The 63,917-nt window shown below is 52.6% G+C and overlaps 17 protein-coding genes across 22 annotated transcripts in view; 7 read left to right on the plus strand and 10 right to left on the minus strand.

Annotated features, from left to right (window-relative positions):
• Positions 1-1,310: 1,310 nt before the first annotated feature.
• PV09_05705 (uncharacterized protein) lies at positions 1,311-2,717 on the plus strand (the record flags this gene model as incomplete). The annotated part of the gene is made up of 2 exons (XM_016359244.1): positions 1,311-1,479; positions 1,590-2,717. The coding sequence occupies 2 exons, from the start codon at positions 1,311-1,313 to the stop codon at positions 2,234-2,236; spliced, it is 816 nt and encodes a 271-aa protein (XP_016212923.1). The 3' UTR covers positions 2,237-2,717.
• Positions 2,718-5,833: 3,116 nt separating this feature from the next.
• On the plus strand, positions 5,834-7,530 carry PV09_05706. Of its 3 annotated transcripts, XM_016359245.1 has the most exons (4): positions 5,834-6,447; positions 6,504-6,521; positions 6,572-7,142; positions 7,227-7,530. In XM_016359245.1, the coding sequence occupies exons 1-4, from the start codon at positions 6,205-6,207 to the stop codon at positions 7,481-7,483; spliced, it is 1,089 nt and encodes a 362-aa protein (XP_016212924.1). In that variant the 5' UTR covers positions 5,834-6,204; the 3' UTR covers positions 7,484-7,530. The 3 variants fall into 3 exon arrangements, with proteins under 3 accessions (XP_016212924.1, XP_016212925.1, XP_016212926.1); XM_016359246.1 differs by having other exon boundaries at positions 5,834-6,521; XM_016359247.1 differs by having other exon boundaries at positions 6,504-7,142.
• Positions 7,531-10,044: 2,514 nt separating this feature from the next.
• PV09_05707 (uncharacterized protein) lies at positions 10,045-13,993 on the plus strand. The gene is made up of 2 exons (XM_016359248.1): positions 10,045-10,759; positions 10,850-13,993. The coding sequence occupies exons 1-2, from the start codon at positions 10,405-10,407 to the stop codon at positions 13,564-13,566; spliced, it is 3,072 nt and encodes a 1,023-aa protein (XP_016212927.1). The 5' UTR covers positions 10,045-10,404; the 3' UTR covers positions 13,567-13,993.
• Positions 13,740-15,016, minus strand: PV09_05708 (uncharacterized protein). The gene is made up of 2 exons (XM_016359249.1): positions 14,604-15,016; positions 13,740-14,443 (listed from the first exon to the last, which is right to left on the minus strand). Exons 1-2 carry the CDS (start codon positions 14,896-14,898, stop codon positions 14,070-14,072), a joined length of 669 nt encoding a protein of 222 aa, XP_016212928.1. The 5' UTR covers positions 14,899-15,016; the 3' UTR covers positions 13,740-14,069.
• A 642-nt stretch (positions 15,017-15,658) lies between these two features.
• Positions 15,659-17,069, minus strand: PV09_05709 (uncharacterized protein). Its single transcript, XM_016359250.1, has 4 exons — positions 16,407-17,069; positions 16,284-16,348; positions 16,186-16,228; positions 15,659-16,126 (listed from the first exon to the last, which is right to left on the minus strand). Exons 1-4 carry the CDS (start codon positions 16,705-16,707, stop codon positions 16,011-16,013), a joined length of 525 nt encoding a protein of 174 aa, XP_016212929.1. The 5' UTR covers positions 16,708-17,069; the 3' UTR covers positions 15,659-16,010.
• A 2,699-nt stretch (positions 17,070-19,768) lies between these two features.
• PV09_05710 (uncharacterized protein) lies at positions 19,769-21,844 on the minus strand. The gene is made up of 2 exons (XM_016359251.1): positions 20,921-21,844; positions 19,769-20,837 (listed from the first exon to the last, which is right to left on the minus strand). The coding sequence occupies exons 1-2, from the start codon at positions 21,680-21,682 to the stop codon at positions 20,226-20,228; spliced, it is 1,374 nt and encodes a 457-aa protein (XP_016212930.1). The 5' UTR covers positions 21,683-21,844; the 3' UTR covers positions 19,769-20,225.
• A 2,282-nt stretch (positions 21,845-24,126) lies between these two features.
• Positions 24,127-24,546, minus strand: PV09_05711 (uncharacterized protein; the record flags this gene model as incomplete). Its single annotated transcript, XM_016359252.1, has 2 exons — positions 24,127-24,468; positions 24,532-24,546. The coding sequence occupies 2 exons, from the start codon at positions 24,544-24,546 to the stop codon at positions 24,127-24,129; spliced, it is 357 nt and encodes a 118-aa protein (XP_016212931.1).
• A 193-nt stretch (positions 24,547-24,739) lies between these two features.
• On the minus strand, positions 24,740-25,150 carry PV09_05712 (uncharacterized protein; the record flags this gene model as incomplete). Its single annotated transcript, XM_016359253.1, has 1 exon — positions 24,740-25,150. The coding sequence occupies one exon, from the start codon at positions 25,148-25,150 to the stop codon at positions 24,740-24,742; it is 411 nt and encodes a 136-aa protein (XP_016212932.1).
• Positions 25,151-26,282: 1,132 nt separating this feature from the next.
• On the minus strand, positions 26,283-28,327 carry PV09_05713 (uncharacterized protein). The gene is made up of 2 exons (XM_016359254.1): positions 27,907-28,327; positions 26,283-27,855 (listed from the first exon to the last, which is right to left on the minus strand). The coding sequence occupies exons 1-2, from the start codon at positions 28,151-28,153 to the stop codon at positions 26,552-26,554; spliced, it is 1,551 nt and encodes a 516-aa protein (XP_016212933.1). The 5' UTR covers positions 28,154-28,327; the 3' UTR covers positions 26,283-26,551.
• A 1,582-nt stretch (positions 28,328-29,909) lies between these two features.
• On the minus strand, positions 29,910-32,728 carry PV09_05714 (uncharacterized protein). The gene is made up of 3 exons (XM_016359255.1): positions 32,611-32,728; positions 30,297-32,554; positions 29,910-30,229 (listed from the first exon to the last, which is right to left on the minus strand). The coding sequence occupies exons 1-3, from the start codon at positions 32,720-32,722 to the stop codon at positions 30,020-30,022; spliced, it is 2,580 nt and encodes an 859-aa protein (XP_016212934.1). The 5' UTR covers positions 32,723-32,728; the 3' UTR covers positions 29,910-30,019.
• A 788-nt stretch (positions 32,729-33,516) lies between these two features.
• PV09_05715 (uncharacterized protein) lies at positions 33,517-35,587 on the minus strand (the record flags this gene model as incomplete). The annotated part of the gene is made up of 7 exons (XM_016359256.1): positions 33,517-34,073; positions 34,123-34,311; positions 34,361-34,557; positions 34,623-34,660; positions 34,708-34,868; positions 34,914-35,052; positions 35,108-35,587. The coding sequence occupies 7 exons, from the start codon at positions 35,585-35,587 to the stop codon at positions 33,517-33,519; spliced, it is 1,761 nt and encodes a 586-aa protein (XP_016212935.1).
• Positions 35,588-42,851: 7,264 nt separating this feature from the next.
• On the plus strand, positions 42,852-46,537 carry PV09_05716. Of its 4 annotated transcripts, none has more exons than XM_016359257.1 (4): positions 42,852-43,089; positions 43,547-44,732; positions 44,804-44,989; positions 45,039-46,537. In XM_016359257.1, the coding sequence occupies exons 2-4, from the start codon at positions 44,480-44,482 to the stop codon at positions 46,286-46,288; spliced, it is 1,689 nt and encodes a 562-aa protein (XP_016212936.1). In that variant the 5' UTR covers positions 42,852-43,089; positions 43,547-44,479; the 3' UTR covers positions 46,289-46,537. The 4 variants fall into 4 exon arrangements, with proteins under 4 accessions (XP_016212936.1, XP_016212939.1, XP_016212938.1 ...); XM_016359260.1 differs by lacking the exon at positions 42,852-43,089 and having other exon boundaries at positions 43,395-44,732; positions 45,039-45,548; positions 45,624-46,537; XM_016359259.1 differs by lacking the exon at positions 42,852-43,089 and adding an exon at positions 43,395-43,474.
• An 857-nt stretch (positions 46,538-47,394) lies between these two features.
• PV09_05717 (uncharacterized protein) lies at positions 47,395-49,816 on the minus strand. Its single transcript, XM_016359261.1, has one exon. It carries the CDS (start codon positions 49,010-49,012, stop codon positions 47,630-47,632), a length of 1,383 nt encoding a protein of 460 aa, XP_016212940.1. The 5' UTR covers positions 49,013-49,816; the 3' UTR covers positions 47,395-47,629.
• Positions 49,817-50,221: 405 nt separating this feature from the next.
• Positions 50,222-54,566, minus strand: PV09_05718 (uncharacterized protein). Its single transcript, XM_016359262.1, has 5 exons — positions 54,196-54,566; positions 53,875-54,138; positions 52,223-52,263; positions 51,968-52,131; positions 50,222-51,893 (listed from the first exon to the last, which is right to left on the minus strand). Exons 1-5 carry the CDS (start codon positions 54,237-54,239, stop codon positions 50,796-50,798), a joined length of 1,611 nt encoding a protein of 536 aa, XP_016212941.1. The 5' UTR covers positions 54,240-54,566; the 3' UTR covers positions 50,222-50,795.
• Positions 54,567-54,633: 67 nt separating this feature from the next.
• Positions 54,634-57,169, plus strand: PV09_05719 (uncharacterized protein). The gene is made up of 6 exons (XM_016359263.1): positions 54,634-54,689; positions 54,744-54,759; positions 54,845-54,854; positions 54,914-55,027; positions 55,088-56,471; positions 56,538-57,169. Exons 1-6 carry the CDS (start codon positions 54,666-54,668, stop codon positions 56,820-56,822), a joined length of 1,833 nt encoding a protein of 610 aa, XP_016212942.1. The 5' UTR covers positions 54,634-54,665; the 3' UTR covers positions 56,823-57,169.
• A 58-nt stretch (positions 57,170-57,227) lies between these two features.
• Positions 57,228-62,257, plus strand: PV09_05720 (uncharacterized protein). The gene is made up of 4 exons (XM_016359264.1): positions 57,228-57,443; positions 57,495-59,934; positions 59,982-60,674; positions 60,726-62,257. Exons 1-4 carry the CDS (start codon positions 57,396-57,398, stop codon positions 61,655-61,657), a joined length of 4,113 nt encoding a protein of 1,370 aa, XP_016212943.1. The 5' UTR covers positions 57,228-57,395; the 3' UTR covers positions 61,658-62,257.
• A 55-nt stretch (positions 62,258-62,312) lies between these two features.
• Positions 62,313-63,917, plus strand: part of PV09_05721 (uncharacterized protein) — a gene marked incomplete at its 5' end in the record, with an annotated part of 2,044 nt that continues 439 nt past the window's right edge. Inside the window, one exon of the mRNA XM_016359265.1 lies at positions 62,313-63,917. This exon is cut by the window's right edge and continues 439 nt beyond it. Coding sequence (XP_016212944.1) covers positions 62,313-63,917 — 1,605 coding nt within the window.

Raw genomic sequence — 63,917 nt, forward strand, 5'->3', positions numbered from 1 at the left:
GGGGTAATGTGAAGCTTTCCAATGGACGGAGCCTTCCTGCATGCCTGTGATGGCTGCCCACTTCTGGACCGGCTTGCATCATGCACAAAGTTTGGTCCTTTGGGAACCCTCGTGTCTTTTGCTGAATGTGCCACGAGCGCCTGCCCTCCCCCCGGAAAACAAGAAAAAGAAAAATAAATCTCAAGTGTCGATTGTCAGGCAACCGAAGAGGCCAGAGCTGGAGTGCGAACTAGATGTGGGATTGAGATGCATTCGAACGGTTTTTGTACGGGACCGTACAACGTAGCAAAGATTGAACGTTGTACATCGGGCACCGCAAAGAAATCGGAAAAACTTCATTTCCATCTACGATGTCTTTATTTACATGCTGCAAGTGTGGCGACGGGCCGCAATTGGAGGAGAACAGTCCCGCGTGCACTGAGTGTAGTCATGAACGATGTCAACGGTGCGAGATCAGGTCGTCGAAACTGACCCTAAGCTTGAAAGCCGCTGACTCAAGGCGTCGTCGCGACGCGAAGAAGCAAGCGCCCGATGTGACGCCATGTAAGCTCATGATGAGGCTAAAACTCTCAGGACCTCTACGCTAATCTTATCCCAATTTCAAGCGTCTGAGAGCGGGAGAACAAGGCCACACGCTTCCAGAAGCTCTCTTGTGGCCCACGAGTCCAGCACAGGGTCTGAATCTCTCCCTCACAACTCCGGAGGCGAGGGCGGAATTGCAAATTTCGATCCGCACGCGAGCCAAGGTTTAGGTGGTCCAGCAAATCCTGTGCAAGAGCACAATCGTTTTGGATTGGTCGCCGATTCGCGAAGTGTCCGGGCGAAACAGTCTTCAAGGCCAGACGAACAGCTGTTGCGCGTGCATCAAACGAGCTATACGTCCGGGCTATCCCGAATTGCAACCGCGAGCATCCAGAATGCTGCCGCGCTCGTGAATGGTGGACATGGACGCTCTGCTGAAGCTGGTCTTCAGATCGCCAAGGCACACAGCAGGCGTGGGAGCGTTGAGAAGTCCGATCAACGCCGACGCAGGGCGCAGAAGAGACAGTTGCACCATAAAGGGCGCTGGCAACCTCGACTTTTTGCCTGCCCATATTTAAAATATAATCCGAAGGGACCGCACCGTAGCCTGAGGTGCTGGGGCCCTGGGTGGAAATCTGTGGCCCGACTAAAGTAGGGGTCACTGATAGTGGACGAGAATAGCTGATCTTGAGCTGACTCCCGAGTTTAGAACGGACCATCTGTATCCTCACCATCACCCTGAGCCTGAGAACCAGCATGTCCAGTCTGCGGGTCAAGTTCACGAGAACATGGCCGTCGCGCATGAGTGGGATTGCATGAGCGACGAGATGTTTGAGAAGCTGCACCGTCGTTGGCAGGCCCAAGACCAAAGTGATCAGCAGAACGAAAACTCGGAGGAGGCGAAGTGGAATGAGGTTTGGCAAATACTCTTTCCCGGTCAGAAGCCTCCGTCACCGTGTACGTGTTCCCCTGTTCCTTTCTCAATCTTTTGTTGACTTTCATGCCAATCACTCCACTCATCGTACCCTTCGGCCCTTCTCAAGATTTTCCCGCTCACCTGTTAGCAGATTACGATCTTGTTTTGCCAGATGATAGAGAAGCAGAACTGGTCCGGGCCCAGACTCTCGAGTTGTATAAAGAGCTCGACCGATTGTTTGTGACGAAGTTGCCGGAGTTGATGCGCCAACGGATGTCTCAAGAGTTCGGATTATCACCCACGGCAAGCGAGCCGATCGCAACCGTGGCCCACGAGCTCATCCAGCAGCTGCGCGTGAGCTGTCTTGGAGATCTTGTACAGCCACAAATGCAAGCCTGCTCTGAGGCGGCCAGTCCAACGGCGCATGACCCTTCCCTTTCGCTAACGTCGCCCAGCGCGTGTACGCTTCTGACAACAGGCTCGCTCCAAGAAAATCCTGGGACAGCCAGCGGTACCTTGCGAAGCCCTTTGTGTCCAACCTCCTACGATCCAGCTGAGATGGACGCATTTGCATTTGGCCCGATTGAAAATATCGTCGCTTTCGAAAACAATCACGTTCGGCAGGCACCATACGGACCTCTTGATGCTCATTCGCAAATCCCTGTGAACGACTACGGCGGGGGGGTTTTTGGACTCCAAGATATATCCATTCAAGGCTCGACGCTCTGGTACGGCTTTGGAGAAGGGGAAGGCCAAGTCGGCAATTTCTTGATCGACAATTATCGTGGCTCATCTTGATTAGTGCATGGCTCTCTGGGGCCACCCTTTGGCGTCTCGATCATCTATGCCGCCCTGCGACCGCCTTCGCAGATCCGTTGGTCGTACGCCTCGATGGTTCGTAGCATTCGCTGAAGCCTCTCGTCGACTACGTCTGCGCTCTTGCCGCCTTCTCCGTCATCTGGAAGCATCAATAGCCGATCTGAAAGGTTGGTGACGTCTTGAAGGAAGCACAAAAGCATGCCTCCCTTAACATGCACTCCCTCTTGACCTCCTATCGAGTCCGTCCTCGAACCTGGGGTCCATTTCTGGGTCTTGTCCGGCCGCAGGACACAGCTTTTCGACCCAATGCACTACGTTAGCTACAACACTTTGAACTTTCATCATGCGTTCCAACCTCTGGTTCATAGGGCTACCGTGCTGCTTGCACTTTAACGTCATCGTTCCACAGTCCCGACGAAATGTTGATCTTTGCGTATTCTGAGGGATGGAAGGTAATTTGGAAACTATTCATGAAATGATCACGGGCTTTTTGAAGGGCAAAGGAAGGAAAGAAAGAGGAGAGGCGGGCTCAAGATCCTTTTGGATATCTTAGTATGTTCTGGGTTAGAGAACGAATGCTAACGAACCACTGTGCTATTGAATCAAGAGTTTGGAAAACTCCATTTTTATCTTGTTTCATAGTTTGAAAAAAGTAAATACCTGGAAAACAGGTACGCTAAAGAAGAGCTAAGGTCCTGATTTTATTGATTTCTGTAGAGAGGGTTGGGATGTCGTGGGATGAAATGTCATGGGAAGTAGAAAATGGCGAATGATCCCCGTGAAGAGTATGTATCAAGGAGACTGCATTGGGATGCTAGCCAATGATATCCTGAACAAATGCCACATACTGGCTGTCGTATGCAAGGCAAAATAAGGAATTGATCATCGCAAGCCCAAAAGTTAAAGTCTACAAATGTATTGATCCCATTGGGCATTCTTGGTTTTGTGAGAGGCCATTCGCATAAGTAGAAAGCGCCAGCACAAGTGTAGCTGGAGATAAATTCACTGGGCCAAAGAGTCGGCTAGCGGAATGGACTCCTCTGTAAGTGAGTCAGACTAGTTTAGACTCCGCCTGGATTTGGGCGAGTGACAATACGTGGTCGGGATCCCACGTGCTGTAACTTGGGCAGCAACAGAGCTTGACTTTCAACTGCCTCATTGCCTTCACACTGGATAAGTAAGCTTTCTTTTCCGCGTCCGGTGTCTGCGCTCGTCAGGCTCTGCGCCAACATGTCTTGCTCTCTCACTCCTTCTTTATCTCTCTCACTCCGCTCTATTCGGCCACTCTTTCCCCCTTCTATTGGAATGGAATGCTCGACAGCGTCATCGTGAGAAAAGAATAGGAAAGGCTGAGCGGTGAAAGCGAAGGGAAAAGAATGTAAAATATTCTCAATGCCGTCCAATCAAATGTGCAGGGAATGAGCCACATATCAGATCTCGATTCTGTGCGGGAGCTGAAGACTTTCATTCGAGGCTAATCTCTCACCAACTGGACCAAGTCTCAAACATGGAGTTGGCGACAGATAACTTGCAGGCAGCTTCCAAACCGGAGTCGGTCTTGCGACCTAGAACTTGCCTCCGAGGCTTTTGGAGTAGGAGGCAACCTGTTCGACGTTGTCTTCTCTGTGGGCGTCCGGTCGCCAAAAAAAAAAAAAAAAAAAAAAAAAAAAAAAAAAACAAGATTTCCGTGCCAGCATCATGGGCATCATGGGCATCATGGATCTAATGATCTGGTCAAAGGAAAGGCGTGACGGAGCTACGATATAGCCTCGCCGCCTGTACATCACACCAGCGCCCAGGAGGGAATTGGGAAGCTACCAACCCCGGGTTGGGAAACCTGTTCGAGGTGAAATCTATCCAGCTGGCCCCCATTCCCGGCGGTCTCTCCGCGAGCCAGGGGGCTGGAAGGGTGCGGAGCAACTAGGAAGGATTCCATTTGCATTAAGACGTCGGGGGGGGTGGTAATGATCAACGTTGAAATGACGCTGCTCCATAACCATTCTCTTTTTCATGACGGGCAACCTGCGTCCGGTTAAAGACTGCCACATACCCATTGGTGTTGTTGCAAACAGGGATTTTCTCATCGTCTATCCCGACACTTTCCTCACTCTCCCCAGCCCTTTAGAATTCTCCAATAGGAAGAACACAACCTGAAGTTGTGAAGAGACAATCCGAGACATTGTAGTTGGCCTCTACTTAGGCGTCGGATAGGCGTCGGATAGGCGTCGGATAGGCGTCGGATAGGCGTCGGATAGGCGTAGGATATGGGTGGATGCCATCTTTGGCTTTTCGTTCCATTCAAAAAGCAACAAGGAGTAGGAACTGTCCAATGGAATTGAGAAGATGGTCGTGAGAAAAGAAAACTGGGGCTGGTCCAAGGGCTTTCGCGACATGTTCTGCAATAACTACGACGAATGCATACGAGAACATTTCGGCAGCCATAAACGAGCGATGTGCACGATCCGCGAAGAGCAAAAGGCTTAGCTCTCGAAATAACCTCTCCTTGTACGGGCTGGGAGGATATCAAGAATTAATCGTATTAGGTATCTGACTGCACTGATGCCAGCCGAGTTCCCCTTACTCGAGCTGTTCGTGCAAACAGAAACTCCTCACGGTGGGTTTTTTGGAGCCAGCGTAAGGTGGTTCTTACCCCGGGCTTCTCGGATCTTCCTCGCTTATGCAGACCTGTGGAGATTCCTGGGCCGCCCTCATGCAGACGTCTTTTCCCCAATCTGAGCTAAGGGACGCATAAGTCGACCCTGAACATGACAATGGGTTTCTGGATCGCGGTTCCGGTCACCGAAGCCTCTGATCATCCTACACAAGGCTATGGACTTGATGGCTACTGCGCCTAAGACAATAGACCTTGATCTCGGAGATATCTTCGAACACGGATGCATAGTTTGCGAGCGTCGGCTAACGCACAGCGAACTCTGGCTGCAACTTCCAAACACGCCAAGTTTGCGCTAATGCACTGTCGACACTCAGCAGCGTGAGTCGAAGACCGCTCCTTCAGGCTTAGAAGAGTAATTTACCACATCGTCAGCAAAGGCTTGGCTTGGCTATATTTCCTAGCTCTTCATGTATTCAAGAAGGGCGTTCTTGAGCTTTAATGAACCCGTGAAACATGGCTTGTAAAGTGGCTGCAATTGGATCTTCATCTTTTCAAATTTCGAAAATAGGGCTGCTGGAAGACGTGTGATTGGTGCCTGGCCGTCCCAAAAGTGTGGTTGACAAGCCCACTAGCAAAAGCGGTGGTGCGTGATAAGCATGTGAGTTGTGAAGTTCGCTTAGATATGCCGAGGAGTCTTGCGACCACAGCAAACGGCATGTCTTTTGCGGGCCCGCGCGGAGGGTCAAGACCGTCGGAGCGACAAACATCGCCTCAGCCACTCGCCCAACTTCCAGTTTTGAGTGAACCATTTGTGCCGGACGTCTGAGCCGGGGCAGAAATGTTCTTCGCAAAGTGTTTTTTTGTAGTATGGGGAGATGTCAATCGCGGCAGTCCGTGCACATGGGCGCACCCGAAAACTCAGCCCAAAGCAAGGTCCTCCCCTTAATCATGATTCCAGGTGTTCCATGTTCATGCGGGGGAAGCGGAGATCCTGTGCGCCTCGTTCGCTCGAGTGTGATCTGAATCAGGTTGATGCAAGGAACCGACTACGCGAATTACTTGTCGCGGGACCCATCTTTACCACGTTCGGCTGCTTGTGACTTGTGGGGTTGGGGCGACGGTGCATATCAACGCAGGGCGTCCCCTTCGATAAGTTTGATGCAGAGAATAATTTCGTCGTCCTGCGTGTCAGCTGGCAACCGCGATGACAACTGTTAGACCTGCTCCCTGTTGAGTAGATGCCTTCCATTCCCTACCGCCACGAAAAGTAGAGACAAACCTTCGACGTGTTCGCGTTACCGAGGGCTCTCCAAAAGTCGCTTTTGTAAGTGAGATGGCTTCTGTGGCAAGATCGAGCGACGAGGTCTATTTCACCGCTTATCGGATCCCGTTCTCGGTGATGGTGAAATGGCCGATTTCCCAGCTGGTCAACCCGCCAACAAGGCATTGGTACGTGCCGTTCGCGGCGGTGCTCCAGGTTCTCGCGACTTCGGCCGTCGTTGCCAGGCTTTGGGTTCGGGTCCGCATGCGCATCGGTGGCTTCGGCGCAGACGACCTGTTCATCATATTCGGTTGGGTATGATACCTCACCCTCGATGCCGGTATCAACCCGTCGCTGACCAAACGTCGCAGCTGTTTGCCTCTGGCTTCGTGGGTCTTCACAGCGTCCGGTTTGTGATTGCGTTAACACCTGTGCGCAGTGCGGCGTGAGCATGTACGGCATCCTCATGGGCGGCCTCGACCGCCACGTGTGGGATATCTGGTCCGCCTTTCCTCAAGTCGCCGGCAGAGGCGGCGTCGCAGGTTGGGCTATGCAGCTCATCTTCCTTTGCAGCCTGAGCTGCACAAAGACGAGCGTTCTGCTCTTTTTCCTGCGCCTCCTGGATCGCAGGTACCATCGCAGACTGTACCGCACCACCATCGGCGGAATAGGATTCATCTTCGTCAGCTGGCTTGCCTTCACGCTTGTCCTCGTCTTCGACTGTGAACCGATCGAAGCAGTGTACAAGAGCATGGATGTGACTTGGCCTAAGAAGTACACGTGCATGCCAAGAGAGCCGTCTGACGTCCTGAATGGGATCACAAGTATTTTCACCGACATCTATTCGTGCGTCATACCCGCTCTCACGGTGCATAAACTTCACATGAAAAGCTCGCGCAAGGTCCTGCCCTACGCTGTGCTTTGCTGTGGAATCGTTGTTGTCGGCGCAGGAGTAGGGAGGACTTTCTACATGGCGAAGATGTACACTGACAGCAGAAGAGACATCTCGTGTGAGTAGTCATTTTATCTTTTTTTTTTCTTTCTCATGCGACTGCGCATGCGTGCTCGATGTGCTGATTCGAGAGTGACTCTAGGGGTCGGTTACGACTTGACGGTTTGGAGTAGTCTCGAGCTCTATCTAGCACTCATATGTGCCTGCGCTCCAGGGATAAAATCCTTGGTCTCGTCTGTCAGCACTAATATGGGTTCGAAGCTGGATTCGCAAGCGCACGGCAGTTGCTCAAAATTTAATGAAAGCATAGGCGAGGATAGAAAACGGCTCAATTCGGATGTGCAAGGTGTGGAAAAGTACGAGGACATTCAGTTAGAGTATATTACACAAAAATGCTGATATTACGACGATGGCAATTACGATTCGATCGTCTGCATCTAGCGGACATGGTCATGTCAGCATTGACGAATTCTCTGAAAAGAATGAGGCCAATTCATTCATGCTTCATGCCCTTGTGACACAAAGTAGATGCGGCGCCGCCTATGAAAATTCGTATTCTTGTCCGATGATCTTGATTTGGGAGGATAGGACAGACACGTGACTTGTTCACAGATCGTGAATCGAGGATACATCGAAATTAATGCGTAATGCCGTTGCTGATGTGAAGGGACACGTTCATCGTTCCCTACGAGGGGTGTCTGCGACGTCAGCGCACATCGCAAAGCAGATCTTGTTTTGGGAAAGGCATTTGCCTCGTGACTTCGGATTTGCTCGTTCAGCTCTCCGAGCTTGGAGTTGGGGCTTGGGAGCGAAATGGGACCAACAACTACGTCATCGGAGGTCTCTCCGCTAGCAAAGCTGCGCTAGAAGTACAGCGTGCGACCGTCAGCGTCCTAAGCGCCATTGCACAATAGCAGCCCGCTGTTTGCTACGCCAGGCAGCTGAGCATTTGTTAGTGGAGGTAATGCAAATTTCCTTGACCCATGCCCGTCGACCAACGTTCTGCTCAAAGTTGCATTCATACTGAGCAGAGCCGATGGTGGTAAGGGATGCTACTCTGCTGCCGCGGAATGGCGGAAAAGTAAGCTCATCGGCAATGAACGAATTACTTTGTGGGGAATAGATGATCTTTTCCTCGAGATACGTATTTCTTACACACGCCAACTTCTTCACGCACGGATTGTAGGGGTGTCCAAGAACAAATGAAAATAGCGCCACAGAATCATGATGGATCCGGGCGCAGTGTGGTGTCAGAAGCAGATACTTTGAGGCAAGTTGGCTATGCAAGAGCCGGAAAAGCGGTCGAGGCCTGGCTTTCGCTTGTGGTGGGCTTCCTCGCCCTGGCTGATGAGCTTTCGTTGTAGCGAAGGGGGGGAGTGAGGATCCATGGCGATCGTCGATGACAGAAAGCTAGAATGTTCCTTTTCGAACATTTGCCAGCCGACTGTCCGAGATGGTGTCAAACACTCGCACGGAGCGATGACGGCATTGGTGTCTGTGTAGACCGCCCCTTCCTTGGTTTTGTGCTCATTACGATGCGAAGCGAAGGTTGAGCGTCATCGGGGCTGAGGAAATGAAAGAAGGGAGAAACTGCAAACGCAGGATGACGGACGTCCGAATCACGCCAGATCACCGATGCACGATTGGACAGGTCCGTTGCGAAAGCCGGTCCGTGAGGTTGATGGCGATGCTATCCCTGTAAAAAGAAAAGGAACGACAAAAGGTCGCACGCAGACTTCATGGGCATGTGGATCCACGACACAGGATGGGGCGAAGGGAAGTCGAACATGGACAAAGCTGATGATGCTGCGTGCGGGTGCCGCAAAGAGTTTGAGAGAGCCTCTACCGCTGCTCGACAAGGTAAGAAACGGCAGTAGTCCGTCCGCTACTTGGACTAAGCCGGTTTGTGACGCAAGCTAAGGAGGGCGCAGAGATCGGCGTGCGGGAAGCCATCGCACTTTTTCCTCTTCTGTCCGCGGTACCTGGGGCCGCAGGGCGCATCTCTGGAGGGTTTCTTCGACTGCGGTCTGTTTGGCAGCGTGGTTGAGACGGTGGCGAGAACGCGATGAAGGGCTTGAAATTTGAGAACCGGTAGCGTTTTCCACTTTCCGAGATTTGGGTGCTGGGTTGGGACCGCTACGATCGAGAGACAGAAAGGCGGCGACGTGGGCTGGTCTCGACGAGTGAGCGCATCGGCGATGACAGCGGTCGGATCATGATTCGCGCGGGCGTGGAGTCGTTCCCAGCAGGCCAAAACTGGTTAGCGTGGCACGCTGCATCGAGATGCGTCGCGTAAGTTATTGTAATAAATCCCGCTTATGTCATCACTCGACAGGTTTGGCTTTCTAGACCGCGAATTAGCACCGTGCGGTGGAGAGCTGGGACGTCGTGGAAGGGCGGCTTTCGGGGGCGGCAGTGCATTTTGGACCCAAGCATGCATCGTCCGAGAGAACTTTGCGCTCAAGACGGCTCGACTCGTCCCGTGTTGTCGCGCAACGCGGGCAATGGAACGTTCAGGAGGCGTGGGACGCAGTGCAAAGAGAGATCTGGGTCCGTCCGTGCCTGGACGCGCACGACGTGCATTATATACACCTTGCCGTTGTCTAGAACGCAGAGCGACAACGCCCCTCTTGTGACACATCGCAAAAAGGCGGGCGGAGAGGTCCTCAGCCTTGTGGCGGTGCGTGGGCCACGGCGGTATTGTAAGAATCGCCGCACAGGGTTAGACGCACGGAAGCGTCCAGCTGGCGCGTGGTCCCTGCGTGCTGCAGGAGCCACGGCCGTTGAACAGGTCTCGGAGCCGTCAAGGGAGGCGTCGAGAAGGAGCGATCGAATGGGCCGATCCTCAGACCCTGGCCGCGTCTTCAAGATCGCAACTACAGCAGAGGTCGACCACAGCTCCGGCAACAGGCAAAAAAAATGGCAATGATGAAACTGCTGTCCGCCGTCAAGAGGCGACACTCCACTTTCGAATTCCTCCAACAAATCCTCAGTTTTAAAATCATCACGAAACACTGCCATTGTGCACAAACGATGCCGCGCGCATGCTCATCTGTCCATCGCTTCGGATCGTGAGCGACCACAAATCGATCCTGCACTTCGACGTCATACCCGAGGAGCACACTTCCTCCAAGTCGCCGCCATTTCCCACAGCTGTAGAGCCCAGATTCCGCTGAGCGCCGTACGAAAAGATAGCCGCACTGTACGCGTTCGCCAGCCAGCCTTGTGATCGCCCGATTGCAACCCGCTCCAGGGTGCCGGGAATGGCTCTGCTCGCCAGTGTGTAGACGCTCGCAGTGCCGGCATCAAACAAGAAAATCATGGACGAAGACGATCCTGGACCTTCAAAGCAAAAGTCGATCGACACGCCGCCGGCGCGCTCGACGCTGACAACTCACCCGCGCAGGCCGCCCGCACACAGATCCGTTTCTCTAAAGCACTCCTCACGTGGAAACAGCCCCCAGTCGGACGAAGAGCAGCCTCCATTTCCTTTGGTCAATAGCGAGGCACGAGGAAGAACGCCAGTAAGCAATCGTGCCAATCTTGACTCATGTTTGTCCTCGATACCCGTTGCGCCCGACAAGAATACGAGCTCGGGCGAAAGCAGCAATGCCGAAAAGTGGTTTGAGAAGTCGAACAACAACGTGCGAACGGGATCTGCCGAGCTCATGGATAGTATGTTTTTTATTCAGAAGCTTTCCCTTTGTGATTGCAGAGCTGCGTCAGAGAAGAGCGAAAAAGGCTAACCATCGAGAATCAAAACAGACGACCCACCATTCTTCCTACCAAATTCGTCCTCCGAGACCTCCCCTGACGCTCTGGAACGCGAACGAGCGAATCAGCAGTCCGTGGATAGCTTGCCCCGTCGTACAGGGCTGACGCGCCTTGGACCGTCTACATCAACTTCAGAGGATTTCCGAAGCGTGATCGATGATCTGACGATCCAAAACAAGAAATTGAAAAGGAGGCTCAAGAAGTACGAGAAGCTGCATGATGCGCACCTCAACGCGGACAAGCTGTTCGAAATCCGTGTTCATGGACTGCCTCCACACAAGAAACAAGAGCTTGAAGAAACGCTGCGCAAGTTTGCTGCGGGATTGGAAGGTGTGACGCAGACGAGCTCGTCAGGCCAAGGTTCATCCGAACACCAGCAGACATCTCTACCGCCAAGCATGGAACAGCAGTTAACAGCGGGATCGTCGCTGGGAAACGTAGACTCCGCATACGCTTCGGCTTCAGGCCAGATATCCTCGGCGCAAGGTAGCAATCCCGTGACGAAGAAAGAGCCTAGCTTAAGACCAGCCATGTCTACTTCACAGCAGCGAGACATACAAAGTTATCTCTCCGATATACCTCAGGGCTTGTTGCCTAAACCTATTGCGATGACGGAGAAATCGAAGAAGAAATTAATCGTGCGCCGGCTGGAACAGATCTTTGCGGGTAAAGGAGCGTCAAAAGACGGTCATCAGCAGCCCATGCAACAGGAAGAAATATCTCAATCGGCAGCTCGTGCTGATCGCTCTGAATCCGAAGCGAAAGGACATCCATTGGGAAGAGAGGGAGCTCGTGAGGCCCGCATCATGCATCACCCTAAAAGACGACCACTGCAGCATGAAGCGGTACCTAAAGTCGAAGAGACGCAATCCGAGCCTCATTTTTCAAAGGTTTCCGAGAGTGCAACAGAGGAGGATAACGGAGAGGACTCGCCAGATCAGCGGCCGACGCGTCCACTTGATCTCGACCCAGAACGAGCACAGATACCAGAGGAGAATATAAAATATCTGCGGCATCTCGGCTTCTCTCCATTGGAGGCCGGCTCGGAGAAACCCTTAGTCGACGGTCATGGATACATGTACCTAAATGTGCTGGTCAATATGGCGCAGCTTCACACGCTCAACGTTACACCAGAATTTATCAGGAAGGCGCTTGAGCAGTACAGCAAGAAGCTCGAATTGTCCGCTGATGGGAGAAAGGTGCGGTGGAAAGGCGGTAGTGAGCTTACGCGAACAAGTAGTGATGGCTCACCGGACGAAAACAGTAATGCCTCAGGCCAGCCAGCATCGCATATTGACAAGAGGACGAAGAGCTTTTTGGCCAGCGGAAGCGGAGATGGATCGAGTACGTCTCTTTCAAAATCTGCCGTCCCATCAAAAGAAAAGAAACGATCGGCGTATGTCCCCCTGCTCTTTCATCAGAGCGTGGATGACAACAGTGACGATGATTTAAGTGAGTGGTCCTCGGCTCAAGATGATGTGGTTGCCGTTGAATCATCTGGCCTTACCAGTTCGGGGGTACGCACTACATCATCTAAGAAGAAACAGGTCGCCAATGGACCCATTATCTTCTACAGCAAAGCTCCTTTCGTAACAGATCTAAGTGGTGATTCGCGAGGGGCCAATGTCAACACTGCCAACATCCAGGAAGACTCTTCATATCCAGTCCACGCTGTTGGCATTTCCAGATCACCGGAACGATATGAATATGAAGAAAGCAAAGGCCCATTGTCACAACCACAAGCCGCGCTTGTAGCGTCGGATATGGAGGTGGATGGGACAACAAGCGAGGAATCCGTGCGTGGGCTTTCCAAGCCGGCGTCCGTGAAAGGACCTGGATCTTCCACTGACGAGAGTCCTGATCCAATAGGTCTAGCAGCATCCGGTGTCGGTGGAGTACTGCCATCAGATAACTTCGCACTCAACATTAAGAGCAGGCATCACCTCGTCCGCGAGCTTGGCTCTGATGCCAATACCAAAAACTATCATCCACACATACGCGCCCTCCTCGCTGAGAGGGCTGGATCTACTTCTAGTGCGGCACAATCTCGCGCTACAGATGCGAAGATCCTCAAAAACAGGCGAAAGGACCTTCCCCCGTCGGAGCTGCCGCCACCGTCGTACTTCCCTATCTCTTCTCCTGATGAAGACGAAGATGATGATTACTCAGCCTCTAGCGAAGAAGAAGCGGATGGACTTTCAGATTCACCAATTTACACCGATCTTCACCTACCGGTAGCTGTACCGAAAGTCTTCAAAGCTCTTGAGCGCACCACTTCTAATCCCGGCACTGCGCATGACGCGATAGATGGTAGCGAAGATCAAGACATTGGTGATTTTAGTGAGTTAGAGAGCTCTGAATCGATCGATATGCTTGCCCACGCACGTTTGACCAACCCGGATCTCGTCATGCTTGCCGAACGAGAGTACGATGCAGAGATTGCCGAGAGGCTTGCTGAGGACATCCCTGCCGGAAGCTCTGCCGCAACAGCCGGTGGAGGGAGCGGGTTCAACAGCCCGATCACACCCGACAACATGAACGTGGATGGCATTGATATGAGCAGCCAAAATGTGAGACGTACATCTAGTAAGGGCGCTGAAGAAATAGGTGAAGCCTCGCAGCCGCGGCGTGAGTCTCTGAAGAGAGCAAGGCCTTCGGATGGTGAGATGAGCCAGGCAAGGCAATCGAAGAGTCCAAAACTGGGCTAGTAATGGTGTGCCTTTTATGGGAATTTTCTTGTATGTCTCAGCCAAACTGACTGGCGCTGAGTTTTTTGAATCCCTCACTTTTCTTTTGGCATCGATAACTCTCGGAAGTTGGGTTTCATTTGGAGTTGGTTGCACTAGCACTGCTTCCCTTGTTCGAGCTTTGATCCTTTGATACCCCTCTAACTATTCTGCGTTCAAAATTAATGGTCATAACGTATTAACGTCTGGTGTTGTTGGATCTGCCACAACGCTTCGAGTATGTCAATGTTAAGATATCTGGTTACTTCGAAGGGTGATTTGATTCGCAGAGTGGATGAAATGCAAGAATAAATCAAGTCTGGTACATGAGAAGTGCAAAATATTTCCCGGCTTCGGATTCCTTGCTCGTTGATGATTTGAAATGCTGGGTATATCTGACCGTCAAAAGAGCCTGCTCCAACCCTACCAACGCCACATAGAGTGAGTGCAGTTAATAAGCGTTTGGAATTCGATCAAGTACGACATCATGATCTCAGCCTCTGTTCTTCGACGTACGCAGCCACGCCCCTCGCTCTTTGCAGTTTTGCAACCGACTCTGTAAGTTCCGTTCTCAGCCTCACAAGCGCATCGATGCTCTGCCCATACGCCGCCTGTACTTCATCCCACCTTTTGAAGCCACCCACGTCCAATTCCACGCCTTCCTCGCCATCCTTTTCCCTCGCGCCGTCCAAGGCCGCCTCGAACGACTCTTCCTCGGCCGTCCACCGCGCCTTCACGTTCTCCGCCGCTTTCGCGGGCGCGTCCCTTCGCAGGCCGGTGACCTTGAGCGTCAGCCTTTCCTTCTCCACCTCGAGCGTGCGTATCTTCTCCGCCAACTTCACATCGAGCGGTTCGAACTCTGCGTCGGATTCGCCTACGTGTTAGCACGTGGGCCTGCGGATCCCGTTTGCCTCACACAACCCTCTCCGCCTCACGCGCACGACAAAGACGGCCCAGGTTTTTTTTTATTTTTGGAAGGAAAATAGGAGGTGGGAGAGGGCGTTTGGGCTTCGACTCACCATCCGTCGCCTCCTTGCTGTTCTCCGCGTCCATGTCGACGCCGTTGCACGTCACGTTCCACCGCACGCCTTCCCACGTCTTCTCCACGAACGCTTGCACCAGCTCCTCCACCCGCCTCCTCATCCCGTCGTCCTCTCCGTCCGTGGGCGCCGCAGACGGTGGGAACGCGGCGTCGATCTTCTCCCGCGCGGCGCGCTGCGTCTGCGCCTGCAGATACGCGAGGTCGCTGGGGGACTGCAGGTCGATTTTGCGAAATTCCGAGGCCGTCAGGCGGGACGGCGCCGCGGTCGCCATCGCGGTTCGTGTCGGCTCTGAGGGTCGAGGCTGGCTTCTTCTCACTGAAATTCTCTCGTCTCTGGCCCTCGCGTTGTACGCGTTCGAAGCGGTTGTGCTGATTCAAGCTGTTTGTTTGTCGGCTGTGTTTACACAATTGCGGAGAACGTCGCGCTTTAGAATAGCAGGGGTGCGCATCGTCTTGGCATTCCCCTTCTCTCGTCGAAGCCTTGCCCGCAAGGCTGAGTTCTTTGAACTACAACAAAAACACGCACGCTAGAGCATCTGTCCCACCTTGAGTCCTCAAGGTCTTTGTCACTGCCTTTTTAATGCGGTAAATGCTAGATATTCGCGGGCCCCCAGTCTCGCTTTCGCCTTCGATTTTCTATCCATCCATTACGTCAACAGTCTAGACTGTGAAGCTGCTTGAGGATACGTCTGGCTCGCTCGTTTAAGAGCGCTGGACGTATCACCACCTTATCGACTCTTGTAAGTGAGAATATCGTGGTAACTTGTAGGTAAAAGGATGAGGTATTGACAAGATGGAAGATTCTGATCTTTGAATGGCACAAGATCTAGGCTCACGGTTCTTTTTGTATCTGTTTGCTATGCAGATTTGAGGCCTTGTCTTCTCTTGCAAGAGCCTTTTATTGGAAGTTTCTTAGATATATCGCGAGGGCCTTCCATCTTTCATGCCTCTTTTTCTGCACGCTGAATGCTGGAATCGCTTGGTAAGGTAGTAAAGCGAGGTAGAAAAACAGAACAGTAGGGACTCTGCAAATTTCAGCGTCTTATTACATTTCGATTGAGATATGGTAAGGATGCTAAAGCGCGAAGGATATTACATCTCAAGAGCCTAAATCAAGTCTCTACGTGGACAACTCAAGAAAAAGCACTATAAGCACAAAACTGTTCCGAGAAAAATAACAACGCCATTCTTCCTCGTGGGCATGCATTGCCTGTTGCAAGCGGGATATATCTATGAGAAGCCATGCCTTTCGTTTAAAAATAAATCCGTTCACATCTAAACGCCAGTTGTGAGAGAAAGAAGATCCTCTCATCGTCCAATATATCCAGTCAAGTGGGTCGCAGCACTCGTTTTCCGATCCGATTTATGACCGAGTAGCGATTGCTCACTGGGGAAGGAATGCAGCAGCCTCCTCGTCAGTGAGAACGATGTCCTTCACGGGCTCTTGTCGGCGCTCGAGAGGCTCGAACTCGTGGTCGAGATAGGAAGGGAGGAAGAGCTCTGTCGGGCACAGCCTTAGCAACGGATCGCTATCGTTGTGTTCTGCAAGCCAGGCATACCTTGGTTCCAATCAAAGCCTTGGGACGTTTTGATGCATGTGATCTGGTTGCCTCTGTTAGCGAGCCGCAAAGAGAATGTCCCGGCTAAGAGTTCATACCAATCTTGGACTGTCCTCAGAGCCGATGTCGACAATCGTATATTCCGACTTTGCAAGGGACTCGCCTGGCCAGATCGTTAGCTGCCGCAGGACGTTGTGCAGCAGGATGTAGAAGCCGCTTACTCAAGAAGCTGCTCGTCCTCCGCCTCGCTCTATCCGTCTGAGTGAGCGACACCGGACTCGGCACTGTAGCGGCCACGGCCGAAGAGCCAGTACCCACAGGGCTTTTGCCCAAGCTCCTTGGGCTCGTGGCTCCGCAATCATATGAGCTGCGAGCGCTGCTGCTGCTCATCATAGACTCGCTAATGGCGGGTGATTCAGCCGCCTGCGGCTCCGGGCGTTCTCCGTGCGAATCGTTGCGGAAGTGCTGCTTTCTCTTGCGCTTCGGGATCGCAATCGCAGAGCTACCAGGCTGCGACGGCATGATGGACGTGGATGTGCTGGTTTAATGCGACGGGCGTGGTGCGAGTGCGAGGTGTGTTGGGTGCTGCTCCGTGATCCGGCGGGGAGATGCGGGAGTGAGGCTTGATAACGAGGGCGATGACGATCACACGATGCTAGCTCGAGCCCGCAGTGAAGAATACTCGATCCGACGCGTGGTGCTGGTCCCGAGAGGAGCAAAAGTGGGATTTCAAGGGCAATGCGGCAGTGGTGAAGCAAGACGACAAGTCGGACGAAGACGGTGTTGGGAGTGAGGACTTGCAGCAGCACGGCGCTGGCGAACGTGGGACGAAGATGTTGAGTCAAAGCATCGAGTCGTGGCTGCCGAGCAGGGTCCATTCACGGTTCTCGTGGGGAAGCACCGCAGCGATGAATCAGGCACGCTGAACCGCTCTGCACTTTGCACTCCACTTCCTGCGCACATAGGACGCCCGAAGCCAGCGCCAGCGGGCCATGATGCCGGCTTCTGACGCACAGGCGGGACTCTGCACAATCTAACTGGTCCAGGTCAGCCCTCTGGCTCGCTACCAGCCTGGGACTTGTCCCAGAATGGCAAACTGAGGGGGTTTGCAGCCTTGCCCGTGCTGGACACGCCGAGCAACGACGCCGCCCGTGAGCCTTTTCGAAGAGAGCCAACAAGAAGACGAGTCGATCCCTCCAAGCGGCAGATGAAAAAGACGTCTGCGTGTTACCGCGAGGCCGTCTGCTTTTCGAGAGCGGCCTTTGTGGGCCTCCTGATGCTGCTGAGACAAAAGAGTGAGGCGTCAAGGTGGCCAAGTCGGTGCCGGTTGTACCTTGAGGGCCCACCGTCCCACATTCCAGCGGACGAATCGAGCGAGCGTTGTCTGGACATTCCAGACTTGGGGCCAGACAAGCACGCGGAACTTCGACTTAAAAGATCCGGGCGTCGTCGTCGTCGGCGACGGGTTTTGATCTCAGTGTGATTCCGACATAAAACCGACTGTATCGAGACCCAGATTCCACCACTTCGAGCTAGCGTCCGCCACGTGGATTCCTTGCTTGCAACACCCATACCTTGATGGATATGTTGCACAGAATCCTACACGTTTGCTAGTGGATCCGCCGCTTTTCAGTCGTTCGGGTGCCATCTCCGCACGTTTCACCGCCGGTTCGGTAGAAAGAGAAGGACCAACTCCCATCGAGCGGAAATGGTCGCTGAGCAACCAATGCTAGAGTTCACACACATACACACATTTCGCCGATATCTACCAGCACAATGCAAAGACAATTAGCGCTTTTCTCATTTACAGAACTACCGAATTGCGCAATGTCCGTGATGCGTCCCCAAGCGAGAGACGATCAGTCCTCCACCCTCTTCAGCGTCACCTTCAAATGCCCAAACGTAGCCACGACAAATGCATCATGCCAATCCATATCCCTATCCGTCATCTCCGGAGCCTTCTGCACAGAAAACTTCCTAAACAGGTACGCAAATCCGTAAAACAGCTCTGCGTACGCCAGGTTCTGGCCAATGCAGTTTCTGCTGCCTCTCGAAAAAGCTATGAAGTGCTTCTCAGCATCGGCGGCGTTTTCCTCGCCTATCCAGCGCTCCGGATCGAATTTGGACGCATTCCGGAAAAACGGTTCGTGTTGGTGGTAGACGTAGCAAGACATGGACAGCATCGTGCCTTCGGGTATGTGCTGTCCGCATATTGTCACCCCGCCGGGTGGAGTCTGGCGAGGGATCTTGCCAGGAACACCGTATGAGAGACGAATAGATTCTTTGACAATTGCACGCTAAACATGCGGGTTACAAAAAGTGCGTGAATAGACTAGTGTTTATAGTGCGTTGTGCACTTACCAGATATTCAATCTTCTCTAACGCCGCCCAGTCGAGGTTAATGTCGTTAGGGTCTGGTATCGCCTCCTTGAGCACCGTCTGCAGTTTCTGCATAAGCTCTGGTTGCTGGATCATGTTCCAAGTGCCGGTGATAAACGCATGCGCGGTGGTGTCTGTGCCTGCGGTGAACATTACCAAGGCATCGGCCCCCAAGTCCTCGAGGCTCAGAACCGGATGGCCCTTCTCAGGCTTAGGGTGTAAAGCTGTTTGGAAAATGGATGGCGACATTTTATCTTCGGACTCGCGCTTTAGCTCCAAGACTCGGGCGCGGCAACCGTCGAGAAGTGCGAGAGCAGATGCCATGGGCGGATCGGTGATCCACGACCGTGGCAAAGCGCCGATGATTTTGACAATGGTGCCCATGAGGTTAGGGAAGTACCAGCCGCGGGCGGCGTTCTTAAAGAAATCCTCGATATCACAACTTTGTCCATGGTCAGAAAGTTTTGCTGGCTTCAAGGCCTGGCAGCTTACATCATGGGGAACTTGAAGTCCTCGTAATCTAGAGCACCAAATGGCCTGTCGTATGTGTAACGCATAAGCGTGTCTGCCGTTAGACACCTAAAACCTAAGCTCAAATCGACCACTTTTCCAGCCTTGCATGCGTCGTCGAGCTTGCTTAAGAACTTTCCTAGATGCTCGCGGATCATGTACTCCATCTTAACCACGTTCGCCTTGGAAAAGTAGGGTACGTACAGATCCCTGTGTACCTTACCATCCCTTACCGTGAGCTTGTTGAAAAAACTGCCTTTTGTAAACGGAAAGCTGTAGATGGCTGGATCGCGATTGAACTTAGTCCCGACTTTAAACACCTGATTGTAGGCGTCTAGATCACGGATGTGCAGATGGTTCGGCTCTATGCGAATGATCGGGCCGTACATGTCGTGCCATTGTGCAAAGTTCTTCGAATATGAAGTCTCCAGCGGCATGTCCCAGCTCATAGCATAGAGACTGCTCACGCCAGCTAGGGGGGGGCCAGGAAACTTTGCTAAGGGGTGCAAGGTTACTCTATAGATGCATCTCACGATTACAAAGACGATGCCTATGGCCGCAGCCTGAGACATGAAAGTGACGAGGGACAAGTCAGTCGCCATGACGATTGCAAAACGGCTAGCAAGTTGGTGAACAGGAGACGAAGTCCTTATCGGTGACACGTATGTGTCGTCTTATATTGCCGCCTACATTGCAGACGTACAGCTTCCTCATGCTAGGTTACAGTCTGCCTCTCGCAGGTATGCGGAAAGTCTCGCAGCTATCCGCCCCGCCATCTCGGGACTTCCATGTCTCGTTGTGCACCTCGCATACTGGAGGGTCAGCACGGCTTCGGAGCGAAGCGAACCGTTGAGCCAATCGCCGCGGCGGAATCGCTCTTTAGCGCGTGTCAATCAGCCTTGTCGAGACATGCCCCACAAACCAGGTAAGTTGACAATGATTTCGCAATCTCTGCGACATGCTTGTCGCGGAACGGCAAGAGTTCGAAAGTGGTCGCCGACCTCTTTGATGCCCATATGGATCTCGCCTAGCGCCTTTGTCCACGCATAAATTCGACGGCCCCACTCAGACTAATAAATGACCACTTCGTCCGTCCACTGTTGTCCTGCGTCTTTCGCTTTCTTGTTGTTCGACCTGCCCATCATCCACGCTCATTCATCATACAAAATGCCTCGTTGAAGATGCTTGTATAGCGCTTTTGTGGCGGTCGCTTGCTCTTTTGTCTGACTCTTCTGCTGGAGCAGGCTCATGAGCGCAATCACTGGTTTCCGGTACTTCACGGAACGTAGCTTGGGCAGGTCTTGCAAGCTATTGTATAGCTGGAACCAACGCTCCTCTTGGGGGGACTGCGAGGCTTCATCGAGCAGATTTATTGTGTCCTTTGCGATCTGAAACAAAGAGGCCAAGTTCAGAGTTGTGTCAACATCCGCCTTCTTTATGGCACTTCGACCATCAGCTACCCAAGAGCGAAGGAAAGCGTTTGCTCGCACCAGCGCAAGTGGGACTTGGCCTGCTGATCGACAAAGATTGCCCAAGCACGCGATAAGCGCGTGTTCTGCGTCGTCAACGGAGTCGTAGGGGTCTGCGGTGGGAGCTTTATCCCATTCGAGATCCGCGATCGAGGATGGGTCCGGCGCGATCTGGCAGTAACTTAAAGCCTCTGTGACAATGCCGTCAACGGCCTCGATAATGTCGAGAACCTCAGGAGGGGCTTTCTCGTCTTTGCTTCTCCATTCGTCGATTATTTTTCGAGCGGATTGAATCTGCTCGGCGGGAGCAGTCGTCAGCACGAGTCACGTATCACGGCTACAGGTTCATGTGTTAAAACGAAAATTCGACGACTTACGTGCAGGACGATGAGCTCGGTGTTGTCGCGCAGGCTGTCGAAATAGAACATGCCCAAGCAGTTCAGTAGAATGTGGTCGATTGTTGGTCGCGTGTGCACCGTCTTGGACAGTGCTTGTTGGTAGTGATACATGATTCGGCGCTCGATTCTCGGGATCGTGGTTGGGCACGTTAGGAGTTCATCTTGCAGGGCGGTGGCAACAAGAACGTGCTTGACCGGCTCCAATCTATGTGCGGCTCGAGGAAGCATTTCCATCCAGAAAGCATACCGCGAATGATCGTATTTCGCAACCATTCGTCCGGAGCGTCGCAGATAGAATTGCATCGATCTTGCTTCGTCGGGAGTGAAGGTCTGCGTCGAGGGAGAAGGGCGGAGCTCCAGCACGTCAGCATCCTCAGCATTGTTCCCAGAATTCCTGCGTTCTTCCTTGACGTTCTGGCGTTTCGATGCTGACGGCTCAAAGATCCAGGCCTTGGGCACGGCGTAGCCATCGCACTGGTAGTCGGAATTGAGGCATTTCAGACACTTGGGCTTTGTCTCGTCGCACTTGACGCGTCGCTTCTTGCACGTGAGACAGCCTGTTCGAACCTTGGGTGCATATCTCTTCTGCCGTTTCTGTTCAGGCTGTGTCGCTGAGCCCGTCTTGGGCACGAGCGTCGAACTTGTCACAGGCGGAAGGACGACTTCCAGCAGCCGTCCATCAGAGGCAGCTTCGCCCGTCACGTTGCTCATAACTCGGGGAACAACACGTGGAACGGCCATGATGTACGGCAATGGATCTGGTGGAGGCCAACGTGGAGGCTAGTACGCATATTCGGAAAATGATCTATGGCTGATTGATTATTAGGGAAGGTTTCATGATGCGGCATCTGTTGAGACGACAACGTGCGACAGACGCCCTATGCGAGAAGGTCACTGTCTTCACCCGCAAATAGGGCTGCGCTAGTTTCAAGAGTCGAGCTGTTGCTTATGTCAGCGCAGATCTGTCTCCATTTCATCAGCGACGTGACTGTATCGTGCGGGAGTCTTCGCCAGTCAGCGGCGCATTTGACAAGCGGGTGGCGCCCGGCCCTGGTTTCATCCCTTGTGATTCGGCTTTGCCCATGCTCGGTTCCGTCGTTGTTGCCGCCGTCAAGGGCGTCTTCCTTGCGCTATGCTCCAGGCGGTCTCTCGCTTATGCGAAGCCCGCAGTCTTCCTTTCCCATTGGTCGCTGGCTTTTGTCCGTTGCGTCTCTCCCGCACATTGCCAGCCGTCCGCATGCAAGTCGTGTGTCTTCCCTTGGCGCACGACGCACGGCATGTCCATCAACGACGCGGCTCCGAAGCAGAGTCGGGAATTGCTCGAAATAGGCAGATGCATGAGGCGAAAGTTGTACGTTGCATTGGAGTGCAAACCAGTTCCTACTCGTCTTCATAATTGGGAGCGAACAGCGCCTCGAGCTTGGCTCTGTGCGGCAGTTGGGCGCTTTTGGGTCGTCTCGCAGCTGTTTTGATGCCTCCTCATGGTTGGCTTTCAACTTCATCGAGGCGTGCTATGTGGATCGTTTGGACCTGACTTTTGGTAGCGATCCATCCGCACTCCTCCCGCGCTGAGTGCCGTCTCCCGCCCGAAAGCGCAGATGAGATGAGCCGCCTCGTCATCCGTATCGAAGCGGAGTAGAGGCTGTGTTTGTCATCAACAATGAGGTTTCGTATACGTCAGCTGCGTCGCGCGACGAGCGGCTTCCGTGTTGAGAGCACGCTCCCCACATGCGCAATTGCCTTGGCCAGACGCAGACCGCTTCCGTGCTGGACAGAAGACGCTTTGTTCCGAGCGCACGAGCAGTTGGGAGCAAACAGTGGCCATGCCTGTTGCATCGCTCCACGCTTCTATCCGTCGTCGTTGCTTTGCTTGCATCGCGTTAGCCCGTGGTTATCCAGGTCGAGGCGGTCGGGGTACTCAGCTACGATATTGCTCTCACAGTGCACACAGTGATGGTCGACAGCAAAGACGACGTCGGTGAAGTGGCGTCGGTTTTGATCGCTGCAGAAGCCGTCGCGTGCGTTCTCGAAAGGAACAACAAGTCGCAAGGCTGGGTCACATTACTATATCTGCAAGCAACTGGACTTTGATCGATGACAATTGCAGTCAGAGATGGGCCTTTGTTTCGGTAGTAGTGGGAGCATCGTGATCCGCAGTGTTGAAGGTCTCCGCTGTCGTCACACTTGCTGTGGAGACGTTGGATCGGGTGAAATTCGTAGCTACGCCTTCATGGACTCTCTTGTTTCGACAGCGGCGGGGACAGTTGAAGACGTTGGTTCTGTCGGGATGTGCATGAAACTCGAAAGGAAAGAAGTGGCTCATTGGTCATTCAAGGGATCAGTAGTAGGGCCAACAGCGACGCGAAGAGGATCGATATGTGTGCATGTTGAATGTAATGACAAAGCAGTACGGGTCTAGTTCAAGATTCGCATCTACGTTTTGACACTTTGCTTCTCCTTCAAGTTTCCTGGTCAATCTCACCATCTTGCAGCCACCAACCAAAGTCTTTACGTGGGGAAATGAAAAGAATGATTAACCAGATAGATTAGTGTATCGGGCATCAGCTTCCAAGCGCTGCAAAACCGAGCGACGAACCGGCTCGTTGTGACCGAACAGGACAGGTATCACTCAACGAAGACACTAGAACCTAGTCTCGAGAACGCTAGACCTCGACGCGGACTTCGAGCCGCAGTTCGATTTCAAGCCGGTAGGACATCCTCACAGTTCAGTAAAAGCACGGTGCGATTCGACTTCTAGTTTTCATGCGTTGCTCACACATAATGGTGGAGATGTCTTCGCTCCTTATGACAATTTCGCGTTCAAATTGGAGACCGCCTGGCACGCTCCGAGCAATATTGCGTCCTAAGCAATCTTAAATAACAGCCCTGACGTTCCCATCTGTCGAAGCATCCGATACGGACGGAAATGAGAGCACGAAATACGTTCCTGATAAGGGCTGCTTAAGCGACACACTGATGACAGCTCTAAATTTCATTCTTGCTATCGAAGCAAAACGTGCTCTTTGTCCGCAGATTGCAGAAGGTACCCAGTAGCCCACAAAGTAAGAAGACCCGATTCTCTTACGCTAAATCCCAAACCCAGAATGCATCCACCATTTTGGCAACACGAAAGCGGAAGAGGAAGACTGAAAGAGATCGGAGCCGGAACGCCGAACGACAACGGATCAGAAGAACAGGCACAAGTCAAGACAGCACAAGCTCGCGCAGAGGCCCGCACACAAACCTGTTGCTACCGCGCCGCCGCTGCCTCCTCTGTCGTTTCCGAAATAGCCTTGCGGCTGCTGATAATACATGCCACCTTGTGGGTAGTACCCCTGCGGAGGATAGCCCTGGGGAGGATAGCCCTGCTGAGGGCCGTAGTAACCTTGATTTGACTGGCCGTAGTAATCTTGCGCTTGGCCCTGATAGTATGGTTGTTGATTGTTTCCGTACGAGGCTGGACCAGCGTCGTAGTGAACCGGTGCGGGTTGCGAAGGATACGAAGGTGGCGGCCCTTGAGGTGGATCCTAAGAAAGCGGTCAATATGTTGACCGCACGTTTGGACAGCTGCGATGAATAAGATAACCTACATATTTGCTTGCCATGGTTGCCGATGGAAAGCCGCTGGTGTTGTGAGATGGCCGAGACGTTGGAGAGCCGACGATCGACTGTCGCAGAAGTGAAATGCGGAGTAGAAATCGTAGGATCCCCGCTGTGCAGAAGGCAGATTTTAGGCCCACAGTAGACGCTCACGGCAGTGCAAGGCCTGAACGGTTCGCGCTTGCGAACTGCAGAGTCTTAAAGATGAGTAGGAAGTGCACATGCAGGCGGCGCGAGCGGCAAAGCGTGCGAGAATGCAGTCATGGGGGTGCTGATTCGTACGCTGGTGTGGCTGTGTAAAACCACTTCACACACCCATCTGTAACGTGTGTGACCTCCGTTTTCTTTTTCGTTTCTCTTCGCCACCAATCTCGCTCGACATGGCCGCCGGCTGGATCCCTCGAATTGTCCGCTCCTGCAATTGACCAACGATGTGGTGAGCTCCGGCCGTGGCCAACTGTCGATGATGCGCGATGCTCTTCGAGCAGTGACCCGGCGCGCGGCAAGGATCATCTCTCCGGCCTTCTTCGATGCACGCCTGAGCTTATTTGCTGACCAATAAGGATTGTCACGTCTCTTTTCCACCAACGATCGCCAGCTCGCTGTCATCTACCCGCCTGGTTCCGGGGTCTTTGTCGCGTGCGGTGCGGGTTGCGTGTCGATGCAGTCAGGTTGAGGGTTCTATTAGCTGGACATGCGGTAATGTCGGTGGTATCTTGTGGTCATGCTTCCATGCGTTCGCAGTGCATACCTCAACTCACCCTGGCACGGTACGATCCTGTGCCTAGCCCTGGCATCTCGAGAGCAGATAGTTGCGCCTATGAAGGGATTTGTGCACACTTGGTCTGGAAGCGCTTGATCCTACCTCCTGTCAGGGACCGTACTAGGCGAGCAGCCGCATGAACTTGCCCCTTGAAAGTCCACATCATCCAGCTAAGTCACGTGATATAGACCACTTGCATCACAACCACCACTGTACCGCTGAATGAGGTAATCGTCAATTTTTTAAAAAAGTACCAAGAGCATGGGAAAAGACTTATAAGGACATTTTGATTTTTTTTTGCATTATCCATGTGTCTTGATTTTTTTTGGACGCAACAGGGGTCTAGTTCTAGGAAACGTCTACTAATCAGGATCAGGAGGTGGAGGCAGTTCGATCCGGCCCGTTAGTGAAGCGACATCACATAACATATAATGCGCACACGAGTCCCACGATCAATCTGCACCAACCCGATCAACTACCTCGCTGTTTGGATTGCACTGATATATGAGCTAAACCTTGATTCATCCTGTGAGTCCGGTTCTTGCAGAATGATCTGCAAGACTTCCCTTGCTGGAGGTTTCCTCGTGTGCCCTGCACAATAGTTGCATCCTTCTTCAGCCATCCTCGCGGAAGTGATCGAACGAGGCCCTGGGCGCGTCGGTTTTACGATCGTTCCTGAATTCCTTGTCCACCTGATTGCAAGCCTTAGCAGCAAAATTTGAGGAAGTCTCCCAAAGCACGTTTGACGTGTTCCGGGAACGTGACTTGGCTACAGCTGAGCCTCAGGGCGCTTTCATGTCAGATGTAATGCTTTGAGCCCGGCCGCCACTTCTTCAGCTTTGCAAGGCGCGCAAACTCGGACTCAACAGAGACATTGTGGTTTGGTGTGAAACAATGAGCGGGCAAGGCCACAGTAATCTCCACTCGTCTATTCTCCACGTGACACATTTGCGAGAAAATGAGGGAGCAAATAAGGGCCTGAAGGAAAAGGAAAAATTTGATTTACTGGAAGCATAGATTAAGTAGTGTACATATGCCCTTGATGAGGAATTCACTGAACTCCAGGGCCGGAGCGAAATAGCAGCGTCGGCACATAACCGGATTCCTGCGCAAGGAAAATAAGCTCAAAGAGGTGGATTACTATAATTACTTTCGGATGCTGCCCGGCCCACATTCAAATCGTACTCGTCGTATCGTACGCGTGAGAGGAATCCCTTAGAATCTTCATCAATACTCCCAAAATGCATCTATGCAAATAGCCAGAAACTCATAATTAAACTTGTCATGAGGGCAAAGAAGCTTCCGCGACTAACGCTCAAGCTCGCTGCGCCGCTGCCATGGATTCCTAATTCCTCGTCCTGTAGACCAAATGTAACGTTCTGCGGGATGGTCTGGTTCCAGCATTGTCCGCCCACGACATCGAGATTTTTCAAATCATCAGGCACCTTGAAAAACATGTACTTGTTCTGTGGGATTCCTTTGAATCCAGACGTGTCGTAGGGGAACTTGTCGCCGGAATCCGTCGCGCTGGTGTTACGCAAGAAGATGCACTGCACCTGATCCGGTCTGTCCGTCGCAAGCTGAGGATAATCCCTCATGACATCCGAATTGGAAGTGTCAGCGACAAGGATGAATTTGCGGGTTGGGAACGTGTCGAAGATCTTGTCAAGCAGGAACTTGCGGATGCTGAGTGTGGCGTCGACATTGCTAAAGTTGAGCGGTCTTGTGTCGAATGAGCCGCCTGGATATGTCTTGTAGATAAAGTCCATGTAGTTTCTGGTAACCTGTTCTGGCGTCGTGGTTAAATAATGGAAGTGTATGTTTGGAATGCTGCGGCTCCAATTCGCGTAAATATCAGGCATGTTTTCCCACTGCACGTACGGCCTGGCAAACGAGTTGAGAAGGCCTTCCTTGGGCTCGTAGATTTTCGTGATGCGTAAGATGTCGTCTATGTCGCTAACGACCGTGAAGCCTGTAGGTGGCACAAGATAGGCCGTCGCATTTCCCAAATCAGAGCCATTGGCGTACACATTCAGACGCTGTATTTCTTGCGTCGCATTCCCGGCCATGAGATTGCCCTGCTGGATTGGCATAAACACATCGAAATCACCCTCGCCTGTCGTGGGGTACGGCAAGGTCAGGTTCTGGGTGCCTCCTGGTGCTTGAACGGCACCTCCTCCACCGGGCTCGCCGCTAGAGCCTGCTGACGGAGCGGGTTCAAGGTTAAGGGTGACAGTCTCATTGCCTTGTTGCACTACAAAGATCTCTGCAGTCAGGTTGCGGGCCTGTGCTTGCTGGTCCGCAGGAAGATCTTGAATGCTTGTGCCGATCAAGAAAACGTTCGCCAACTCATTGAGCTTGTCGATCGATGTGTTCGGTTGCTTGTACACATTGCCGTGGAAGCGCACGTTCCAACCTTGATCGGTCCAATTTCCGTAAGGAGGCAAGTTGAGAACGTTTGTTGGAAGAGCAGCCAGTTGGCTGCTGTCGATACCAAGTGAACTCTGGACTGCTTCGCCGCTGGGGAAATTCTGGAAGAAGTTGGGGACACCTGTCTCTCGGGATCAGATTCATCACCAAAGCCAGGGAAGACGATACGTACCAGATGCCACATACGACGGGATGTCCGAGCCTAAGACGCTGAGGACGGACTTGACGTCGCCTTCGAGATCGCTCAAGATGTTTCTGCGGTCATAGGCGTATGTTCTGGTAGGAAGCTGAGGAACGCGAAAGGGCGTAATCTCAGGATGAGCCTCTGCGACGGGATCGGGAGCGGGCAATGCGTCAGCGAACGGAGTTAGGCCCGCTAGGACTGCAGCCAAGGATAACGAGAGTCTTGACGGTGCCATGCTTTCGGGCGAGAGTCTTGGCACGCTCAAAGAAGGGAGAGAAAGCTGTGTTCACAAGTGGGGAAGTGGCAGAAAAGCACACGCAGTGCCATGTGTATGTGTATATATATGCATTGACGGAGGAAGGAAGGCAAGAAATGACGGCGTTGCTTGGCAGGCCAGAGCCAAGGTGGCTGAAGCCTTGAATTAATCAAGGTGTCGCATGTTGGATCGTGGATGTTGGAGACTTCTGCAGCGTGACGTCATGTCGCTCGTTCTGAGTGACTCCGTCCTCCAAGCTTTGCTCCCGCACGTCGCGAGCCTCAAGCCGGCACGTGCGGGCCTTGGCGTTGGTGCTTCGGTGCTTGGCTGTCTTGGCACCGCCCCGTCCTTGTTTTGCCTCTGCTCGTCCTGCTCGAGCCTCCAGCAGCAGCGTGACGGAAAGCGGCCACGTCCTCCCTCAGCCTGGTCACGTCCTCGTGCACGCCCATTTGCTTTGTCAGACGCCGGCGATCGGTCCTCATACCAGTACCCGTCAAATCGGTGCTGAAGAAATAAAAACGGAGCCCTGGCCGAACACGCCTGACCAGCAAACCCTGTCTTTCACAAGGCTGAAACTTCGAGATGAACACAGGCGTCGAAATCTTTCCCTGCTCATCCTTCCGTCTCTTTTGCGGAATTCATCTGCAAGGCTTGTGCATGAACACGTTCCATTTGTGTTAAGATACAAACACGCCCGATATCCGACTTCCGCAGTGGGTTCGTGCTTTACGTGCACAGACTCCTCCCGTGGCCCGTCTCCTGGTTTTCTTTCACGTGCGCTCATCAAGCAGAGGGCTAGTAAGCACTGGAAAATGCTGAATCCGCAGACGGCAATTTATTCATTTGTGGCCTTGACGGAGGAGTAAAGCCTGAATCTATATTTGCCAAGCTGTGCGAAAACAAACAAAGAGAGCCGCGCACGTGCTTTGCAAACGGTCACTTGGCTGTCGTCCCGTCCATGTTGTAACACCTCGCTGTGAGTTCAAATCGGATCAAGATAGTCCTTTTTCGTACGCGCCAACAAGATTCCTTTTTTTTTTTACTCGAACACACGATAGCTACAAAAAGGACTCTGACTGATCCTGAATCCTTCATCGCCGTACCACCACGCGAGCAGGGCAGGTTTGGACGAGAGCGATTGTTTCTAGACAAACCGAAGGACAGACGAGCGTCTCGAAAAGCTGCAAACCCTCTCCGGCGTAAGAATTCAGTGGAACCTATCTGCAGACGTGAATTGATCATTACGGCGTCCAAGCTCCAGCTAGCCTCGCAGTGACCCAATTGACGTGGCCATTCTCAACCTTCCCTCAAAGATTCACAAGTCACGACGGGTCTACACTCGGCAAACCTTCTTCGCTCGTCAATTCCACGCGCAGAACATGACATTACGGAGATGTTCTCGCGGATCATGGGCCAAAAGTTCTACAACAGATCTTGGTGCTGCAAATGTGGTGCGTGGCATACCAGCATCGACCTGCAGCGATGCTACTGCATATTCTGCTCGCACAGGGTGTGCGGCAAGTGCGAAGTCGAGCTTGTGCTGCACGGGCAGTGGAGGAGACTCAGGAGAGAGGAATGCGAGGATGTCGCCGTGAACAAGGAATGACCTTCACGTTATCTGCAAGTCAGATGAGCCAGCGGATTGTCGTGAATGCGAATTTGAGCTCACATCATTTCACAGGTCGTCCGATTGAAAGCCTCCAAAAAAAAAGAAATAAAAAACCAAGGACCAAGGAAACATATTTACGGCACTGTATGGTACATGATGGGTATCGAGGCCGTGGTTACCCTCACAAAAGAAGAAAAAACGCCAACCCGGATGCAATAAAGAAAGGGGCTGTGGCACTACAGCCGCTCAGCGCCGTACAACGCACTGTATCCCTTATTCCTCTTTACGACCGCGCATTCGCGGTACACACCGACACACATGACCACGACGAGTAAAAGCATAATCATTAATGCCAACATTCTCATTGTATCGAACGACGAATCCGGCCCAAACAGGCCGGCGTATTCCGAAGGCTGTTTTTGGCGGCTTGGAAGGAACTCAGTGTCCTGTATTGCCTGGTCAGCAAGCCCGGACGGTGCCTGTAAACAAAAAGCTTGATCCGCTTCTACATACCCATGTGCCATTTGGAGGGCCGCCGGTCGAGAGACTCGGTGGTCGATCCTCGGGTCTTGTACCCCACTTGCTTTCCTCGGGCCCAAGGGTGAGCTCCAGTACACCACCGTCGAGGAAGAACCCATGGTCGATCCAACTTTTTCTGTACGGCCGTCCATTTAATGTGGCCTTTTGAATATAAATATTGCGGTATTCGGCGTCAAAATTCACGTTGCGGATGGTTGCAGTATTGCCCGTCTCCGGGTTCCGAATGGATACCTCCCTGAAGTAAGGCGGCGTAATGAAGTATACGTTTTGTCCTGCATTTGGAAAGACTCCCATCATGATGAAACTCGCGAATGCTCCCATTGCTCCCGAGTCATCGTTTCCGGGAATGCCTACGAGCGTGTTGTTGAATTGCGAAGGAACGTAGTAGTGTGCGCGCTTGGCTGAAAGACCCGGTCGGCCCACATAATGGTACAAGAAGGGCGTCAAAAAAGCTTGCTCGTCACCCATGTAGAGGAGGCCCGATTCGTGCACGAAGTCGAGGCGCTCTACGAAATGCTCTTCTGTGCCCAGCTCAGTCACGAGTCCGGCAATATCTCCGGGGACGTAGAGTGTGTAAAGCCAACAACTTCCTTCGTACGTCTCGTGTCCGTTCATCGTCAGGTAACATGCGTCCGGCTCGAGAAGAGGTGAGCAAAGCAGGGGATCTTGATATGCCCAGCTGGAGTTGAAGAACTTCGGCTGCAAAACGCCCAAGAAGCCACTATCCTTGCCGTCGATGGTCGTTGCCTGGTCATCACGCAAGAGATTCTTCCAGTTGCTCGAACGGTTCATGTACTTTTCGTAATCCGTCGCGTTGGCAAGCGTGGCTGCCATCTGAGCCACGCAAAAATCGTTGTATGCATACTCAACCGTGCGAGAGACGCTTCGTGTGTGAGGGCCAAATCCCTTGTTGTCCTGGTCGTCAATCGGGATATACCCTTTGGTTTTCCAGCTCGTCATGCCCCCTCGGCCTCCAAGATCCCATCTACTCGGCTCGACCTCTGCATCTTGGACGACTGCGGCGTATCCATCAGTCCAGTTGATGCCCCCGTTCAGGCCCTTGAGATACGAGTCGGCGAGGACGACGTCCGCGTTTGATCCTCCCTGCGACCAGCCTTTGCAAAGAGACATTCTGCAGTCGGGCATGTGGCCCTCGTGGCGCCATATATCGATGAGCGAGCGTACCATGAGAGACTGCGATTGTGGGTCGAGCATTGCGAGCAACGGATGCTGCGCGCGGAACGAGTCCCATATGCAGTAGAAAGAATCATAGTACGGTTCGTCGCTCGTCCACAAGTAGTTTTCACCCGTGTAGTCTTGCGGCGAGATGAAGTTGCGGTAGATGCCGCTCCAAAACACGGTCCTCGTGTCGTCGCTGACTCCATCGTCCTCGCTGATTGCGATGACGTCCAGCTTGTCGTGCCATGCCTGCTCGGCCGCCTTCAGAGTCTTGTCGAAGTCGAAATCGGGAATTTCTGTCTGTGCACTACGGCAGGCTTGTTCCACATCCATAAAGCTGACGCCAATTCGCGCGAGAATCTGTCTATCCTCGTTGTCGGGAGCATTGAACCAGGTGTAGCCGCCAACGGGATGAAATGCTGAGCTGAACTCTCCATCTTCTCCATAGTACCCAATGCCGCCACTCGAGTTCCATCCGCCAACTTCACGGATGGTTGCCCCCTTGAAGTCGGCGCAGAAGTGAAGTCGATAGTAACCGGTGCCGAAACTAGGAATAAACCGAGCTTGGCCGGTCAGACGGCCCGTGGTGGCATCCAGCCAAAGACGCCTGTCCGAGGCCGAATGGGACAGGTCAGACAGTTCGGCGAGAATGACGGGGCTCAGTTTTGAGTCTTCAATGCCCTGCGGCGTCTCCGGAAAGGTGAAGCGATACAAAGCCGTATGGTTGCTGACCGTCATTTCGGCTTTGATTCCAGACTCCAGAGACAGCGCGAAGTAGCCTGGCCGAGCTTGGACCGAGCCATCGATTTGTTTTATGGACCGATCATGCTCGGTGAAGTTGCATCGCGCAATGTCGTCTCCAGGGCAGCCGGCATGCGGAAAGATTGGAAAGTTGCCCAGCGAGGTCACACCTCCGGTTCCCGAGTCGTGCATGTGAGAGAAGCCTCTGATTTTGGACCCGTCCGAGCCGTATCCAGCTTGGTTCTCTCCGTTGACGTCGGCGACGGCCTTCGCCATCGAAAATGGCAACGTTGCACCTGCGAAGACATGGCCTGCCAAGTCTGCCGTTAGCCGCGGCTCGTATAGGAGAGATTTTCAGCATTCCCACCGCCGTGAACCGTCCCGATCAAGGGATTTACGAACTGAGCGCCGTTCGTCGCGAGGACCAACGCCGCGCTCTGGCTGAGGCATAGCAGTTTCAGTGCCCCTAGCAGCCCCATTGTGCACGCAGTGTGAAGTTCGAGGTCATGTCGGACCTCCTTGGACGATGTCTCTCGTATTGAGTCTCCTTCTTTGAGCCTTGGCTCGAACCAGGAGATTGACGATCAGCCAATCAGACTTCCGTGGCGCTCCTGGGGTCTCCGACGCTTACTATTCTTGGCCGGCCTAATCCAAACCTTATTTCAGCTGTACAAACAATGGGCCAAAGAGCTGCCTCTTGGACGCCACTCTCTCTGGTTTTGATGCGTCGAATTTTGCACAAACGACATCTCGACATCTGAGCATGTCATCGAGCTGCGAACGGTGCTCACCACGACTCTTCGTCGACGCTATGGGTGCAGACTTCACACGACACAAACTGCTCAAGCTTGCCAAGAGCTCTGCTTCCGCCATCGTATCTACATAATGAATGGGTAAAAAGAACCCCAACCCCCTTTCTGTGCTATTATGACGCTTTCGGCTTGAGGCTTTGCAATGGAGACTGATACCGTAACAGTTCAGAATGACAGTCGCTCAATTCAAAGTCGATGACACGCTTCACCTGTCTTTGAGTCATTCTTCGACCGAAACGACAAATTCTAATGAGAGCCCTTCAGATTTCAAAGGAAACGTGTTTGGGTTCAACTTGGACCAGGTTTGATAACTTCGAAGTACAAAACATGGTGTATATTGATGACTACCTGTGTTTGGTGATTCTGCCCCGTGTGTTGTTTAAATCTCTTTGTAGGTGACTTTTGCTTTCTGTTCCTGTATACCAGCCATTTGAATCTTCAAGATCAGAGACGCCACAATACTATGCGACATCCTTAACTTCCGATTTCTCGTCTCGTCTGAGCGTCGTTGCAATCTTATTAGTCAACAAGTGGTCAACATTCGGTAGCAGCAGAGCACAGATAACACAAATGCCACTAAAGGCCAGTGTGGTTAGGAACACCGTGTGGTATGCAGATGCATTGGCGTTCTTGTAAGCGTCCCTTCCCGTTGTAATGATGTTCGAATTCACACCTGGTATGTCATTCAACGACGTACTTCCGAGCGACAATGCCTGAATGAACTGTGCAGCGCTGGAAGAGGGCAAGCCAGCAGCCTCTACTGCGGAAGTAACTCGCGGTGCGACCTTCTTAGCTAGTTCGTTATTCAGAATAACCGTGTAGATCGTGGAGGCAATGGATGCGATCAGAAACCTAATGGCTCCGGCAATGCCGCTTGCTGTACCAAGCTCGTCCTGTCGCTTTGCAGTCAAAGTCAAGGTGGTGATGGCGAGAGATTCAGCCCAGCCTACGAAAAAAACGCCGAGGGCAACGAAAGCGCACGCGCGATTTTTATCGTCCGGACCACATGTCGCCACACCTATGGAGTGTCAGTCAATTTCTCATTCCGACGGTCTTGCAAAACTGACATGCGAAGAACAATCCGCCCAAGAAGACGGATACAGTTATCTGCCACTTGATGTGCATGATGGTTTTCGCAGCAAAACCGCCAACAATCTCACCGATAACTATGAGAAGACCAACAATGCTGGACATCCAAGCAGCGCCAATCGGACTGGTTGCATCCGCGTAGAGAATATTGACAGCGCTTGGCCACACTGCTCAACAAATTAATTGGTTGCACAAGACGTCAAAAGCTTGGCATACCTATGGCGAAGGCATAGTACATTGACGCGCCGATTCCTGAGATAAGAGTGGCACAGATCCAGCCACGGTTATCAAAGACGTACATGGGCACCAAGGGTTCCTCTAATTTCATGAAGGTTTCCCATAGGACGAAAACGATAAGAGAAACAGCCCCAACAACGATTGTAGCCACTACGTGGCTGGAGTTCCACGCATATCTACGAAGCAGTTAGCATGACAGACTTATAACCGCTAAACCTATTGTTGCAGTGCAACAACTCACAATTGACCTCCCCAGTTCAATCCCATCAGCAGTATCAACTGAGCTGGTCAGTCAAGGCTAGTGGAGCTGTTGCAAACAATCTTACCAAGCCACCGGTATACAGAATCGTTCCAACATAGTCAAATTTTCGAATGTAGTCAAAGATTTTTGCATTCCCATGCTTCATGTGAAAGTTCGGAGGAAAATAAAAAAATACCCAGCAGGCCAGCGCCACGGCATTAACTGCGATAAGAAGATAATAGCATCCTGCTTATGTTAGCCGTCACCATGTAACCACGCTTAGATACACACCTCTCCAGCCAACAGCAGGCTGATATTTGACGAATGCAGTCGCAACAACAGGAGCGATTCCAGAGCCAGGTATTTGAGATACGTAAACTGCAGCATTTCCAGCCAGACGGTAGCGCATTGGTACGAGTTCGCCCATGACCTGACCAGGTTAGTATCCAGTTCAAGCTGTTGTGGTCTCCGTCGGTTAGGCTTACGAAGTAGTAGCTCAACTGCGTCGAGGCGCCAATGCCAATCAAGGTCATGCCTCCAATGAGCTCTGGAACAGACATTGCTCGAGAGCAGACGATGCTGCCGACGAGCGCAACAAGAGCGCCACCAATGAACATGTAACGACGGCCAAAGATGTCTGAGATGCGACCGACCAGTGTAATACACACGGCAGATGTCAGCGTGTACACAAGCGCCACCCATGCAATGTTCGGATCAGGACCGATGTCGTTGTTGATGAGGGTAAGGATCGGTGCGGCATACGCGAAGCCTGAGACGCCAGCGAATAGTCCAAGACAGATGGCGGTCATCGATCCTAGGAAGAAGCTCGACCTGAAGTACCCAGGCTTGAGGGTTGTCTCATCGGCTTCAAAGCCTGTGACATCGCTAGCACTGTCGTACTGCGGACTGTGCCTGTTGGTGGTCTCTACATGTTGGTTTCGATCCTCTGCCTTTATGTCGTCCATTCTATTGGTCTTGAGAGAATTACAAGAAAATTGTAAGGTATCTTGGATGTCTTACTGAAGTCAAGATTTAAAGCAACATGAAAGTGATTCTAGGACATGATGAAAACGATCGGCACCGCTGCAGGCGATTCCCCGGATTTTTATTCCCGCTGACAGTTCTACATTTCGGGGGTGAATTGAAAATCCCATGGGGGGCTATTTGATGATCAGCAACGCTTGAGAGCTGAATCATTAGCGAATTGGCTAACAGTCTTTTGCTAGGCAATGTGGAATGGGGCTAGTTTTTTGACGTGATCGGAAGTGTTTATCCATGTGCCAAAAGGCAAGAGACATCATCCACCAGCCAAAGGACCGAAGAACCGCAACGTCGTATTCGGGAACATAAGAACGGAATGTCTGAAATGGATCTCTGGATAGATAAAAATGCTTCTAATGATGTTTGAACGAAAAGGAGAATTAAGCTGCTGCTGGACCGAAGTACTAAGGTCCAAAAAACAGCAAAGCCAAGTCATGATCATGAAGAACGAAGATTTGTTCCACAAGCAGCAGTAAACTAGAGTTCAGGAGCTGTCTGAGCCATTCATGCATTAGACAAGTCCATAGTTCCAATTCAGGCCAAAAAACAGCGCTAGTGATTTGTGGTTTGGGACTACAATAACTCTCTGATTAAGTTCCGCAAAGCGAGCTTTGCTTCTCAAGTGTTTTCCCACTCCAGATTCCAGAGACGCGTAAGCAGGAAAACGAGGACCGTCGCCGTGAGCCTCGAAAAAGGATAGCCAGCATCTCATTACTCAGCTTTCGCTTCCGGAATCCGTCGCGCCGCAAACTTCGAAGGCCATCAAGCGGACGAATCCGTAAGTGGGCCGCGCGAACGGTATTCCAAGGGGCGGCGGTGCCGGTTCTGCGCTCCTTGGGACCAGGTGAGGCGTATTCTGACCTAAGAGTGAATCTGGAGTTCCTTCACGACGCTGGCGAACGCGTGCAGGTATCACCTACTTGAAAGGAAAAAGGGATTACAATCAGTCATAGACACAATGAGAAGAGCTCCTTGTCCGTTTGAGTTTGGCGGGTGAGAACTTGACAGGCAGGCCGCAAGTGCTGCGCCAATATATTCTCGGCAGCGGCCGCGCCTAGCTGTGACATGTGTTTTTGACCTGTCTCAAGATACGACCGCACAAGTTCCATCAAAATTGAGGAAAACGGGAAAAGAAATTTAACACCCAGGTAAGGGGGGTGGTGCTGGAAGTGGCAATGTGAATCCCAAACTTGGTCTCGCGAATTGGACCTCGTCTCAATTGTTAGCACGAGCAAGTGTCTCGAAGTGAAAGTCTAAGAATATGTTGATTTTCCCTGGCATTCGCCACGATGTTTCCATTCATAACCCATTCAAACCGATGACTAGTCTCACTCGGTACACGTTGATCAATGTCCAAGCGTAGACACAAGACAGGCTGTCCTTGTGCAACGAAATGTGATGGCGCTACTGCGCGATGTTTTACTCCACGCGTTAGGGTCTGGGGACCAGAAAAGAAAAAAGAAAATTCTCCGATTGAGCACTTTGCCAGATGAGTTGCGGATTATCATGGACCTCTGGATAAAGCCGTTGCCGCTTCTGCAGGATGAATTGCTAAAAAATACGCGCAGTAGTATGGTAGGAAAGACACAGTGCAGTGCATCTGCCGCCACCCAGGTAGGCAAAAAGAGAGCCGCCCGCCCCCATGCAATTCTTCAGCATCAAGCCTTTATGTTTTGCGTTTGCATATGAAAGCAAACCTGGACGATTTTCTGAAATGCTTACGACGATCTAGGCAGGATCTCCGATCTGGGAGCGTTGGCTAGCTGAAAGTTGGTAACCATTGGCACAGATCTCACGGTCGCGGACGTCTCCTAAGCACGCAAAGTAGGGAGCTCGCAACGTACGACTTTCTGCGGAAAAGACAGCAGCCTTCCTAATGGTCAGAACTAGCGGTGAACGAGATCGGCTCATTTTTCTCGACTGATATATCGGCCAAAAAGATTTTTTTTTTTTTTTGTTTGAGATCTCTGGGAAGTACAAGTGGGCCCGTTGGTTGAGGTTTTCTGCGACACAGTGTTGAGCACGAGATACGATGTCTTCCGACCACGTCTGATCCAACCATGGGGTCGTATACGCTAGATAATCGAGGTCAACGGCCGTGCTACCGGTGCTACTCCACTGATGAATGCTGAAGATCAATGATCAGTTTGAGAAGTTCAAAGCATTTGGAACGGATTGGGAAGCACCCTTGCCTTCATGGTAGAGTGTTTTCGTTTTCACCCAATCGCAGCTCCAAGTCGCCCCATCACGGGTAAACTGGGCGGCCTTTGATTCCGCTTCCCCCAGCACCCCCCGATAACGGGCGAAGACGTGGTCGCTCTGTATTGGCTGACAGCGCAAATTCCGTCAACCCCACCAGGAAAAGTCAAATGTGTGAAATGGCCAGCGTGATGACAAGAGGGTGGGAAACCAATATATTCAGGTGTGGCTGGCGAGCAAGGAATCCAGAGTCGTCGTTTTCCATCACCTGGAACCCGGCGAAGGGTGGTCGATCACGATGATTGCCGCCCTCTTGTGAATTCTGGCGAATCCCCGAAGAAGCGAAGCCTGGGCCGGCTGAGGCTGCTCTGCATGCGTTCCCGACATGGAACGGTAAACCATGGGAGTTCGACGCGGGGATGTATCTGCAAGCTGCGAGAAGCCGCTTCTCTGCTGTCGGAACCTCACCAATCACTGGGGAACATCGTCTTGTCCCGGCAGATGCAGGAACGGTTGACAGATCTCCCGTGATTCCCGCCGCGGACTGTGCATATTGCACACAAACCACTCCATTTTGGATCACAGACCCGAATCTGGAAGATGCTGCGATTGCCTCACACTTTCTGCATATGACTTTCTCAGATAGAAGATGCTTGAAGCGTGGAGTGCGTACTTGTAGAAAGGTGACGTCTGAAAGCGCGTGATTTGATGAGAGTGGTCAGCGTCACGAGTCGCACAATGCAACAGTTCTGAGCATCAACAACTTGGAAGCCATCCCAGCAAGGTGGAACGATCTCACCTTCATACGGATGAGACATGGAAAGGTGGTCTATCAGCTGCATCAGAGGAAGGTGGTCCATGTAAAATCGACTGAACAATGCGAAAGCATCCAGCGCCGGAGCGTGTTCCTATCCCCGAAAATCGTGAACATCTACATTTTGTCCCTAGCACTGTCGCCAAACAGCACTACTCCTCAGTCGCAGTGAAACTTGTCGTCAGAAAGCACGATGGCAGTCCAACAGCGACCTTCCTCCTGGCAGCCGAGAGGATGCGTCGAGTCAAGCTCTTGGCAAAGTCGGATGCTTCAAAATCGACGTGACGAATGCCTCGCGGTCTCCTTATGAGACGACACAGTGAATAAAAAGGACAAGCAGAAAGGCCGCGTAACCCCAATCGTCTGCCACGACGGCGCGCAGGAGTGGACAGCGCACAACTGAGGAGATGTAGGTGACAAGGGAGCGCAAGCCATGTGACCACGGGTAAACGCTTCTCTAACTCACGACGAAACTTCTGCTTACAAGCCTGTGGACATTGCAACAGTTGGCAGGCTTGGGGGACTGCCCTAGAAACGTTTGATACCCTTGAGCGTGTACGACAGAAAGGCATCAGCTCGGCGAAGAAAGCGTTCCCAGCTGGGTGCTCGCAAGGCGCTGTCGGCGACGCACAGCACGACGTGTTCCGGGCAAACATGCTAAGGCGAGACCCAAGGGAGGATCACAAAACACAGACCAGAACGTAGAACGTGTCGACGAAAACAGGATACGCAGTTTGGAAACTGCAGGAACCACGGACGCAGAGTCATTGGGGTGCAGGCCGTTCTGTTCTCGGGGGAGGGCAGTTTCGAGAAAGGCGAAGGAAACAGGCCGGACTCCGCGCGATTGATAGCCCTGCATCGCAACGCGCCTCGCTGATCTGCTGCAAGATGAGCAGTTGGCGATGCCGAACACGTTCCTTGCCTTAGCAGCGTTTCTAGTTTGGCTCGCAGGGCACGAGAGGACGAGGACGGAGACGAGGACGAGGACGAGGACGAGGACGAGGAACAGGCGGAAGATGCGCGACGGGCCACGAACGCCGTGACTGTCGCGTCGCTGTGAATGTGGCCATCCACGGATTGGCGAAACGAGCAGGCGAAGAAAAAACTGATCATCCGTGTTCCCCGCCCTTTGCGATGGCTCTCCGTCGTTGGATTCTGACGACGTCCGCCAGAGTCTGGCGCAAAGTCACGCCGAGGGCCCAACACGGTCTAGGCTGACAGCACAGCAACGCACACCGCAAGAATCAGCCAACCACTATGCGGCGTCGGCTCCAGTGCCGTGGTACAAAGCGTCGACACCTTTCGGTACTTCTCGCGAAGTGCCACGGGCCCTGGCCGGCCTCGCCAGCTGAGCGTCCAGTCGAGGCTGGTGGCCGGGCCGGGAAGCGCACTGAGAGGGCTGTCGCAGCGGACGTGGGAACGAAGAAGCGAGAGCCAGACGAGGCCGGCGTGTCCACGTAGCAGCGGGCTTTTGCGATTTGTTTCAAACGGCACTGGATGGGGTTGCGAGTTATCGATAGTGTGCGTGCGTGCGTCGGTCGCGCGCCCGGAGCGTGTGCGAGAGAAAAAACCCTCAATCGATAACGGGAGGTGGAGCGTGGCGGCGCGCACACATGAATGGACGATCGGGGGCTTCCAAGCTCAGCATCATGCTCCTGCTCCTGCTCATGCTCATGCTCGCGCTCGCTCCTCTCGATCACGCTTAGGACGGCCCCAAAGTCGTCCCAGCCCAGGCCGGTTCGGTGCCGCGCCGGGCAAGGCCAGCCAGCTCTCCGCCGTCCAGCGAGACGGGAAGAAACGAAGGTTGTTTCGTGTGGCACCGCGTAGCACGACCCGGAGCGGACGGTGGTGTGCGACTGTTGGGCGTCTCCTACGCCGTCGCGTCCTCGAACCGCAGCGCGTCTTGTCTGACGCCTGCTTCTGCACTTTGCGCAATCGTCGATTGTTCACAGTATCGAAATCCGCGCGCAAACTGTGTATCGCCCACCCGGCCGTTGCTATCGGCAGACGCAGGGCATCTCTGGCAACCGCCCGTGCCCCAGCACGCCCCCGGAATGGACGACCAACTTTGCTTCTTGGAGCTGGGATCGGCGGCGAGGCGTAGCCAAATCACGTCCCGGCGTGCAAGCCACTGGCAGGCCTGAGACACTAGGCTACAGGGAACGACGTCTCGGACAGTCCATGAGGTTTGAACATCATCCAAGGCCTGCTTTTGGCATGGCCGGCCCACTCTGCTCTGATTCTCCGCCAGATCCTGCCTTCTCGACCTCTCAATCAGGCAAGGACTTTCGCTTGCAAGGGACGGGCAAAGGCAAACGATGTTGGCCCCAAACGACCCCCATTAGCTTGTAGCACTACTCTACAGGACCGCCAAAAATTGACCCAAGGTGGTCTGCCTATTCGTGTATCAGCAGCCGACGTAGATTGCACAATCCTTGCGGACCGAGCTGTCATCGACCAACGGACTGGTGGAGGTTGCTATAGCCGAAGCAGTGGGAAAGCGTCTGCCCAACGCGACGGAATAAATTTGAATTCGGCGTTATTGCTCCGAAGTTTTTTTTACTCACCCAGAGAGAGGGGGGGGGGGGGGCGCGGAAGGAAGGGGGAGGGAGGGGGCCGGTGGTGGGAGAGGAGGGTAACAGAGAACGAGGAAGAGAGGAGGGTGGCGCCTTCGTGCCGTTCCTTTCGGATTGAGCGCACATGGTTGCACTGAACGCAGAATCACGTCGACTTGGAGACAGGACGAAAGTGACGATGGAACAGGCGCGGAAGAAGAAGCCAGACATCAATCAGTCGATCCGTCAGTCAGGTCTCTGGGCCAGCCAGAAACAACGCACGGGGGGGTGCAAGGCGACGGTGATGAAGACGATTGAAGGTTTGATGAGCCGTCAGCGAAACAGATCGCAGAAGCGGCTCTTTGCGTATCGTGGCAGTCTGAACAGTGGCCATCCGGCCCCATGGCCCAGCATGCTGACCCGTTCGTGGCGTTCGACAGCTGTTCAGACGAGACGGAGGGATGAGGAAGCGGACGCTCAACAGATGGGCACGCTGGCTGGCCTGCCGCGATCACTCCTGCTCCTACTGCGATGACTTGCTGCCGCTCCCACTACCACCAGTACTCCTGCTGCTCCTCCGACTACGATACCATCGCGGGCACGGGCACGACCACGACCACGACCACCATGAACACGATCACGGCTCCCGCACGAGCACCTGTCGACCACTTGTCGGCCGCCTTTGGGGCCAGCAAGAGGCCATGCGCGCTTCCCAGCTGCTCACCACCCCGGACCATGCTGCTGCAGCCCAGACGCAAGTCAAAAGCCCGTGCGGGACTCTCATAGTTGTGCATGATTCGAGCAGCGACGCCACACCAACCCTCAAGTTGCACCCCGCCCGTGCCGATTAGCTGGGAGAATCGTTGACCAAAGCGTCTCTGGCTCGCGCCGGACTGCTGGCCTTTCCTTCGTGTTCGAATTCGTCTCTTTTCTGTTGGATGATGGAGCCCTCTCTTTTTTTTTTTCCCTCGCGACTTTCGCGGGCCAGCCAACGACTTCCTGGTCCAGCTACTGGCCTTCCATGCTCAGGTCAAGCCGCACCGATCTCCACCGGCCTTTTTAGGTGCATCCCGTCGTCTTGCATTTTGCCCCAAAGACCAGGCCAGTCCCGTACGCTCGCCGTACAGTACCTTTTGAATCGACTGGCCCTTCCTTTTTCTTTTCGCGCTTCTGCTGCTGCTACTTACTCCTCCTGCTGCTGCTGCTGCTGCTGCTGCTGCTGCTCGTACTAGCACTACCGCACTGCTGTATGTATGTATGCCCTTACCACACACTCGAGCCGTCCCGCACACGCATCTACATTCGCCGTGCCTCTGATGAGGCTTTCTCTTTGCTTGTCTCTCTGCCCGTTGTCTGAGGAAGAATATACCCACAAGCTAGCTGGCTGCAAAAAAGCTTCCTCCGAGCGCTGCTGTTCCCTTTTCCAACAAACCCGCAGCGCCTGGTGGACATACCACGCCGCGGCTTGTGCTCACCAGCTTTCTTGTCGGTCAGCAAGCATCCTTGCACGCACAAGTCTCTCCCCGAAGCCTAGAAAGCATCTCGCCAACCTGCACACGAGTTCACGGTCTGCGGTTTGGTGCGAACACTGAGCTGACTTTCTTTCCCCCTTCTCCTCAGAGAGAGCCACCGGCGCCGCCGTCGACTGCGCGCCCGCTAGGTCCAGACGAAGCAGAAAACGAGCATCCCACACTCCGGGTTCTGGATCGCCGTCCCTACCGTCTATCTGCTCAACATTCGCACGGCTCCGCTCGATCCTCCCACCATCAGTAGCCCGGCCGTTCACTCGCCGCCCTCGTCTATTCTGTGGTCCTTTTGTTGGTAGACGGCCTTTTCCCAAGTCCAGTCAAGCCAAAAGGTATGTGGGAAGCCCTTATGGTCTTATCGCCCGGGCGAATGGGTTATCCACGCCGTCAATTTTTTTTTTCTGTTTTTTGGCTTCACGATTTCATTACGTGGATGACCACCCACCACCCGCCATCGCCAGGCGTGTTTTTTTTTTTTTTTTCGATCTGCCAGCCTCCGGGGGGGCGTTTCTGTCGGGCCACAGCACGGCTTTCCGCACTCGCCTATCTGCGCCTGGCCAGCCGCTTTAGTGCCGGTCCAAGCAATTCCTAGCTCCCACATCCCAACCTCCTCTCCACTTCTAAACCTCTGCCTCTTCCCCTCCATTGCATTTGCGCCCACGTTTTCCGCGCAGCAATTGCACATCCTCCCTTGTATTTCACATACGTTCGACGCATGTTCGTGCATCTCCATCCAGCGCTCTGCGCATTTGCCTTGAACCTGCGCATCTAACCAAAACATCATCCCAGGTGTGTCTAGCCGTGTTCGACCTCAGTCACGCACAAGGCCGACACGATACTGTACACGGTGCTACGACGTTAACGACCCGTTACGACTCTCACCTACCTCAGCAACGTTGTGCCAGACTACTATCGCTGTCGACGCTTTTCTTAGGTCCGTCGTGTCGTCTTGTCCTGATTGTTCTGCCTTTGCCGCGCCTATCTGCAAATCACTTGCATATCAGAGCGCTGCGTCGAAACAATCACAGAAAAAGCAAAGTCTGGCCTGCTGAGCTTTGACGAAACATAGCCACTCCACGGCAGCGACATCGTCCAGCTGTATATTTCTTTCTCATTCTTTTCCTGGGCGAACGCCATAGCGCTCAGCGCGTCGACTAGTTGGGATCGTCTTCGTCCCGACCGAAGGCTAGTCCGCGTAACCGTTCATTCGTGCCACCACGTTCCGTCTCCCGGAGTCGTGGTAGAGCCGAGCATCACCACTGTTGAACTCTTGAACAAAAGATTCAACAGTCTCCGCAAGGAAGAAAAGCCTGGCGATCGCCCACGCCGGCTATTCGCAACTTCCCGCCTCGGACTCCGGTCTCCGTTTCCGTGAACGACGCAAAGCTGGAGCTCCCGTCGATATCGCAGGTCCACTCTCGAGGCCCGGTCGACGGATCGTGGTACGACAGCCAGTATTCGTCGCGACCGACTGCAGCAAAGACGAGCTCATCGGCCTCCTCATCGCCTCGAGGTGGGACCTACAGCAACTCTTCCGTGTATAACGGAAGCATTAGCTCGGCAACGTCATACACGCCGTCAACCACCGAGCCGAACGGATCACTGAAGACGCCGCCTCCCGAGCATACGCCTCAAGCTTACAACCGCGAGCACCAAAACTCGCCATACGTACATCAGCCGGGTTCGCAAGCATTCGGCTTTTCGAGTGAGTCGTACAACAGCATGAACCAGATTGGTCCGCATTCAGACGTTCATCAATCACATATGGCGACTGCATACCAGACCCCAGCAACTGGGCCTCCTGCCCCGCTTGGACACTACAACACGTATCAACCGACGCTTCTGCAACCAGGCCCGCAGACATATTCCTCAGCGCCTGCTCCTTATCAACAGCATCAGTATGCAAGCCAGCCCACTTACCCCGTCTCATCGTCCATGAGCAATGCTTTGGTGCCATCGCCAATGCCACTACCTGGTCAGTGAAGTTTCCCCCCACCCTTGGTACCGGTTCATTCCAATGTGTGTCTTGGGACTAACGGCCAGTAGCAATCTCCTCTGCTCCCAGCGGTGCATTGGCAGGGTCACAATACAACTCTGGCCACACATTTGACACCACTGGACAGATTGCACCTCCGGGCATGAAGCCGCGTGTAACCGCCACCCTTTGGGAAGACGAGGGCAGTCTTTGCTTTCAAGTAGAGGCAAAGGGTGTTTGTGTAGCGCGACGTGAAGGTAAGCGTGGCTCTTGAATCAACGCTTGTTCGTAGCTGATGATCCGTAGACAATCACATGATCAACGGAACAAAGCTGTTGAACGTGGCAGGCATGACTCGTGGTCGCAGAGACGGCATTCTCAAGAGCGAAAAGACGCGTCACGTAGTGAAGATTGGCCCAATGCACCTCAAAGGCGTCTGGATCCCATTCGACCGTGCCCTTGATTTCGCCAACAAGGAGAAGATCACCGAGCAGCTATATCCGCTGTTCGTCCATGATATCGGAGCTTTGCTGTATCACCCCTCGAACCAGCCGCGTCCAGGTCTAGGTAATTCGAGCGCTTTAGCAGCAGTTGACCGTCGACGATCTGATGCTCGCCTGCTAGGCGCCCCCCCTGTGACGAGTGCCCCACCACTTCATCATCATCACTCTATCAGCACCCCAATGTCACAACCTCACTCCATCGCCCCACATCCAGCCAGCGGTCGTCCTGGGCTCGACCGAGCCCACACGTTTCCAACACCGCCAACCAGTGCCTCAAGCAACTTCGGTGGTGTTGCGCAACACAATTCATATGGTGAGTGGAGTAATGGCCAGCCCCTGCAGATCGACACTGGCCTTAGCAATACCCGATCTGTGCCAACGACGCCAGCTTCCACTCCGCCGGGCATTCAGCAGTATCAGACGAGCCAGCCGTACGACAGCTCTCGTCAGATGTACACGGCTCCTTCGACGCAGTATCCCTCGCAGATGCGCCAGTTTGGTGGCCCATTGCCCAGCACCACGATCAAGTCGGACATGGCCCCGCCACCAAGAGCCGGCGAGGTTGAACATTCAACCGACGCCAAGCCTCAGGATGGTCACGACGATCACGGCGACCACGACTCAGCCTACACGCATGCGCAGGCAAGCTATGGGCCTACTCGTAGCACCTATAGTTACAACCCCAACGCACCCCCCGTCGCCCGCGTCGAAGAGGTAAGCTCTTCTCCTCACCAGAACGGTTCTGGTCGCGAGACACCACGGACAGCTTCCGATGCGCAGTGGCAGTCCGGCTATTCGGGGCAGCCGTCTCAACCACCCGCTGGAAACGTGTACAATCCAATCGAGTCGCGAGCAAATGGCGATGGCTATGTTGGATTCCCAAGCGCTTACGTGAATGGTGGCTCTATCCCGAGCTCCAAGCGTATTCGGGAAGTGGATGACGACGAGGAAGAAGCGCTGAAGCGACAGAAGACGGCACACCAAGACGGTGGACCAGTTGGCGGCAGCAGTCCGTTCAGAGGTGCACCAACGCAGAAGGTTCGCGGACGGTAACGTTTTGGAAAGCGGACGTCAATTGAAGCCCACGCGATGTTCACGAACATCATAGAAAAGACCCGGATGCATTCTTACACGTATATGACGCCACAAACCGAGCATCCTACTCAGCGCAAGCGCATCCTCGCTACTCGCGCGACCACGAGACATCACATTCCTTGACAAAATAGCCGGCCTTTTCTACTTTTCTATGTTCAGTTCAGGTCACGACGCTTATGACACTTCTCTATTATGACGGCTTCGCCTTTTTTTTTTTTTTTTTTTGGAAAACCTTACACCCCTTCTCTTATTCATGATGGATAACGAAGCTATCGCTTTCCCCTACGATCGCAATGAGGAGCCGTTATGTTCACGGACGCAACGGACTTTCACGCATGGCATACATTTTGGATGGCCTCCATAATGAAGGCTTGAATGCAGCGTTGCTTTTTACATTCACGAAACCTTCAGTGTATTTTCGATAATGGCTGCATGGAAGGAGCACGAAGAGCCCAAAGCTTTTTTTTTCTCTTTTTTTAAAAAAAGTAGCAAGCTTCGGGCTACTCGCAAAACCCATGCAAGATCTGTTTAGTCTTTCAAGCAGATTTAGAACCTCTGGTGCGAGGGGCTAGGTGCGACATGGGGAGAAAGAAAGAGAACTGGACCCTTTAGCAAGCGAACATATGATACCCGATTGCTGGACTGCTTCTCGCCGTTTCCCCCCATTAGCACGCAATGTCGACTTGCAATCCGGATCCTAATCGAATTTGCGTTTCAAAAGAACACTCCTTTGATCAATTTTGGTTTCATACTTGAGCGTTGGCAGAAAGTTTCTTCCTTTCCTACTGTTCTAAAGGAGGGGGCAGGGTTTTTTTTTCACTATTATTTGGACTGCAGGCTATGATAATTCTCGGCAAGATTCTGCAAAGAATTCTCGACGAGACAGAGGCGCCTTACGGATTGTGTGTATGGACGGTATGAAAGCTTGGGACATACGGAACAACTGTATTCGGTGTGCAGAAATCGACGATGCAAAACGAGGTTGTGGGGAAGATGACGAGTAGGGAACAGCACGCCGAAACCATGTTTGTGGGACGCATGACGGTGAAGATATGCCAGTTGAGCCTCATCTCATCTCTCGTCATGGATTTAATACCATTGATGTGGACCGTGTACCTACTTCGTTGAAAATGTTTTCTTTTTTTTATTTCTTGACGATAATGAAGATGTTTAAAAGCTTATACACAGCTCTCTCTCATACATTTCTTTCCCCTCCCCAAACCTCCATGATGCTTTTGGGTTCTCAAGTGAAAAAGGACTTTTAGTCACGAACAATCAAGTCCACATTTTTTTTCCACGTCACCTTGACAGACTCAGTCTCCTCCCCAATGATCTCATTCTGGTGGTCATGGCATCGGAGCCTAGGATTTTGGACTGTGCATCTGCATCTCCGGAGCGCCTGGGCCATGCGCGCTGCAAGATCTGCTCGCTGGGCCAGCGCTTGCACCACGGGATCGAGCTCTTCTGGGCCAGAATTCTCGCGGGGCAATCGAGATGGATCATGGGTTCGCGCATCGCGGCCGGAAGGCTCGACTCGTCCTGGGGATCGGTTGCGAGGTGAGCGAGGCCGTAGTGCGGCAGGAACTTTTCGGAGCGAAAGACGATCTCGACGGAGCGGGCCAGCTTGGAGGAGTAAAGCCGGTACGTCTTCTCGTCCGGGGTGCAGTTGGACATGGACGACTCGAGCGAGTCGGTCAGGCAGCGCCACTCGAAGTTCTGCTCGGTCCACGTCTCGCAGTCGGCCATGACGTCCTCGAAGATGGAGCCGCGCAGCATGCGGATCAGGCGCGGGCTGGGCATGTCGTGCAGCGTGGGCGTCGCGCTCTCGTAGTTCAGGATGCAGACGTGCCTGAGGCTGGGCATCGCGTACAGGGCCTGCTTGAGCCAGGCGCACAGGCTGGACTCGAGCACGCCGCCGTACACGGAGACGTGCGGCAGCGGGCGCGGCAGGTGCGAGAAGACGACCAGCGACGTCAACCGGAACCCGAGGCCGGCCAGGTCCGTGTCCAGGCGGGCGGACGCGTATCGGTCGTGCGGCATGCCGCGGGGAAGGCGAAGGGCCAAGTGTCGAATCGCCGCCCTGGCGTCGGGCGCGATCCGGGCCAGATGTCTTGCTCGAAAGTGCTCGGGGTTGGGCCAGTGCTCCGTGTGGATTCTGAACAGCGCCCTCTCGAATGCGACCTTGCTAGCCTCGTGGTAGAGCTGCCGACACGTTCTTAGGAGCGCAAGTGACTTGGCACCGCCGACGCTCCAGTCGCTGTACAACCATTCGAAGATCATGTCCCTCAGTTCGCGGGGCAGATCGAGAAGCGACGGTTTCGGCGACGGACGAGGCTGCTGATGGTCCACGTTCTGGAGTGCGGGCGCCCTGATCGAGCTGGACCGCTTCACGTCGCTCGGCATTTTTCGACGCGAAGACGGCTCGCCTCCAGAATCGGGCGCGGTCTCGAATCCAGCTTGCCTTCCGCTTCGTGACGGACTTTTGTGCAAAGACGGCGCTGACAGACTACTTGGTCTGCTGTCGGCAGTCGGCTCTGCATCTTCCCCGCCCTCCGCTCGCTCAGCGCTGGACTCCAGTTTTGATGACCCAAGACGTTGTCTCAGACGTACAAGAAGAGCAGGCTTGATCCTGTCCTGAGAGAGCATGTAGTCCAGTGTGTGACGAGGCACGATTGGATCCATCAGCAGCCTGAGATCGCAGTTGTAAATGTCAAAAATTGGAGTGCCAACTGTCCTCACTGCTGTTGCTGTTTCAGCATGTCACAGGACAATCCGTGTAAATCACATGACTTGTTCGTATGCAGTCTTTATTATACTTTCGCTGAACGGGTATGCATCTTGACAGCTGCAGCCCGCGCATTGACGGTCGCTTGGCAGCATTCGTCGAGAGGCATGTTCGAAGGTGTCACTGCCGCGCTCGTAAGAGCGCGGTGACGCTGGAGGATGCTCGCCTGGCATCGCATTCATGAGCATTTCGGTAGCACGCGGCTTAGGGAGCATGTGGCGGAGCGGCATCGATCAGAGTCCCGTCAAACATCCAAATTTTCTCGCATGCCGCAAGATCCTCGGGGGATTGCCAGCAGGGTGAAAAGCTGTCGCTGCTCAAGCCGCGAAGGCTGACTCTCCGGCGAGAAGACACGTGTTTGAAACGCTCGGCCGGTCCAAGGACAAACCGTGTGCGTTTGAGATCCTCGTCCAAGCTCTTTTGCGACTTGCGCGACCGCAGCCCCTCCGATGTGCAGACGAGCGGTCAAACGAAAATGAGCACGGCGTGATGCGGGTAGAGATGCTGTTGGGCGACGGCCGGCGAGCACGACTCAAGAGCGCTCGTTTCAGAAGCTGCGCATGCCACTCCCCCCCCCCCATATCCAAGACGTCGAAAGACGAAGACTCGGGACGGCAGGGCACCGCACGCCTCGGGAAACCCAGCAGAAAGTCATCAGCGAGTATGTCAACCCTGCCAGATGGTCTGGGACACCCATGAGGGGAGACGGGGAAAGGTAAACGAAGAAGCACGGACGCGAGCAAGGGAGCGACGGTCTTGTGCGATCGCGGCCTGTGCCGGCTGAGATTGACGCACAGTTTGCCATGTGGTGGCGCTCGGCTTGTCTTCTCAATGCGATCTCACTTGCATAATCGTCTCCACGCGAGATGGCGATAAGCCCGGGTGCCATCACGTGTGCTGGACGCCTTGAACTCTCAGCGGTCCCGCGTCGGTGGACGACCCGAACGACGGAAGACGGAAGGATGGCTGTCCATTCCTATTTGTCATTCATTGATTGAAAACGGAGAAGCGGACGGCCGAATGCTACCAGCGGATCGAGTGTGGCCTGGCCCAAGTCAACGGAGTCAAAAGGGCATCTCGCACACATGATCGAAGACGAAGAGCACCGGCTGGCGGTCAATAACCACATCTGATTCCATCGTGCATACAAGAATCTGCGATTTGCTTGCAGCAAAACTAACTCTACATACGTTAAAATTGCACGCATGCACAATGCCTCGTGGTCAGATCTGACGCCATCGTCCCGAGCGAAGCACTTAGCGGCAGAAAGATGCGCCCGTATTGATGGACGACGCTCTGTGCGCATCTTCCCGTGCGTGCGCGAAAAATGGTGATGTTGCCGACCCCCCTAGAACGCCTCGATAGCAGTGGTTTGGCTTGCCAGCCCCCGCCCCGGGTCAGCGTTTGCCTGTGGTGCAATATGACGAGAATTCAAGAGAGAAATTCCGACTCCCGTGAGTTGTGCGCTTAAACGCCCCGACCCGCCCGCCGAATGCACCAAAATAAGTATATGTAAAACAAAGTTTCCTGTCGCGAGCGCTCCGTGGACTTGAATTCTGGGGTACAGCTCGCTGTACCTCCATCGTGGTTGGCGTTAGCCTCAGTCGCAAGACGGAATAGAGCCGTCGTTGATCCTTCGTCCTCCCTCAGGGTGCCTGTTAAGCATAGCAATGACACGCCTCAATAAGGTCTGAAGCCGCGCATATGCCCTCCACGTCCTCCGCCACGATAGTTAGCACCAGGTCTTCCGGCATTCCTTGGTCCCGTAGGTGCGTTGGCGGGTGCAGTTGGCGCATTGGGAGGCGGATTGCCGCCCGGGTGGCCTGCGCCGACATCATGCTTCTGTCCTCCGCGGCGACCACGGCCTCCTCCGAAGCCAGCGCGACCGGCATGGTTGCTGCCACTCGGGCCAGTAGGGATCATGTTCGGTTGCGGCACGTCGTCGTACATGCCTTCCCAGCTCGTAGGGCCATACCCTCCCTGCTGCGACTGATATTGCGATTGCTGCATCCGAGCCATTTGCTGCTTCTCGTACTTTTGGCGTTCAAAATCCATCTGCTCTTGCGAGTTGAAGCCTTGTCCACCTTGGTTTCCAGGAGCTGCCTGCTGCATCATCTGATTTTGCATGCCTGCAGACATTGCGGGGCCTCCATTGGCCATCTGGGCCGTACCTCCAGGAGACATCATACCCTGCCGCTGTGCCATCATCATTTGCATCATGGCTGGATTCATGCCGCCCATCATGTTCGGCATCTGGCTTTGAGCAGCCATATTGCGTGCCATCATTGTCTGCATGTTTCGGAAGTACTCCTGCATCTTGAACCAGTAGGCCGCCATTTGCGCTTGGCTCATCCCATTCGTGTTCTGTGCTTGACCTTGACCTTGTTGGAATTGGTCTTGACCGTTACCATCAAATTGACCACCTTGATCGTTGCCGGCTCGGCCACCGCGCTTGCCAAACTTGCCGCCTGCACCGCTTTTGTCGTCGTGGACGTTACCTCTGGGCTCCGCACGTTTGACTTCAATCGGCTTGCCATGAATGGCAAGTGGCTGCTGAAGTGTCCTGTCAACAGCATCCTCACCATCGAAGGTCACAAAACCAAAGCCACGTGGGCGACCGGTGTCCTTGTCCATCATAAGTGTTGCATCAATAACGCGCCCGAACTTCATGAAGAACTCCTTGAATTGTTGCTCAGTACATTCCTGGCTTACACCGCCAACGAAAATCTTGGCTGTGCGTTCTTGTTCCTCGCGGGGGATAGCACGCTTAGGATCAATCTAAATAAATCGTAAGCTTGTTTCCGGCAGGAATACAGGTAAGCGTCTTCAAAATGATTTTGCGTGATACGTACAATCTTGCCATCCAGGTGGTGCTCTTTGACCATGACGATATTGACCGTCTTCGGATCTTTGAATGTCAGAAAACCGAACCCTCTAGAGCGGCCTGTAGCTCCGTCACGCATAACTGTGCATTCAACGACCTCTCCAAACTGCGAGAAATAGTCCTTGAGCGATTCTGAAATAATTCAATAAGTTAGTAGTCTGGAGGTGCGAAAGTGGAGTAAACCGGGGGACGGTGAAGCATGAACAAGGGGAGAGAGGCTCACGATCTGTTGTTTCCCAGTTCAAACCGCCGATGAACATTTTACTAAATACCAGTTATGTTAGCTCTACATAAACGAAGACCCTGTGGTGTCAAAAACACATCGGATTCAATTGAAAAGAAAAGATCAGTAGCTCTTTCGTTGAGCGGGCAACGGCCAGACGTAGACAACATGAAAAATCTCTACAACCCATGAGCCATGAAGCCATAGCACATGAATCATGAAGAAGGCGTGAAGATATCATGTTGCAGCATTCGATAGTCTCGGAGTGCTATCATGCTTTGAATGTTTCCTCGTAATACTGCATATATAGCAGAGGCTGCCAACAGAGTGTATAGACTTGTGGGCTGCATGCAGTCTAACCAATTCCGGTCCGTTACTTGAAGGCTCTGGAGTTTGCAAATGATGAATACCACTCAAGACCGTCGCATGGGAGTACCATTAGTCATCCCATTTATGCTCCTCTGGACAGGGTTTGGGTTTTATTCATTGGCAGCCATTTCCGTCGTACGTCAAATTCGCTGTGGTAACCCATGTCACTGCGCTGGATCGTACAACTCTTCCTCTTGAGCCTTCGCGCCGTCGGTGCAATTTGACTGCCAGACTGGCATCGGCATGGCCCCCTCCGTCTGACCTAGCAAGGATCTTTGGTTGATCCGTTTATATATTGCTCAAAACACAGGTGTTGCATATGAATCAACATTTTTCTAAATAGCCCGGCATTGTCTTGTAATGTCTATGCGATCTCAAGTGGCCAACGGGAGCTTGTCAGGGCCAAGATGTGCGGAAAGGCACAATATGGTTTCTCGATTTGATGATGTGCTTCTTCTTTCTCTATGGCTTTTGCTTCTCTGCTATCCGTTCTTGCTTCAGCTCGGCGCCCAGGGGTGCCATTGTCCGAGTGTGCTGCTGTTGCTCTATGAAGACTACAGTCTACGTAGGACCTGGTGACAGTATGTGACAGTAGTAGTAGCCGTAAGCTTTGCTTCGCAATATATCGAAGAGTGCGTGAGATATGTACTTTTTGCAATGTGTCATCAATGACAAACTTGCCGGTGATTGTTTCCTTTGAACCCTTTGCCGGAGCATATGCCCTGCTTCGTTGCCCAAAGCCATCAGTAGCCTCAGCATAGAACTCTTGTTCCATGGAAAAGTGAAAGTCCTCAACGAACGCAGCTCATAAGAACTAAATCTTCTTCATGAGAGCCCCTCATATTCAAGCCACGACCCGACAGTAAACAGCTTGATTGACTCCGTCTCGCTCATCCAGCTCACCGGGGTCAAACATTTCTTTTACTAGAGTATACGTCGCAGGTTCAAGGTTCCACCAGCTGATATGATCGATCGACAACACAATTGCGTCGAATAGGTCCGCTGTACAAGCGCATGACCAAAGCTTTTCCTGCAGCAACTCGACTACCATTCCGTGCAAGTTCCACACTTGAACGTAGCTAAACACTCATTGCCGCCAAGCTACTTTCCACTTCAAGCTTAGGAAGTGCGTACGCTCACCAAGATATTCCACGTCCTGGTTCAAATATGGGTCTCTAAGGTTGCTGCGACTGTCCGTTGTATTGCCCTCGACTCGGCTACTGGGTACAGAGAACTTAAGGGAGAAAAGGGGTAAAAGTACACAGATTGAGGGAAAAACTCACCCGTCCTCTTTCATGCCAATCGGTTCATGGGCATCTTCCTCATGGCCAACGCCATTAGAGCCCGCACCGTTGTTGTCGCCATCGGAACTGTTACTTCCATTATTCTGGGTGCTCGCATCGTTGTTCATTTGTGCTTCATTCGAAGGTTGTGGTATCGACTGCGAATTAGAGTCTGCGGGTTGGGCGACTGTTTGCGGTGGACCCGCGTCATTTACAGCAGGCTGTTCAGCTGGTGGTTGGGGTGCCGGCTCGTCATCGTCGTAGCTGGGCATTCGTATCAGTGGTTCTGTGTGGGTTGGTCGGAGGCCAAAAGGTGCTTACATGTCGGCGAAGATATCGTCATCGTTGTTCTCGAACTCACTCATGCTGGATCGTTCTCAGGGGCAGAGGGAAAAAGAACAATGAACTGACTCAGGTCAGAAGAGATTTGCACGAAAGTCCTTGAGAATAGCGCGCAACGTAAAGCAGCGCGAAGTTCCCTATTTCTGAGTAAGGACTGCCACTTGAGCAGTGGGCGTGCAAAGTTGCAGATGCTGAGCAATTTGATGCAAGACTGCGGGTTTCTCTTTAATGACGATGGATAGAGAGGAAAATGGTGGAGGTTGCCAGATGAATCAGCGAAGAAGTGCTCCCGTCACAGTTCATTGTTGGCGAGCGCATTTGCTCCTTTCTTTGCCGAAGTAGCAGCCTTAATGCCTAATGGAGTAAGGCACAAAACTCAAACCACCGACTTAACAGTCGGCGGAGACATCGAGCTTTGTTATGAGGGAGGGTTGTTCGCTCGTTGAAAAATGGCGAAGAAGGTCAATCAGCAGGTATTAATAGTCACAACCCCGATACAAACAATGTGCTAACTTGTGCATGGCCAGGAGATGGTGCAGGTCGGTTCGTAACCTTTTGACTGGGCATGCAACAATGCGGCCATTGTATCTTCAGATGACTAATTCTTAAACCTTCGGCGTTTGTACAGACCGCTCCGAGTATGTCATAACCTTTACGCAAGCGTATCGTTGGCTCTGGTCTCTGATTATACTCCCAGGTCTGCCTCACCGTTTTGGCGCTCCAATGCTACGAGCCCGACTAACAGGAACCATGAGAAGAAGGTGGTTGGTGCTGCATACTCGCATGCTGATATATTGAAATTCGACTCACTGTATGAAGACAATCAAAGCGTACTGGCTCGAGAAATATAGCTACTGACTTCCTGGTATAGTTCATTGTCTGGCAACGCACGGCCACGAACCCCGCCATCCCACTCCCAGAGTCGTGAAACTTCAGCAGCACCAAGTAAGACAAGTAACAAGTTCAGTTCACCTACTCCCCCAAGATCGTACACTTCCTTCATCCGGGACAGCCAGAAAGCATGGGAAACGAATGACGACGATGACGGCGACGACGACGAACTTACGTATGATGATGACGAAGATGAATTCGGTCTTCCCAGCATAGCTAGCATGCGCAGAAAGGACAAATTGTTAGAGGCAAAAAAGCGAAACGACCCTGGTGGAGGCAAACACGGAACATCGAGCAATGGCTTCGGCTCCTCGACTGACGGCCTGTGGAGGGTCAACACTGGAGACATTGCTGAAGAGCGTGGCATACCCACGTACCCTGTCGCCAAAAAATCAGAGGGAAAGACACTTCGCCCGCAGTATAAAGATATCCTGAGGGATCCTGCAAATTCTCTACATCTTATCAATCATCCCTCTTTGCCGCCAAATGCATCTCCCAAAGAGGTCGAGGCACATAATGCTCGCTTGTCTCGCATAAATAAATTTAAGCGTATACTGCAGACGAGCAATATATCATTACCAGACCTCAGGTCATGCGCTTGGTCAGGTATACCAACAGAGGTTAGAGCTATGGCTTGGCAATTGCTACTAGGATATCTACCTACCAGCAGTGAGCGCCGCGTCGCAGCTCTAGAGCGAAAACGAAAGGAATATCTCGACGGCGTACGGCAAGCCTTCGAACGAGGGACTCTGGGTAGCTCTGATCCCGTAGCTAGTGGTGTCGCTGGCTCTGCTGTTGTTGGCACAACTTCTTCGTCCACGAACCGAGGGCGCGGGCGAGGATTAGACGAAGCCATCTGGCATCAGATTAGCATCGACGTGCCACGTACTAATCCCCATTTGGAGCTGTATAGCTATGAAGCGACACAGCGCTCATTGGAGCGCATCCTCTATGTCTGGGCAATACGACATCCCGCCTCGGGATATGTTCAAGGCATAAATGACTTGGTCACACCATTCTGGCAGGTCTTCCTAGGCGCGTACATTACCGACCCTGATATCGAGTCCGGTATGGACCCAGGACAGCTTCCTAAACCTGTATTAGATGCAGTAGAGGCCGATTCCTTTTGGTGTTTGACCAAACTGCTTGATGGCATTCAGGATAATTACATCTTTGCACAGCCCGGAATTCAGCGGCAGGTCGCGGAGTTGAGGGACCTAACCACGCGCATTGACGAGGCGCTTGCCAAGCATCTGGAGAAAGAAGGTGTTGAGTTCATCCAATTCAGCTTTCGGTGGATGAACTGCCTTCTCATGAGAGAGATCAGTGTGAAGAACACGATTCGCATGTGGGACACGTACATGGTATGCCTTAACCGCTCCTTAATCTCGTACTAACCACAAAACTAACAAGTTTCATATTCTGTGTAGGCCGAAGACCGTGGCTTCTCTGATTTCCATCTTTATGTCTGTGCCGCGTTTTTGGTCAAATGGTCCGATCAGATCCTGAAGATGGATTTCCAAGAGATAATGATGTTCTTGCAATCCCTGCCAACCAAGCACTGGACCGAGAAGGATATCGAGCTGCTTCTTAGCGAGGCATTCATATGGCAGTCTCTTTTCCGAGGCAGCAGCGCTCATCTCAAGGGACAGTCCAGTGGAAGGCCGAGTTTAGGGGCAGGAACAGGAGGGGGAATGCTGGGCCCAGGTGGCTAAGCTTTGGGTTATAGGATACATAATAGACAGAGTTCCTTTGGGTACGTTTCTTTGGGGATATGATGCAACTTGAAATGCGCGTCCAGCGATTTCTCAAGCCGGCGAAGTCAATGGTCTTGAACAAGACATGAAGGAAATAGTGCTGCGTTAAAGCATGCAGGCGGCCCATTTGCGGGAGCATTAATTTTTTTTTTTCAACGTTTCGTCTATTTGACGCAAAATGAGCTTTGCATTGGCTTTATTAATTCCACTGTCTTGAAATATCTTTGCCATAGGCCAAGCCAAGGCCACTCCTCACTAGCCCTCTTTGTAAGGCTCGAAAGCGGAGCAGATTCCGTGCGAAACTCACGTCATTGACGGATCGGAGTGGATTCGCGATCGATGTCCGTACTGCACGTTTCTAGAGTCTTGTTCTGTGTTACAAATACAGCGACTCGTAATCACCAAGAATATGAATATCGCGCGCTTTTCTCTTCTCTCGTGATCTGGGCTATAAAAATTTCTCCATACAGGTCTATATCTATCTTCTTCTCTTCTCTTGCATTGCCACGGTAGTTTTATCACTTAACAACCATGGTGGATTCGGTCGTTGCCCCAAAGGGCATTCGTATCGCCATAGATGTAAGAAATCATCGAAGGTGTTACTTAAACTTGGGCTAATGCATGGACAAGCGTGGTGGGACTTTTACCGACTGTGTTGGCAATCCAGGAACTGGGAAGATGTCTGACGACGTGATAATAAAATTGCTCTCTGAGGACCCTCAAAATTACGAAGATGCACCTCTTGAAGGTATACGGCGACTGCTTTCGAAGTTCTCTGGAAAAGAGATTCCTCGCGGTCAGCCACTAGATACGTCAAAAATAGAGAGTATACGAATGGGGACTACTGTGGCAACCAATGCGCTCCTGGAGAGAAAGGGCGAAGACATTGCGATGGTGGTTACAAAAGGCTTCAAAGACTGTCTGGAAATTGGGAATCAGAGCCGACCAAACATTTTCGACTTGGCAATACGAAAGCCGGATGTATTGTACAAGAGAGTGGTCGAAGTAGACGAAAGGGTCACGTTAGAGGACTATGCGGAAGATCCAGAACGCACAAAATCGGATGCGCCATCGAGAGACAAGTCTGGAAACGATGACGAGCTTGTCATGGGCTTGTCGGGCGAAGCAGTACGAATTTTACAGAGGCCTAACGAAAATCGAATACGAGAGCAGCTCCAGGAGGTTTTTGACTCGGGTATCAAGAGCGTGGCTGTTTGTTTGATGCATGCATACACATATCCTGACCATGAAGCGCTTGTTGGGAAAATAGCAAAGGAAATTGGGTTCGAGCACGTGAGCTTATCCCACGAGTTAATGCCTATGATAAAGTTAGTGCCGCGAGCGACCTCTGCGTGTGCCGATGCATACCTCACTCCAGCAATCAAGAAATATATCTCAGGATTTCAGAAAGGATTTGAGGGAGGACTCGGCACCGAAAGTGTTAAACGTGAGAATGGTGGCAAGGGCGCTCGTTGTGAATTTATGCAATCAGATGGTGGATTAGTTGATGTCGACATCTTCTCGGGACTTCGAGCGATCCTCTCAGGACCTGCTGGAGGAGTGGTAGGTTACGCACTTACCTCGTATGACCCCGAAACCAAAATACCTGTCATTGGTTTTGATATGGGCGGCACTAGCACGGATGTCAGCCGCTATGGTCAAGGCCGATATGATCATGTTTTTGAGACGACAACTGCAGGTGTCACCATTCAGTCGCCACAACTTGATATCAATACAGTTGCGGCTGGCGGTGGATCAAGACTCTTTTGGCGCAATGGTCTCTTCGTTGTCGGCCCCGAGTCCGCCAGTGCTCATCCGGGCCCAGCATGCTACCGCAAAGGAGGTCCCCTTACAATTACAGACGCTAATCTCTTCCTTGGACGACTACTGCCGGATTTCTTTCCCAAGATATTTGGACCAAATGAAGACCAAGGGCTGGATGAGGAAGCAAGTAGGAGGCAATTTGAAGAGCTAGCCAAGAAAATCAACGAGGATATCACCAGCAGCGGGAAGGAGAAGGAGATGTCACTCGATGAAGTTGCATATGGTTTCATCAAGATTGCAAACGAAACTATGACAAGGCCAATCAGAAGTTTGACAGAAGCCCGTGGCCACGATACTAGCAAGCATCGTTTGGCAACTTTTGGTGGTGCTGGTGGACAGCATGCGGTTGCCATTGCGGAAGCGCTTGGAATTCGGCAAATCCTTGTGCACAGGTACAGCTCAGTCCTGTCAGCCTACGGAATGGCTCTCGCAGATGTGGTCGATGAAAGACAGGAGCCGGAATCAAAGGTATGGTCTAACGAAGATGATGTAAAGCAGTACTTGCAGAAGAAGATGGAGGACCTCAAGGAAAAATCACGGAACAGACTGCGCGACCAAGGGTTTGATGACGAGCAGATACACTTTGAAGAGTATCTCAACATGCGATATCGTGGGACGGAATCCGCTTTGATGGTCATCAAGCCGGACAAAGACGAGTTTAACGGAAATGAGTGGGCTTTTGGCGATGCATTTATCAAACAACATGAACAAGAGTTTGGTTTCACTTTGCCCGACCGGGACATTATTGTTGACGATGTCCGAGCTAGGGGAATTGGAAAGACTTTTCAAGGTTTAGAGAAGACAGTAGATCAACAGCTCAAGGAGGTCAAACCGAAAGATCTCAAAAAAGGAGAAAAAGTCTACAGAACCTCGCAAGTCTACTTTGAAGGTGGCAGACAAGAAACGCCGATTTACAAGCTTGAAGAGCTCTCCACAGGCGATCGAGTCTCCGGTCCTGCAATTATTGCTGATGGAACCCAGACCATTGTGGTCACACCCGGTGCGACAGCATTGATGATTGAGACACATGTCGTCATCAATATCGGCGAGGGTGAGATGCAAGACAAGAAGTTGACCACCAAAGACGTCGACCCTATCATGTTGAGCATATTTGCCCATCGTTTCATGGCGATCGCCGAGCAGATGGGTCGTGCGTTGCAGAAGACCAGCGTGAGCACAAATGTAAAAGAGAGACTAGACTACTCATGCGCACTGTTCGATGCCGAAGGCGGACTAGTTGCTAACGGTGAGCATATTTGACGTGTCACAGTCTAACAAGCTGACACTGCACAGCACCACATTTGCCAGTACATCTTGGCAGCATGTCCACATGCGTTCGCAAGCAAGCCGAAATATGGAAAGGAAGGCTCAAGAGAGGCGACGTCCTTGTATCGAACCATCCCATGTTTGGAGGCACACATCTGCCTGATATAACTGTCATCACTCCCGCGTTCAGTGGCGATAAGATTGTCTTCTACGTTGCATCAAGAGCGCATCACGCAGATATTGGCGGCATTTTACCTGGATCGATGCCGCCCATGTCTCGAGAGCTATATCAAGAAGGTGCCGCCATCAAATCTGAAAAGTTGGTATCCGAAGGCAAGTTCAACGAAAAACGTATTACAGAGCTTTTGTTCGACGAGCCCGCGCGGTGGCCAGGCTGTAGCGGTACCCGATGCTTGGCAGATAACATAAATGATTTGAAGGCTCAGGTGGCAGCAAATCAAAAAGGCATCAATCTTATTTCCACGCTTATCGAGGAGTATGGGGAGGAAGTTGTGCAATTTTACATGCATAGCATTCAAGATAATGCCGAGAGGAGCGTAAAAGAGCTACTAAAGGAAGTCAGCAAAAGGTTCGAGGGCCAGGACCTAACCGCAATCGACTACATGGACGACGGTAGTCCGATTAAACTGAAAATAAGCATCGACTCTGAGAAGGGAGAAGCAATTTTCGATTTTGACGGTACCGGTCCTGAGGTTTATGGTACGAAGCGTGAAGCTCTCAAAACAATTGTACAAAGCTAATGCATCTTAGGTAATACGAACGCTCCAGAGGCCGTGACGTACTCAGCTATCATCTATTGCCTGCGTTGCTTGATCAAAGAAGACATTCCCCTCAATCAAGGTTGTCTAAAGCCGATCCATGTTAAGATACCGAAACGGTCATTCTTATCACCTTCAGATAAGGCTGCTGTAGTAGGTGGAAATGTTTTGACATCTCAGCGGGTGACGGACGTTGTTCTCAAGGCCTTCAATGCTTGCGCTGCTTCTCAAGGTGACTGCAACAACCTTACCTTCGGCTTTGGTGGCAACCAGTCTGGAGGCGATGCTGTCAAAGGATTTGGATACTACGAGACAATCGCAGGAGGCTCAGGAGCAGGGCCCACATGGGATGGCACCAGTGGTGTGCATACTCATATGACAAACACAAGAATAACGGATGCCGAAGTATTCGAGCGTCGGTACCCGGTCATACTACGCGAATTCTCCTTGCGCGCAGGCTCAAGGGGAAGGGGTCAACACGACGGAGGAGATGGTGTAATTCGTGATATCGAGTTCCGAATACCGGTGAAAGTGAGTATTTTAAGCGAACGCAGGGTCTATCGTCCATACGGTCTTGATGGTGGAGAGGATGCCCAATGCGGGCTCAACCTTTGGGTTCGCAAGGTACCAAAGAGTGATAAATTTTCAGATGATGCACCTAGCGGCACTTCGACACCTAGTACGAATGGACAGAAGGAAAAAGGTTCTGGTGATGAGGAAGAACAGTATAGATACATCAACCTGGGAGGCAAGAACACAGCGGATATGCAACCGGGTGAACGTATCATCGTGATGACACCCGGAGGAGGTGGGTGGGGCAAGATCGGGGAGAAAAGCAAGGCCGTGAAGGAGAAGGATCCAAAGCATGCTTGGAGACAGGGAAGTGTTGCTATGAGACAGTCTGAAGCGGAGGCGTCAGCATAAAGCTCTCGTTTTTGGTGTGAACAACACGTGCGACATCTGCCTGGAAGAAGCTGCGAATAGAAGTATTGGATAAATTCAGACAGCACTTGGAATGACATATCCGGTTGGCCTTTGTACTATGATCGCGGCTGCGGTTGTGGCTGAGACTGATGCATACATTTCAACAGGGTAGAGTCCAATGTACTCGAAGCACCCCAAGGTGCTAAGCCTAGACTGATTGACCACCAAGCTCGCGCCTGAAATAGCATTACGAATTGCTTAGCTCAGGTCAAGCGCAAGCCCCAGCACCAGCCTTGTGGGAAAGATCTTTGCGTCTACATGTCCTCGACGGTTGAGAGGCTCCAAACCGCCGATTAGAACTAAAGGGCGTTTCATCCTTGTCAAACAAAGCGGCACAGAACAAGCAGCCTTTCTCTGTGGCCGTGCTCCAAATGAAACCTTGTGGACGCCCCCAACTTACATCCAGAACGGGAAATCGGAGAAGCCATGCAGAAATCCTCAGGAGGCACCGCTTATCTCGTCGGAGCAGTTGCGTTGCAATGGCATCCTTAAGAATGATGAATAATATCCTTAACGTGTTCTCGAGTGATCTATTTCTTTCGTTTCTGCTGTGTCCGCCTTTCAATTGTTTTTTGTGTGTCTTGCAAACTTCATCATGTACCAGCTCGTATCTAGTACGTCGACGCACGGTGGCCATGTTCATCGAGGCCGGAATGGCATAAACTGGAGAATTCCGTCGCTAATGGTTGCTTCTTTCCTTGCCGGTGGTATTTTCATCCTCGGGCATCATCTCTTTTATCAGTCGTTACATCATCAGGCGACAAGCAATGCTTTGTTTCAGCAACAGGTCAACATTGGCATCGGGACAGCGTTCGCATTCATCGTCAAGATGTTCTTAGTAATAGCCGTGAGCACCGGATATTGGCAGGTCTTTTGGTTGCACATGAAGAGACATGCCGTACCAGTGGAAAGGATCGATGCCATGAACGACATTTTGGAGAACGCTTTGCAGTTCTTGAGACTGAAGACTCTGGGACGGTTTCCGCTGTTGGGGTTCATTGCTGCAATAACATGGCTCTTACCACTGGCTGCCGTCGTCCCACCCGCCGCCCTGACGATTGAGCTGTCGCCAGTACCAGTTGAAACACAGCAGCAGATGAATATACCAGTACTCAATTTCAACACCGGTGAATACGCGCAAATTGCGCAGGGCGGTTCTGGAGCAGGACAAAGTAAGAATTTCGATGGAGCGAGATACAAAGTCAGCAGAATATCGAGTGCTGCCGCATTCTCAGGCAGACTGCAGCAATTCAGTCGTCCTGCAGCAAATTCTACCTTCGCAGTTACCTTCCACGGTCCGGCATTGCAATGCCAGAACCTTGCCGATGATTTGGCTGCGACGTTTACCACGAACATTAGTCATATCCTGGGCTGTGACATCACGGAGAAATACCCAGGCGACAATAAAGGGCTGCCCGCGTGCTTTGTTCAGCCCATGTACATGGCGTGGGCACCCAATGAAACGAACACAGTAGCTTTCTCTGGAGCGACTGGCCAAAGTCAAGAATCACCATGGATAGCAAACACAATCGGGCCCAGTGGAAGTGCAGAACCTGCGCAGTTTTATGTCGCGTCGCAGCCTAAAATCGAGGGCGGGGGAAACTGGACCTATGTTGGATGCCAGTTGTACAACGCGACGTACCATCTCAACGCCACATTTACCAGTGGAAATCAGCTTATCAATATAACACAGCGAGACATTGCGGAAGGCGTCTCCTACATAACGACTCTGGACATCATCGGCTCAGCGTCTGCAAATGGCACCGATCCACTAAGCGGTGAAGAGGCCTACGTCTTTACAAATTTAGAACATTTCGGGTATCAATCGCTCATGGACATGTTCGGGCATCTCATAGCCGGCCAAATAACCATCTATTCACGTAATGCGGCCGGCTCGTTCAACTTCAGCACGAGCTCGACGAGCGTGATGCAGACAGCCCTAGCTGACACAGTCGAGTTACGACCCATCTTCGAGCTCGCCCAGACCTGCAACAACGGTGTCACAAACTGCCTCAGTGACAACACTACCAACAAGAATCTCAATATCACCGCGCCAAAAAATGGAACACGCCTCCCACAGGCGTTGGAGGAGCTTTTCCAAAACATGACCCTCAGCCTCTTCAGCGACGACGTATTTCTTACGAAGAAGGCGGACTCTCCACAAGTCAACGTGATTCTCCGTTCCCCGCAGAATCGCTAC

The sequence above is a fragment of the Verruconis gallopava genome (genome assembly GCF_000836295.1).
Source record: "Verruconis gallopava strain CBS 43764 unplaced genomic scaffold supercont1.18, whole genome shotgun sequence".
In the NCBI taxonomy this organism is placed as follows: Eukaryota; Fungi; Ascomycota; class Dothideomycetes; order Venturiales; family Sympoventuriaceae; genus Verruconis; species Verruconis gallopava.

Coding starts and splice junctions, on each gene's coding strand:
- PV09_05719 (XM_016359263.1), top strand. CDS start 54,666: ATGGCGAAGAAGGTCAATCAGCAG. Junction 55,028..55,087: donor ATATTGAAATTCGACTCACT/GTATGAAGACAA, acceptor TTCCTGGTATAG/TTCATTGTCTGGCAACGCAC. Junction 56,472..56,537: donor GCATGTGGGACACGTACATG/GTATGCCTTAAC, acceptor TATTCTGTGTAG/GCCGAAGACCGTGGCTTCTC.
- PV09_05713 (XM_016359254.1), bottom strand. CDS start 28,153: ATGGCACCGTCAAGACTCTCGTTATCCTTGGCTGCAGTCCTAGCGGGC. Junction 27,856..27,906: donor CCCGTCGTATGTGGCATCTG/GTACGTATCGTC, acceptor CCCGAGAGACAG/GTGTCCCCAACTTCTTCCAG.
- PV09_05714 (XM_016359255.1), bottom strand. CDS start 32,722: ATGGGGCTGCTAGGGGCACTGAAACTGCTATGCCTCAGCCAGAGCGCG. Junction 32,555..32,610: donor GATCGGGACGGTTCACGGCG/GTGGGAATGCTG, acceptor CAGACTTGGCAG/GCCATGTCTTCGCAGGTGCA. Junction 30,230..30,296: donor GCCCTCCAAATGGCACATGG/GTATGTAGAAGC, acceptor CAGGCAATACAG/GACACTGAGTTCCTTCCAAG.
- PV09_05706 (XM_016359245.1), top strand. CDS start 6,205: ATGGCTTCTGTGGCAAGATCGAGCGACGAGGTCTATTTCACCGCTTAT. Junction 7,143..7,226: donor CAGCAGAAGAGACATCTCGT/GTGAGTAGTCAT, acceptor GAGTGACTCTAG/GGGTCGGTTACGACTTGACG.
- PV09_05718 (XM_016359262.1), bottom strand. CDS start 54,239: ATGAGTGAGTTCGAGAACAACGATGACGATATCTTCGCCGACAT. Junction 52,264..53,874: donor ATTGGCATGAAAGAGGACGG/GTGAGTTTTTCC, acceptor ACTGGTATTTAG/TAAAATGTTCATCGGCGGTT. Junction 51,894..51,967: donor ACCACCTGGATGGCAAGATT/GTACGTATCACG, acceptor CGATTTATTTAG/ATTGATCCTAAGCGTGCTAT.
- PV09_05716 (XM_016359257.1), top strand. CDS start 44,480: ATGAACCAGATTGGTCCGCATTCAGACGTTCATCAATCACATATGGCG. Junction 44,733..44,803: donor ATCGCCAATGCCACTACCTG/GTCAGTGAAGTT, acceptor AACGGCCAGTAG/CAATCTCCTCTGCTCCCAGC. Junction 44,990..45,038: donor TTGTGTAGCGCGACGTGAAG/GTAAGCGTGGCT, acceptor GATGATCCGTAG/ACAATCACATGATCAACGGA.
- PV09_05720 (XM_016359264.1), top strand. CDS start 57,396: ATGGTGGATTCGGTCGTTGCCCCAAAGGGCATTCGTATCGCCATAGAT. Junction 57,444..57,494: donor GCATTCGTATCGCCATAGAT/GTAAGAAATCAT, acceptor TGCATGGACAAG/CGTGGTGGGACTTTTACCGA. Junction 59,935..59,981: donor AGGCGGACTAGTTGCTAACG/GTGAGCATATTT, acceptor GACACTGCACAG/CACCACATTTGCCAGTACAT.
- PV09_05709 (XM_016359250.1), bottom strand. CDS start 16,707: ATGCCGTCGCAGCCTGGTAGCTCTGCGATTGCGATCCCGAAGCGCAAG. Junction 16,229..16,283: donor CTGAGGACAGTCCAAGATTG/GTATGAACTCTT, acceptor AGAGGCAACCAG/ATCACATGCATCAAAACGTC. Junction 16,127..16,185: donor AGGCTTTGATTGGAACCAAG/GTATGCCTGGCT, acceptor TGTGCCCGACAG/AGCTCTTCCTCCCTTCCTAT.
- PV09_05707 (XM_016359248.1), top strand. CDS start 10,405: ATGGACGAAGACGATCCTGGACCTTCAAAGCAAAAGTCGATCGACACG. Junction 10,760..10,849: donor ATCTGCCGAGCTCATGGATA/GTATGTTTTTTA, acceptor GAATCAAAACAG/ACGACCCACCATTCTTCCTA.
- PV09_05717 (XM_016359261.1), bottom strand. CDS start 49,012: ATGGATCCAATCGTGCCTCGTCACACACTGGACTACATGCTCTCTCAG.
- PV09_05710 (XM_016359251.1), bottom strand. CDS start 21,682: ATGGCCGTTCCACGTGTTGTTCCCCGAGTTATGAGCAACGTGACGGGC. Junction 20,838..20,920: donor CCGAGCTCATCGTCCTGCAC/GTAAGTCGTCGA, acceptor CCCGCCGAGCAG/ATTCAATCCGCTCGAAAAAT.
- PV09_05708 (XM_016359249.1), bottom strand. CDS start 14,898: ATGGCGACCGCGGCGCCGTCCCGCCTGACGGCCTCGGAATTTCGCAAA. Junction 14,444..14,603: donor CAGCAAGGAGGCGACGGATG/GTGAGTCGAAGC, acceptor AATCCGACGCAG/AGTTCGAACCGCTCGATGTG.